This window comes from Balaenoptera musculus, chromosome 8 (genome assembly GCF_009873245.2).
Source record: "Balaenoptera musculus isolate JJ_BM4_2016_0621 chromosome 8, mBalMus1.pri.v3, whole genome shotgun sequence".
Taxonomy (NCBI): Eukaryota; Metazoa; Chordata; class Mammalia; order Artiodactyla; family Balaenopteridae; genus Balaenoptera; species Balaenoptera musculus.
In genome coordinates this window covers 40567296-40639384 of record NC_045792.1, presented here as the reverse complement: position 1 = coordinate 40639384, position 72089 = coordinate 40567296, and the positions used below count along the sequence as shown (strand labels likewise).

Genomic DNA, 72089 nt, shown 5'->3' with positions numbered 1-72089 from the left:
TTTTTAATGTGGGCCACAGCTAAAGACTTGAAACGCACTGCACTAAATTTGTTTTATGACCTGCTAATGTGTTGTGACCCATACTTTAAAGATCAATGAATTTGGCCTTGTGTTTTCTTGATGTTTGTAATTAAAATATGTTGGTTCAAGTATTACTTTACAAACACATCTTTGAAGTAGAACGTTTTTATACAGATATGTAGGATCCACAGTCTAAAAAATATATTTAAGTAGAAGAAATGTGTCAATAAGGAAACACACAAAAAAATGGAAAGCATAAATCAAAATTTAAAAATAAAATAAAAGACATTTGTTCAAAATAGATGAAAATAGGTTAAACACCATAATTATAAGGCAAATAATCTGAAACTAGGTCCAAGCAACCTGATTATGTGTTGTTAAAGATAACAAAAATCAACAAAAGTTTATAGTGATAAGTTTTGGTAAAGACATTTTAGAAAAACAAACAGAAAAATATGGTTTAATATATCAAATTCTACCAGAATTCCAGAGAACATTCAGTTAAAAAGGCAAAATATATTTTGTATAAAAGAGTACAATTCAATGAGAAACTGATAAAATTTGTATAACATATATGATTGGTAAGAACTTTTTTTTTTTTTAAATAGTGATAGGATTTTTTTTTTTAATTATTTATTTATTTATCTATGGCTGTGTTGGGTCTTCGTTTCTGTGCAAGGGCTTTCTCTAGTTGTGGCAAGCGGGGACCACTCTTCGTCGCGGTGCGCGGGCCTCTCACTAACGCGGCCTCTCTTGCTGTTGAGCACAGGCTCCAGACGCGCAGTCTCAGCAGTTGTGGCTCACGGGCCCAGTTGCTCCGCGGCATGTGGGATCTTCCCAAACCAGGGCTTGAACCCGTGTCCCCTGCATTGGCAGGTAGACTCTCAACCACTGCGCCACCAGGGAAGCCCGGTAAGAACTTTTTAATACTTTTATATACCACTTATAGGAGATGCTTTTATAAATCAATATTGCATTAGTTACCTATTGCTGTGTAAATTATTCAAAATGTAGCAGCTCAAGCAACAAACATTTATTCTCTCAGTTTCTATGGGTCCAGAATTCAGGAGCAGCTTAAGGCTCTGAGCCAGAGCTTGAGGCTCTGGCTCAAGGCCTCTCATGAGGTTGCAGTCAAGATGTTGCCTAGGGCTGCAGTCACTTGAAGCCTTGACTGGGGCTGAAGATTCACTGCCAAGATGGCCCATTCACACGATTGTTGACAGAAGGCCTCAGTTCTTTACCATGTGGGTCTCTCCATAGGACTGCTTGAGTGTCCTCCCAACACAGCAGCTGGCTTCCCCTACAGAGAGTAATCTAAGAGAGAGAGAAAGGCATAGACTGTGTTCTGTAACCAAGCCTTGGAGATCACATGCCATCACTTCTGCCGTATTCTATCAATCACACAGAAAAACCCTGAAACAATATAGAAGGAGACTACATCATAGATACCTGGGAGCAGGAATTTTGGGAGCTCAACTTGGAGGCTGGCTACCATAAGTTTAAAAAAAAATAATGCCCAAAATGCACAAAGGCTACAAGTTTCAAAACACAAAGGAAGGCATACAAAAATCAAACATAAAAACACAATAATAATTTTTAAAAGTAAATATTGTAAATAGTATCTGTCAGATCGTAAAAAAATTTAGGAGCAATAGAACCCTTAGATTTCTGGGGGGAGTATAAATGATTTCAATCGCAGTGGAATCCAGCATTATCTACTAAAGTTCTGAATATCCTAATATCCAGCAATACTGCTTCATAGAATTTCTTGCTCTACCCTAGAGAACTTCTTGCATATACACACCAGAGGGTATGTCCAAGAATGTTTTTAACCACATGATTTGTAATAGCAAAAAAGCTAGAAATATGATAATTTGCATTTGTTTAGTTATCTCTCTGTGTATTGAATGGTGATAAACTTAAAATTTTTCTTTTGCTAGTTCTTTATTCCCCAAATTTACTATTATGAGTTATATCAGAAACAAGTAAAAAATCCAATGGCTAAAACAATGAAATAAGGTGAACGAAAAGAAGAAAGAGCTGGAAATAAGTGTTTAATATGAACAGTTTCAGAGACAACGCAGACACAATGTTATCTCTTAGCCTTCAGATCACATGTTGAAATGTAAGAAAAAAGGATCAAGTTTAAATCCAACTTCTCAGTGCTTGGGTGGCACAGGGACCTTGTGTCAGTGCCCGCTCTGGGTATTAAAAGGGCAAAATTGAAATGAAGTTTTTCGATGACCCTGGGCCTAATGATGGGGTTGATAGTAAACAATGGAACCTTTCCCAGAAGATAGAATATTTCCATAGACTAAGATTCTCAGGAGCTACTTTGACTCAGACTTCCTAGAATCTAGAATACACACAGCCATTATTCCAAAAATCACTTTCAAAAGCCTCAACGGCTTATAAAGTGTGGTACCTTAAGGCATCACGCATCTGTTGCTGCCACTATGAAATGGCTGGATGGGGAACAGTGGTGGGGCAGGGGGAGGGGACAGGGGGGTGTGAAATATTTTCAGTAGCTTCCTCCTTTCTCAGCCACCTCACTTCCCAGGCTTTTCCTTACACTCTCTGCTCAATCCCACATTTCCCTTGGCAGGGGCCCAAGGAGATTCAGCCAACACAGTCCCTGCTCTGCTTGGCTCTGGCCTGGTCACCACTGATGCTCTTGGCATGGACCCACTGGCTGAAGAACTAACATCAGGCCTTGGGCATGACTTGGCATTAGAGCATGTCAGACTCAGGTACTCTCTCGGTCATGGCACTCCACCTCCAAGACAAGGATTGCTTCTCCCTTTTGAAGGACAGTAGGCCTTCTCCACTACTTGCTACAGTGAACCTTGAGTTTTCACTTTCCTATAGTTTCTCTAGGGATGTACATCTTGTTTTGGTACGTTGTTCTTCAAAATAAATCAGCTTAGAGTCTAACAGTCAGTATAAACAATCAAGCTCACAATTACAGTACATTGTGGTGATCATTTAAAATAATACCTAACAATTCTAGAGCATATGTTCCAGTTATTGTTATAAGGGCTTTTACATAGATCAGTGCAGTTAAGCTATACAAAAGTATCCCATTTTATAGATGAGAAACCGGAGGCATAGAAAGGCCTAACTTCTGAGTCTCTGCTCTTACATACTACTCTGTATTGTCAAGAGTGCAGCGGAAGTGCAGAGAAGGTACATTCACTCGTGCTTCAGAAGCTGGGAAGGAGAAAATCAAGTAACACTCCATAAAACACCAGGGTTCATTCAGCTCTTCTGATTGGCTGGACAGAGACCCCTTCTTTCTCACTCATTATAAGTATCACTCCCACTGATGCACTCTCAAAGAAAATAATCTCTCCATAGATAAAAAGGCTGTTTTCAAGAGTCATGTACCACAGTGTTCATTGCAGCTCTATTTACAATAGCCAGGACATGGAAGCAACCTAAGTGTCCATCGACAGATGAATGGATAAAGAAGATGTGGCACATATATACAGTGGAATATTACTCAGCCATAAAAAGAAACGAAATTGAGTTATTTGTAGTGAGGTGGATGGACCTAGAGTCTGTCATACAGAGTGAAGTAAGTCAGAAAGAGAAAAACAAATACCGTATGCTAACACATATATATAGAATCTAAAAAAAAATGGTGCTGAAGAACCTAGGGGCAGGACAGGAATAAAGATGCAGACACAGAGAATGGACTTGAGGATATGGGGAGGGGGAAGGGTAAGCTGGAATGAAGTGAGAGAGTGGCATGGACATATATACACTACCAAATGTAAAATAGATAGCTAGTGGGAAGCAGCTGCATAGCACAGGGATATCAGCTTGGTGCTTTGTGACCACCTAGAGGGGTGGGATAGGGAGGGTGGGAGGGAGATGCAAGAGGGAGGAGATATGGGGATATATGTATATGTACAGCTGATTCACTTCGTTATAAGTCAGAAACTAACACACCATTGTAAAGTAATTATACTCCAATAAAGATGTTAAAAAAAAAAAAGGCTGTTTTTATATCACAAAGGTGGGATGACCCGGTAGACCCTCCAAATTAACCCTCATTGTCCATTTATAGAAAAATGGGGCAGGGGACACTCAACACAAGGATGTCCTACATGATAACAGCTCAGAAACCTCAGTCTCAACTAATCCTTTCACTGTGCTTGGACTCTGCTCTCTCTCCGTCTCGAACATTATCTATGAGATTAACAGCAACACATCAAAAATCAGTCTTCACTGATTGAGCACTTACTGTGTGCCAAGTGCCAAGCGCTTTACATGAATTATATATACGTATAAATCCTCAAAACAATACAATAAATAGGGCTTCATTATTATAATTTTATAGAGGAAGAGTCTTAAATAAGAGAATAAGTAATTTGCTTTAAATCACACAGAGAGGAAATAGCAGATCTACTCTGTAATATGAGTCCTATCTCCAAAGCCTTTGCTCATAACCGTTTCATATCCTCCCTCCCTTTGCCCGTTCCACCAACTCCATCACTCCTTGTTTGAGAACATCACGCCTGGGGCCAGCCTCCCACTCCAAGGAAGCTCATCATTCTTGCATACATGGATCCTTTGAGCCTCAGGGAAGCACAAACTCAAATCTCAAAGAAGGCACACATTGTATTTTGCACCAATTGGTTCCCAAGCATATCCCAAGTAGATGATTACACTAATTTCACAGATTTTTGTGTGTGTGTGGCTTTTCACATGGTGTTTTCCCAGTTTTCCAGGGAAACAAATTATTCAAACGAATAAATAAATGGCTCAAAGGAAAAAGAGTTGAATACACCTTCAAACACTGGTAATGGACACATGCATAGTTCTGGATGTCTATAAGCCAATGTCCCAAGTCCTCAGCATGCAGTCGTTTCATCCAACTTCATTCATGACCTTCAAGCCCATGTTCTAGGGATGCTGACATATTCCCCACTCACCTCAGATAGTGGGCACTTTCTCTCTTGCATAAGTTTTTCTTGCTGTGCCCTCTCTCTGGAGTGCCTTTCTCCCTTTTTTGACATCTTCTGTCGGCCTGAACCAACTCATTTTTAAAGCCCAGTTTAAATTCATCCCTCTCTATGGTGCCTGCCCCAATAGTCCTGTTTTGGAATTGATTGCTTTCTATTTCACAGAACCATTGCATTTTGTTTAAGCTTCTTTTTTCCCCATATAACACTGTGATATGTGTACTGGTTTAGAGTTATTTATAAATATGCCTGTCTGTCTTACTGGATTTTAATCTCCTTATATAAATTTCTATGTATGTGTATGTGTGTGTGTGTATATATATATACACACACACATATATATATGATATATGTATGTGTGTATATATATATACACACACACATATATATATGATTTTACTCCAGGACCTTCCCCTTCTACAGTTTTTAGCACTTAGTAAAAGCTTAAAATAGATTTGTTGAACAGGAGAAGAGTGAATGAATGAAATTTTCTCCCTAGTGACCCTTATTAAGGTTAAGAATATAAATCTTGCTTAAGGAATTGGCTAAAAGACCACAAGTTTCACACACACACATGCACACACATTCACACAGGGAGGGAGGAAGGGAAGGAGAGAGAGGGAGAGAAATAGATATGAATACATGTAGATGATTTTTAGTCAGATAATAATAATAACAAATATGTGATGATGAGCATATACTAGGCACTGTTCTAAATACTTTACCCATATTAACTCATTGAATCCTTACAAGACTCTAAAAGATAGATACTATTAACATTCACATTGGACAGATGAGAAAACTGAGGTGAAAAGAGGTTAGTAATTTGCTCAAGGTCTCAAAGCTAGAAAATGGTGGAGTGAGTTGAGGTCTGCATGTTCCAGCCACTGATGAGCCACAGGATACTAAATGTATAAATCTTTAGCTAATGCACTGATAAATAGAAAAGAAACACCATTTACACCAGTACATTTGATTTCTCATTCTTGTCCCAGGAGGCCTGCTTGAGGCCCTTGGCTCTCTGGTTAATCCCTATCATCCACCATCACCCAAAATAAAATATTATAAAGACTCATTATAATACTATCACAGAGAAAAATAACAACAGAGTTGATAAGGAAGACACTTCAAGACACCTTTAGGTAAAACACACTTGTGGACTGGCTTTACATCCTACCGTGTATGATTTAGCTTCAAAGGAATGTGACCAAACTCACTCAATGAATGCAGCTATTTGTTTAAACGTAATAATTCTCTTTTTTCTAGGTTGAAGAGAGTTTTAAAAAAATTATCAGGATTTCCTTTTGGATATTTTAAGAAATTGTTATTTTTTAGGCCAAAAAAACCCTGATTATTTAGGTCATGACCTCAGCTCCCTAGAGAGAACAAGGAAATTTTAATTAAATGCTAAATTCAGAACAAAAGAATTATGCAGGTCTAATGCCACCAGTAGTTATGAGAAGCCTCTTTTTTTTTCCTGCATCTTTCTTTGAGTCCCTCTTTATCACTGTCACACACAATAGCCATCAGACCTCCTTTCAGTGTTTGGAGCAGAGGGACATTCTGCTTCAGGGACATTCTGAATATATTATACAAAATAGCTTCTTACTTTTATCAGATGTGGTAGCTTGTCTCAAAGATGGTCCCCAGTGATCTCTGCCTTATGGTGTTCTTGCTCTTGTGTAGCCATTCTCCTACACACTGAATAAGGCTGATTTTGTAAACACTAGGATGTCATGGAAATGGTAGAGTATGACTTCTAAGGCTAGGTCATCAAAGACACAGTGGCTAACATCTTGTTCTCTTTTGGATCACTTACTCTGGCAGAAGCCAGCTGCCATGTTGTGAGGACACTCAAGCAGCCCTCTGGAGAGGCCCACATGTCAAGGAACTGAGGCCTCCTGCCAACAGCCAGTAAAGGAACTAAAGCCTCATGCCAATGGCCATGTGAGTGAGCCATCTTGGAACTGGATTTTCCAGCCAGTCAAGTCTTCAGATGCCTGCAACCCTGGCCAACATCATAACTGTAATCTCATTAAAGACCCAAGCCAGAACCATCCAGATAAGCTGTTCTGGAATTTCTGATCTATGGAAACTGTGCAATTATAAATGTTTATTTTTTAAGCCACTAAATTTTGAAATACTTTGTTACACAGCAATAGATAACTAATATGCAATAGATAACTAATTTCGGAATTTATGATAAATTTTGCCAATGCCTTTTTACACATTTTCACATTTTGTCTTCTCAAGAAGTCTTGATGAAAGTACTATTATAGTAGATTCAGGCTAAAAGTAATCATATAGCTATAAAGTGCCTGAATTGTCCTTGAACGCAGATCTGTCTGTCCAGTTTCTTAACCATTATACTGAAGCATCTAATGCCTTACTTTTGTTAAATCTCCAAAATAACTCTGACAGAACAGATGCTATCAGCCCAGCTATTGGTCTACGAGGGTCTCCCATACCAGGAAATAAAACCTCTCAGCCAGAGTGTTCAGTGTTTCAAAAGATTGCCTTCATTTTTGACTAGCTTATTAACTACTGTGAAAAAAAAACCTACTTAAAACAGCCAACATAAAATTCATATGGTCTGTGTTATGTGGTAGCTTACCTAATAACCTTCTCTCTCAACAGACACTACGGGACTATTATTTGAGGCAGTCATTATTCTAATACTTTACATTAAATTAGACTAGACTTATGAGTTGACATTCAGCTGCCAATAGAAGGGTTCTTTTTAATCCCCACATTTTCTTTTATTTAGGCCAAAAGCAACATCAACTGGTAATCTTCACAAGTAATGTACAATTATCCCAGGTGAACGAGATAGAGAATTGTCTAGCAAAATAGCAAGACTTCCAAAAAGGATACTTTTTAGATTTTGCATTTCTAGCTCACTGCCATCTGTGGATAGGGTTGTGAAGTCCCAGGAAGGGCTGACTGATGGAGGAGCAACTTGTCAAATAGCACATGAGATGAGACAAAAGTGGTTTTAAAATAGTAATGATAATGAGTAGCCTTATATAGCCCTTTTAATTTTATAAAATCTCTTTACATATATTTGCTTTCAGGATTCTTAAAATTCTATAAGAAATTATGACAATGTCAAAGATGATGACAATGTCAGCTATTATTATCTCTATTTTACAGATCAGGAAATTGAGGCTCAGAGAAATCATGTAAATCACTCAAAGTCATGAAACTGGTAATAGGACCTGGAATTCAAATCCCAGGCTTGATTTCATTCCCAATGATCTTTCCTGAACATGACTCATGTATCAATCACCTTTGTACATGTCACTTAGGGGGCACGCTACCTCACCAATAGTAAACCCTCAATGTATTTTATTTAGTATCGCTGAAAATGGGATAGAGCTTATATTGCAAGTGGAGGAGGAAGGGGAAAATGGGTTTTCAGGGAGCCAGTCCTATTACTTGCTTTCCTTTCCTACTTCCCTCTGTGAATATTGAGTGAGCAAACAAAAGATGAGAAGCAAAGGAACTGTCTGGCAACTAGATTCCATAATGATTCCCCAAATGGAGATATTTTCTCATCTGCTTTGTTTCATTCTCCCTCCTGAAAAATGGTGTGACTATTCTCCGGAAAATACCACGCATTCACTGGATCTTTTCTTCTAGGCATGAGGGTCATCTTGATACCCTTTTCCCCCTCACCTCCCTGCACGTTATCATTTGAATAATCAGAGTGAAATGTGGGCTATGGCAGCCTAGTTTTACCCAGAATCCCTGGCTGGGTCGTTCCTTTCTGACCATTCTCATTTCAGTACAGTACAGCTTAGGTAATAAACAGCTCACAAAACCAGTTGCTTTCACGCAATTCAGCCAGCAATATCCAAGCCCGTTAATTAAAGCCAGATTCCCAGATAATCTCATGATACTTATGTGAGGTCTAGGTGAGAATTCTATTTTAAGAGGTAAATAGCAATTTCAGTGCAAGTGTGAGTCCCTGATTTTTCTCTCCTCCTCCCTCCCCCATCCTTCTCCCTCCCTCTCCCTCTCTGTCCCCAGAAGCTGACAGTTGTTGCTCAATGCCTCACTGAAAACAATAAAACCATCCCATCTAGTGTGCTTGTTCTGTGATTTTCTTGCCCTGGTCAATCTGTATACCATGAGTAAAGGCTTTATGAAGAGTTAATATACACTTTATCTGTGTACCTTTCATAGAAAAGTAACATCCGAGCCTAAACACAGTGGCAGTCTCAGGAGTTTTGTTTGTGTGAGTGTGTGTGTGGTGTGTGTCTGTGTGGGTACGTGTCATGTTCCTTTGAGACTGCACCAAAGTTTGCATCCATTTCATTAATAAAGTTACTTATAGAGAGAGTATTGTTGCTGTCGATCTTTTTATTCTTTTTATTACTTTAGAAGGTAATATGTAAGTGCATGCTTTTTCTTAAAAAAAAAATCACACTATGAAAGAGACCATTGATTGACATTACTTTGTGTGGATGCAAACATATGCTGATGAAGAAAAAGAAAAATCAAATCACGTTGCCATGAAAATATAAGCCTAGAATCTGGGCTGAGTTGCCCAGCTTCACAGCTTCAGTATTATTTCTCATTTATCAGTGTGCTTCAGTTTTCTTTCTCTTTTTCTCTCTTGTTTTTGTTTTTGCTCCTACAGTTACCTTATTCACACTAAAACCAAATCATGCCTTTTCTCCCAGGGATTTAGAGTTTTAGAAGTATGTGTTCAAACTATTAATATCCAAAAGACTCCTGCTGACTCTGCAACACACAGCTCTGATGTAAATTGTACTCTCCATGTAAAAATATAGTCTTCAGCTATTAAGTACAATGAATGTGGTTTCTGAGTGCATGTCTAAAATGATTTAAGTGCCTCATAATATATGACTGAACTTAAATGAATACACTTAAAATACTGCAAGCACATTCACTAATTAGATTAACCTTTAAACTTCTATTGTTAACTAGAACCTCATTTTGATATTTGGAATGAATTTTCCGTGGCTTATTATAGCTCATCACTGAGATGTGATATGCCAGAATTCCATAAGCACATACCAAATCGTATGGCCCTAATTTTCTCAAAGAATGCCAGCCTCCCTTAGTATTTTCATATATTTTTATATAGCCATTATGAAAGCATAGGATTATTCTGAAATTGACAAATGGTTACTTCCTAACTATAGAACTGAAACAAGATTCTAATTAATGTGTTCTGTTTACAGATACTAGCATACATTCTGCCCTGACAGTCAAGGGTGTCAGATTATTACCACCAAAGTTAACTGGCATTTGTAATTGCACCAAATGATGTTATATCTGTGGAATGTTCTCCCATTAAAAATGTTATTTTCCTGAATTTCCATTATGTGTCAACAAATGGGTATTTGAAGAGATTCTTACAGAATTAGAATTGATCATGTGGGATCAGTAGAAAATGGGACCAGAATTTATGGCAGAGTTCCAACGAGGCTGGCTTTGTGATTTAAGAGCTGAGCTATTCTCACCAAAGAACAGTAAAAAGTGAAATTCACAAAGACAAGATATTTAGGACTTTGAAACAATATTTCAGAAGATTAGGGGTCATTCATTTGCAACACTTTACTTGAGCTGATTGACTTAAAATCAATACAAGCATTTTTTATAAAAATTGTCTTCTTAAATCCTTGAACTTTTTTTTACAGTAAGACAACTTTATAACTTTAATAAATTGACTATCACTAAAACATTCTGTGGGGATTTTGCTTGCTTAGTTATTAGGCATCTGGGCTTTGGAGTTAGCCACATACCATTCACACTTGAACTCTTCTACACAGGCCTAGTAGACTTGGAACAAGTTGCTTATTCTTTCTAAGCCTTCATTTCTTCATCAGTCAAGTGTGGATACAGTCAACTTCACAGGGTTGTTGTGAGGTTTAAATGAGATAGGGTGTACAAAGGTTCTAAGTAGCATTCTTAGCACATAGTAAAATCCAAAGTAATGAAAATTATTATAAGGGCAGTTACTTACCAATTTACAAGTGGCCCAAATCATTAACAAATATATAAATATGGAAATATGGACATTTTAATTTTATTTCATAAATAGCAGAACTTCAAGTATCACATGATCTATCAGAATTATGAAAAGGTATTATCTGACTTATTGAGGAGATATCCAAAATATAAAACTAAGAGCTCTCTTTCTTAGAACAGTGTATTACACACACACACACACACACACACACACACACACAAACACACACCCTCCGGAAAATAGTAATTCTTAATTTTTTGTAAATGCACAACTATCCCCAGAGGAAAATTGGAAGATCCTACAATCTGGTCCTGGTGAGGGGGCTAAAAACTGTAGATTCTCCTCTGCTAGTTCATGTTTCCAACCTGCTCAAAATGCAGCTCAGCTGAGATAGCCCAACCAGCATTGATTTCTCCTCTACCCTAAGTTCCATCAGAGCTTAAGAAGGTAGTTTGAGGTTATTACTTACTGTTTTTAAACATGATAGTCTTCAGGGTCAGCTCTGACTTCTAATTTTAATTCCCACACTAGCTTGATTTGTGACTTAGGCTAGTTATTTAACCACTGGAGTCTTTATTTTCTCATTCATAAATGGTAATAATATTTCAAGGGCTATTGTGAGAGTTAAATAAAAAGAAGCTCATGTTAAAATGTGCCCAGTTCCAGGCATAGTAAATGACAGTCTTTAAAAAAAAAAAAAAATACCTGGAATGGCTTTGCGGTGTCTCAAGTTGACTAAGCTAAACTGTATTCCTTAGAATCGCCCTTCCAGTATGTTTCCAGATAGGGTGCGCTCCAAGAGAGAATTTTTCAAGAGAGTCAGAGAATGGAAGGTAGCACGCGTTTTGTAACATACACATATCTCCTCCCAATTGTCTAATCAAATTCTATGTGCTGCTGTGAAGATATTTTACCGATGTAATTAAAGCCCCTAAACAGCTGACTTTAAATGAGACAGATTGTCCTGATGGGCCTCACTTATCAGTTGGAAGTCCTTTAAAAGAGTGCATTGCTCTCTGAGAGACAGACAGATAGACAGACACTCCTACCTGTGGAAAACAAACTCCAGCTATGTCCATGGGGTTTTAGTCTATTCATGATCTTCCATTCCTGTCTGTTCTATGGACTTCGAATTTGCTTAGTCCTCAAAATTAATTACATATAATAGTGTATTGTTAGATAGATGATAGGCAGATAGATAGATTCACTATATATCTATATGTAGATATATAGGTATGTGTGTATATTCATTACTGTTTCTGCTTCCCTGGTTGAGCTTTGACTGATACAATATTTAATTTGATGACTATCTTTTTCATTTTATTTAGCTCCTTTTCATATTTATTTAGATTCTGTTCCTGGTATAGACAGGCAATGCTGAAAAAATAAAAATCAGTAGATTTAGATTTAAGATGAGAGAATGGCCCAAGGCCACCATTGTTTAGCAGTATGTAAACGTGGGCAATAATTTAATCTCCCATGTGCAAATGTGAGTGCAATTGTCACTACGTCATCTACTGCATAATAAATACTCAGTAAATATTATATCCCTTACCTTCTCTCCCCCTAGCTCACAATATTTAAGAGGAATAAAATGAACTAAGGCATGCATTCTATTTTATTAATTTAAGAAATAACTTTTTAGAAATTACTATGTGCTGAGCACTATTAATTTAGAAACATTAATTCATTTAATGCAGATAGCAATTCTATAAAGTAGACAATATTTTTATCATTTCCATTTTAAAGGTGAAGAAACTGAGCAAAGAGGTTAGGTAACTTGCCTAAGGCCACGCAGGTGATAGATCTGAACCCAGAAAGTCTGGTTTCAGAGTCAGTGCTTTTGACCATTATGCTTTACCATGTATATAAAAAAAATATGAAATTTATAGAATTATAAATGCAATACCAATGTATAATATTACTCTATTAGTTTGCTAAGGATACTAAACAAAATATCACAGACTGACTGGGTAGCTTAAACAACAGAAATTTATTTTATTACAGTTTTGGACACGATCTAGGTGTCAGCAGGTACAGTGTCTACTGAGGCCTCTCTCCTTGACTTTCAGGCAGGCATCTTCACACTGTGTCCTCACATGGTCATTTCTCTGTGCGTGAGCACCTTGTGTCTCTGTGTTGCCAAATTTTCTCTTCTTATAAAGACACCAGTCAGATTTGATTAGGGCCCATGCTAACAGCCTCATTTTAATTTAGTTACCTCTTTGAAGGCTATGTCTCCAAATACAGTCACATTCTGCAGCGCTGAGTGTTAGAGCTTCAACATGATGAATTTGGGGAGAACACAGTTCAGCCCCTAACAATTACTGTTGCTGGTATAGTATTAATGCTCTAACAACAACCTTCCTACATTAGATACCGAGTAACTGAAAAGAGAGATGACTGAGCAGATGAGTAGATAAGCATGGAATAGCTCATCCTGAACTGTGTTAGGGCCTCTGATCATTCTTCTACGTTCTGATTTCTGGAAAATTGTGAAGCATTTTGTTATTTCCTGCCTAATTTATATCATATCTTATTTAGGGGGGATTTAGCAAACTGCAGACTGGTTATTTATTTCTTAGACTTTAAATTCTGCTGCATTACTAACTAAAGTGCTTTTTAACCCAAAGAAAATAGTCTCTACAGAAACCTACAAGTTTCAAAGTTGTCATAAGAGAAATCAGTGCCTTGAGGAGCCTGAGAAATTTTCTCATAAGAAGGGAGAAGTGAGGCAAAGGATAACTAAGAAGAAAGATAGCACCCAGAGGGTGTTTTAAAATGTCTTTGAAGCTAGGACAATAGATTGGGGATAGGCAGGATAGCTTACAATTTCAATAGCTAGAAGACTGCACACATTTATAGCTACTTTAAAGAAAGGAGCCTTTCCTTCAGCTTGGAGTTCCCAAGGCTTATACTCAAAGGGAGGCACTAGGTAAGATCAGCAAATAATCCTGTTTTATAGATTAGCAGCACAGAGGTAAGGATTGTTTTCTCCAATATTCTAAGAGTTGTTTTGCTTAACATATGAAAGAAGAATCCTGAAGGATTATTTAAGTGCCAAAATGAAGGAGAAAAATGAGAGAAGCTTCTGTTTACTGAGCACTTACTATGCACTAATTGAAATGGCTAATATTTACTGCATATTTAATATTATCCAGTCACTATGTTTTTAACAGCTTTGCTCATTCACCATCACAAGTAGCTTATAAAATAGGCACTATTACAACCCTCATTTTATGGATGAGGAAAGGATTTTAAAGAAGTAAAATATCTTGACCAGAGTATAATCCGGATTTGGGCCCATGCAGTAAAACTCCAGAACCCCAGGGCTTAAGAGACCTTAGGACAAATGTCACCATTATCCCACTTGAGCCTCTCAATAACACTGGGATGTCCAGGTATTACCCCATCACATCAATGAAAAAACAAAAACCAGGAAAGACTGGATAATCATTTGCCTTAGGTCACACAGCTAGTAAATCACAGAGCCAGAATGGAATTCCAGGTTTTCGTAACTCCAAAATTCTTCCAAGAATGCCACATTGCCTTTCTCTCTGGTTGGTTGATAGAGGAAAATAACAGGAATATTAAAACATTATTTCATTCTCTAGCTAAGAAAGCACTGCATCCTAAAAAAAAGGGTATTTCCGACTAGAATATTTATAAAGGTTAATGAGAAACAAAATGAACTGAAAACCAGCAGGGAAATAGTCCCAGCTATAAATACCAAACTTATACATTTCTAATTATATAAGAAAATATCCCAAGCAGAAAGTCAAATGTTTTCATCAGATGTAGGTGAATCATCTGAACAACATTTTTTATCATTTGCTATCTCTATTTTGAGTTAACTCTGACTGAACATTGGCAACATCACTCCATCCAATCAGATGTTGTTGAATTACAATGTAGGTGCTTAAAAGGGGAATTGAGGACTCAACTACTACAGTGAGTAACTTCTCATAAAATCAAAGAAGATAATCTGTGATTGTTCCCATCTTTCTCCATGGAAATTATAAGGGTGTTTTATATTTTTATCAGAAGGTGGAAAAGGGGTAAAAAGCAATGGATCGAGTGGATTGGGCCTTTTTTTTAATGGAAGTAGGCTTTTGCAAAGCTGACAGCATACATCTTGTAAAGGCCTCCTTTTCACCAAGTGTATTCATGATTCATAAGGCAGAGGCCCTGGTGGCATCTATGAGCATCAACTTGAGAAGCCTTGATGACCACAGTGGCAGCAAATCTCCAGGTTTGGGGAGGGACCATAGGGAGATAACAGTGTTGATTCAAAGTAAGCAGAGAATCCAGGGCAAATTCCTTTGGCCCACAAGGAATCTCTCAACAGGTTCCAAATCACTTCATACCTGCCAGGAATTCATCAATCTGTTGAGCTAGCTTCTACAAAAGCCAGTTCTTTCTTATACTTACAAGGAAAATGAAAAACAGAGGGGGGTCAGATAATAACTTGCCTTAGATCACAGAGCTGGCAACTAACAGGATTCCTTGTCGTCAGACTAATGGCATCTCCTTTGTTAGCCTTATCTACCCTAATTTATTACAACTCCCTACTTACTAGACCCAGGAGGTTTCACAGTGTCCAAAACACCTAAAAACACTGACATCCAATGTCACCATCTTTCTCCTCTTGCTTCCTATGGCATTCATCATCCTGCCTTCCCTATTTCTGTTAATGTCATCAACTCTTCTTTCCAAGCCATGCAGGCTCAAAATCAGAGTCACGTTAAACTCCTTTCCTTACCAAGTCCTGCTAATTCTGCTTCCGTAAGATCACTAGAAGGACACTATCACCTACCTCTCACTTAAACTGTATCAAAAGCTTCCTAACCTATCTCCTTTCTTCTAGTCACACTGCATTCTAATTCAAACTTTCTCAAGTCTATCCTCATACCACATCCAAATTAAGCTTCCTAACATGTCATCATGTCACTCCCCTAATCAAAAACCTTTTCTCCCAAGTTATCTCAAGTGATTTCTACTGTATCCCACTTCATTTTGAAAGCTATCCATCAAATATTCCATGAATATATTCCAAGTCATACAAGTTGGGTGTGATCCTTTTAAATTCATTAGTTTTGGTTTATAATATTTATAATATCTTATTGCTCTTAATTTTCTTATCTCCCACTCTACTATTTGGAATTATTCGAAGGACAGAGACCACATCACATTTTCCACCTTTTATAATTGCCAAGTAGGTAATTCATAAATGTTCATTTCAGCTGGATCCAACTTAATCAAATAGACTGGAATTAAAGTGTCAAGGTCTGCCCAGAGCTAAACCCTCAAGTTTAAGTGAAAGAAAACAAATCCATAAGAACATTAACACTCTACACATTATGATGTGTCTTTGAACTGCTGGGGATTGACTTAGATGCTTAGGACGAAGAGGGAGGGACTGCACATGGATGGGTTCTGCTCTCAGCAGCATCCACTCTAAGGGGAAATGAGAGAAGAGATGACTATTAGACAAGGTAGAAATGGTAAGTCACACTCATGAAAGAAAACCAAGATGGACCAGAAGAGAGAGACAAATCAATGTCTTGGGAAGTACAGCAAGCTCCCTGGTGACCACCTGGTCTATTATTTTTTAAGGACCTGGAAGTAAATGGTACCAGATTTCTATCTGATATTCCCTTGCGATGAAGTACACACAGCTTATATCTTCCCCTATTTGTTTCCTTCATGTGAGCAGTATAAAACTGGCCTTCCCACTATCATTCTAAGCAACATGCCTTTATCACATGTGTCCTTGCTAAAAGAAGTCACGGGGTGGTGGGGGGGAAGAGAGAAACAGTTTTCTAATGTAGGGAATCTCACCCTTAGCAGGTTAATACAGTGAGAGCTTGTAGGAGAAGCATAGGAAAGGGAGCACATTACAAATGCTAGAGTATTGCAAGTAATTCAAACAGTTGTGTTAAAATGGAAATCACATAAATATTACAAGTGTGCTTTTCCGGATAAAGGCTCTGCAGACCCAATTGCCAACAAGAATGAATTTTAATGACTAGTTTATAAGCTCTGAGATGCTTGAAAATCTAACACAGTTGTAGTTAAAATGTAATACTATTATAGCATCCGTGCAATTAACAATTCTGCAGGGAACATTCCCTGCTGGAAAATTTAAGTTGGCCTCACATTGGGAAACAAAGCTATTTTTGATCATTTAAGATGGAATGTGTCTAATTTATTGATCTGTAAATGTTACCAAAATATTTGACCCCAAATATTGAATCACATTACTACACAATTCAGTCTCTCCATGGGATAAATGTAAATATCAACATAAAAACTGGCATTTATGCTGGTTTACAGTCTCCCGTTTTTATGAACTCAGTCACTTCTTTTCAAATCACTTGGGTCTTGAAGGCACAGTTAGCAAAACATTACAGACCCCAAATGCAGGTGCCAATAGAAGCGTTAGTTCACAGAGTGGCTGCTTTGTGGCCTAAGAAAGCTTTATTTTCCACGTTCTAATGCGGTTCCATGAACTCCCTTTGGCAGGCCTCCATTAAAGAATATGGTTTGGGTAATGGTTTGCTTATTAGTAGGAGAGCAACTCCTGATATTATGAAGACTTATAAAGAGTTAGTCACAACCGCTCATAGCTTTCTCTAAGATCAAAAGTTTCATCTCATAAACGCTCAGACGATAGGGAGTGAAAAGGAAATGGCATTTAAATCCATACATCAAAATATCTTTTTTTCCTTCTCAGAGAACACAAAATCAATGCTCCATATAAAATCAAAACTAAATTTATCCTTAGACCCAGGGCTCACCACGCACAGAGGAAGCATACAGAGTTGTATATATAATCTTGAAATCCCAAATTCCCACCATTCAGATTATTCCTTGGTTAAAGCAGCATGTCTTCAAAAGGTCTCTCTTAAAATTTTATGTTCTCTGGTGAGTCACCCTTCTATACATTAAGATATTTTAATTTCCATTTGTTTCTCAGTGACTGTCTTACAAGAGAGAAGGGTTCTAAGAGACTGGCCACAAAATGGGTAAATTTTGTTTCAGGACAAAGAGGAAAAAGAAATGAGCTGAACATGGCATGGGGGCAGGAAAAAGGGCAGTCAAAGATCAGGTTAGGGGACTTCCCTGGCAGTCCAGTGGTTAAGATTCCATGCTTCCCCTACAGGAAGCATGGGTTCGATCCCTGGTCAGGGAACTAAGGTCCCACATGCCATGGGGCATGGCCAAAAAATGAAAAAAAAAAATTTTAATAAATAAAAATTTTTGAAAAAGATCAGATCAAAACCATTAAAAATGTGAGTCTTGAATGTGGGGGGATTGCTCAAGGAAAACTGGTTTCCACAAGAAGATGGGGGGCACAAAAAAAATGGACCCAATTTATAATATTGCCCAGAGGCAACCTTACTAAAATGAGTAAGATATACATAGAATATTAGCTAAAAAGTGATCTACCAGGAAACATTGTCCCAGTTAAAGTATTTGGCATTGTTCCTGGAACCCAGTGCTGGGAAAGGCAATCTACCAAGAGCCCTGAACCCTGCACCTCTTGCTGGATGTACCAAGAATGCAAAGACCAAATGCTCTTTACCCAAGCATTTCTCAGAATTGTATCAATTTTTGCAGGGAGCACCCTTGAAGGAAGAAGAAATGTCTCCCTCTGGGACTAAGAGACTGCTTGTTTATTGTTAGCTGCAAAATGGTGAGTTCCCCAAATGTGATGTTGCTTGGCTGCAATGAAATCTGAGTATGGCAAAGTATCCATGTGACCCTTATTGCATCGTCTCTGCAAGACGTGGGGAAGGGCAAGGAGAACCACCCCATTTGCTGATGCTCATGATGCATGCTGTACCACGAGCAATAAAATGTTCTTTATCTCTGGGCTTCCCTGGTGGCGCAGTGGTTGAGAATCTGCCTGCCAATGCAGGGGACACGGGTTCGAGCCCTGGTCTGGGAAGATCCCACATGCCGTGGAGCAACTGGGCCCGTGAGCCACAACTACTGAGCCTGCGCGTCTGGAGCTTGTGCCCGGCAACAAGAGAGGTCGCGACAGTGAGAGGCCCGCGCACCGCGATGAAGAGTGGCCCCCGCTAGCCGCAACTAGAGAAAGCCCTCACACAGAAACGAAGACCCAACACAGCCAAAAATAAATATAAATAAATATATAAATAAATAAAATTTTTTTAAAAAAAGGCTATGGATACATGGCACATCTTTCCTAATGACTAATTTTGTCTATGATAAGTCTTTTTTGACTTAATCGGAAATGGGAACAGATAGAAACTGTTCAAATGACAAGGTTATCTTGTCCCTAGATGCTTCCTATATTATTTGAAAGTTTTTATTTGTTTGTTTAATATGCCTGACTTTGTATAGAGGAACTCCATTCCTTGAGTGTTTGTCAATCAAGTTATCATTTTAATGGAAACCTTCTTTTTTAAACTCTATACTTTAGTATCATGCAGTTAGCATTGGACTAGATTCTATGACTAAATCTCTACTGAATATCTAAATTAAATGGCTCCTGTTTGGGGCTCATTTAAAATTACAGAATAGCGGAGCTGGAAGAGGTTCCTGAGGCAACTTAATCTCCCTTCTTTGAGGAAATAAAGGCCCAGAGAGGTAGGTGACCAGCTTTCAAACCTAAAAAAAATTGGTAAGTATGGTACAATGAACACTCATATGTCTAGAATCTCGATCCACCAGCGGCTAACATTACATTTGTGCTCACTCACTTTTGCTTTATGTAGTTGTATATGAGTGTGTGTGTATACCTATTCGTGTGTATATATACATATATATATATATACACATATATATGTGCATGTACAGTTGATTCACGCTACTCGAGATGGTTACATTCTACAAAGTCACCGCAAATGCTGAATTAGTGAATGTTGAACCGTTACTCCCAGGGAAAACACGGGATTCGGTTCCTGTGAGCTTCTGGTCACAATATTTTCATCAGCCAATCAATACATAACCTTGTTTCATGTGTATTTCTGTTTAAAGACACCTTATTTAATATTCTTGTTAATTCAGTAACAGTGAACTCACAGCCAACAGCACTATAACTCATGCCTGAAGGAAGTTGATCTAACAGGAGCATTTTCTCCTTAAGGCATATCACAGCTTTCTTGCATTTAGAATACTAGACAGCATGTCAGTATTACATTTGGGGGCCATTTTAAACAGGGAACTCACCAACAAAAAGCACAAAAAATATGAAAAAGTACCACTAACTAGACTGCAGAAAGGATACTTGTTTACAGTATGAGAAATGAAAAAAGAAGGCAGAGATGTGTTGTCTGACCTCGTCTGGAAGCACAAATGGCAGGCAATCCAAATTTTTCATCGCTCTGCATTTGGCTTCAAATGACCATGAAAACACTGTGAGTATTGATCTGAGGATTACAAATAAATTACCTAGTAGGCGAATTTTCAAATACAAAATCTGTGAATAATGAGGCTTGGTTGTATATATTTAAATTGAACCGTTTAAATGAAGTAGCGAAGTTTACGACATTTCACACTAAATGTATCAAAGCTGGTGAATTTTGAGTACTATGGATCTGAAGCAAAAGTGAAAAATAATACAGAAAAACATTTTGGAAATTTTTATGGCCTGAGGGCCCACAAACTTCCCATTTTGGGGAATCATACCTATCTTTTTTAGGCCTCCCTGACCTACCTGAGTTGCAGCACACCATACTCAAGTTCATGACCATCCGAATAGATAAGGCCAACTAGAGAGTATTATCTTAGATATTCCTGGAGTTACCAACAAAAAATTTAAGTATCTCAATTATCTGTATGTGCGTGTAGCAGAGTTATCTGTACACTTGTCAATGCCTTTTTTATGCCAGTTATGGATTTCCCCCTCTGATATACAGTATTTCCCTGAGCCAATCCCCAGTGACTGTGGACCTAACATTTTGCACAAACACTCTAAATCATGTCGCAGACACTGCAGCAATGCTGTGAGACTGCAGTAAAGCAGAAAGAAAGCACACTCTGTGACTCAGTCTTGAGCACCATGTTTGTATTTGCGCTGAGTTGCCTATGTGACCATGTGGCTCAGAAGCTAGAGCCAAAAGCAGGCACAAAAGTATCAACTTTAGCTTCTAATCAAGGCCATCCTTTCATTGAACAAGGACCAGTCATCGTCCCTGGTCTCACCAAGTTTCTGTATTTTCCCCCAGCCATCATTGTTGGGAATCACAGATGCTGATGTATGAATGGCAATAAAATGAGGAGATGAAGCCTTGATCTTGAACATGTAAAACACATATTACTAAGAGAGTAAAAGGGACTTTGGGATTTTTTAGATGATCTAGATTCACCATCAATTGTAACGAAAGTCTCACGATTCTTATATGTCATGTGCTTGGCTTAGCTGGTTTGGAGGAACTTTCTGAGGGCCACTTGTACCATAAATAAAAGCTATCTTTCCCCAAAGACTTTAATGAGAAAAACTTCAACTAGCTGCTGCCTCCACCAGAAACATCTCTCGTAGTTTTCCCATCACACCCTTTGATGTAAACACACTGCAGTTCGCTTCACTTCTGTGGTCCTGACAGCCCTGAGTCCTTGCACACGGCAGTGCCATGCACCTGAAAGTCCTTCCTCTCCCTCCATCAACTGGCTACCTCCTCTTCCTCTTCCCAGTCCTTGTTTCTCTACCACTTTCTCATGAAAGACCCTCCGAGCTATTCCTCAGAATGACTTAACTTTCTTTCCCCTGCTGTTCAGTGTTCCATGTCCCTGGGCTCCCCTCAGTCATAGGGTCCTTCACCGTAGATTTAATCACTTGCCCTCAATCCTGTCTTCCACACTAGAGTGTGAGCCTTTTGACTCCCGGCAAAGACTGTCTTTTGTCTTGTTTGTTATTTCATTTTCTGTGGCTCGCACAGTGCCTAGTAGGATAAGAGTTCAAGGAATGTTTGTTGCATGAAAGACTGAATAAATGAATTCGAATTTTTACTTGCTCTTATTAGAAGTACCATTTGTCCCATTGAAATGCCTAACCCTTATTTTCTACCTTTAGAATTCCTATAGTGAATTCATAAGCAAGGTTTTCTTTAAATGCTTCCATATTTCCCCTGTCTCCTTAGTTTTCCTCAGTACCCCTATTCAGGAAGGAGACTAGGTATGAATTTAAACCAATGGATTTTAAATTGTCTGCCAAGTGCAACTTTTCCACAGTGTCCTAATCCCCCTGTAGGGGAGAGATCCTGCTACCAAGCACAGCCCCTGGGATGCACAGGAAAGAGGCATAAGAGAATGGCTGCTAGGCAATTCACACGACTCCATCACTCCTCAACCAACTCAAAGGACAATGCTCTATGCCAGCTGCCAGCTTCTCTTCCTGAGAGGTCACATATGTCCTCTCCATCCTCTGAGCTTCTGAGTGTGTGTGTACCTCTTGGGGGAAGTTGACACAGGTCCTAATGAATCAATGTGAGTGAACGAGGTCTGGGTCCCATCATTTGACTCCAGCCACACTTCATCTTTCATGTAGCACAAATGAGCTACACCAGGCTTATTTTTTTTTTCCAGAGGAATCAAATGCCTTTAAGCATTCTGAACAAATCAGTCTCACCAGGCTCCAAAATGCTTAGACATTCAGCTCGTTTCTCATAATCTGTAATTAAACCCAAGACCTAGTTTGGAATGATAAAGAACGGTATTTTCACATGCTCAGCACCATTAGCATGGGAAGAGTAAACAGGGAAATTGGACACAGCAAACTCGGCTTCTCAAGGTGAATAAACATATGGAATGATTTTTTCAGGCCAAGCATTTGGAGCCAAGGGCATTTAAAAAAAAAGAAAAAAAGAACAACAACAACAAAAGAAAACACCTCTGATGACATTTGCCTGGTTTCCAGAAACATTGACGTAAAAATTAGATAGACTAAATAAAAATCATATTAAAAAGTAAGTAAATTAGACCCAGCTAATAGCGTCTCCACCAGAGCTTACTCCATATATATTTTCACAATATGGGTTTCAATAAGTAATTGATGATAGTCATCATACACTAAAACTAACTTTTATTTGGGGGCCTCCAAGTGCCAGGTGCTATGCAAGGAAACTGTGTAAATGCTGTCTCATGTGATCCTTAAAATAACTCCAAAAAGTAGGTGTTGTTATTATTCTCATTTTACAGATGAAGAAACAAGCTCAGAAAGGCAATTGACTTGCCCTTGATGAAAACCATCTGTATTGCTCTATCCGAACGTGCACGTACTTTATAAATCTGGGTTGCAAATCACCTTATAATTTCTAAGGATAGGATAAGAAGAGATTCTTTCATGATGGGAAGACACCAAAACAAGGAGAGAAGACCTGGGAGATATCGACACCTAAATGCGTTAATACATGGTAAGCTCAACCATTCCCATGCATCCAGCAACACCTATAAATTGACCTCTCCTTGCCACCAGCTACATCTCTAGCTGAGTTCTAACTGCTCATAAAACACCTCTACTTGTGTGTTTGCCCATTGCCTGGAGTTTGACATCCTCAACCGGGTGACCTTCTTAACCTCCTCACCGTGGAGAAATAGGTAATCTGTGTATATAAGGGTTAACCCGTAAACCAGGGTCAGCTGAAGAAAAACAGTACATGGCGAGACAGGTATTTAAAATGTAAGGCCTACTTTCCTGGGCTAGAGAAATGCTTCTTCAAACATGATCTGTTTCTGCCATGTATCTTGAAAAAGTTGCAAATTACCTATATTTCTACGGTCTGACCTCCACTGCTTCTGACCTTGGAACTGACTCTGCTCTTTTGTGTGTTCTAACCTCATTTCCATCTGCAATATCTCCTCCTACCCTAACATGATGACCTGACCCCATTCTGCTTGTCTCCTTCCCAGATAGTTTGTTTTGAAGCTCTCAATTTGGACTTCACCTACCTCCAATTAAACCCACGAGAGTATTAATAGATTGTTGTTATTTAGAGCTTCTTCTCTGCCAGTGAAGCTAAAACCTTTACATGTATTATATTATATTTTATAGATGATAACATCAAGATACAAATATGTCAAGTAATTTGCCCAACGTCACGTAACGTAAGTGTTAAATCCAGAATATGAACCTCCCCATTCATTCTGTCACTAAGAGCTCACGCTCTTAACCACTACACCATAACACCTCCTATTAAGAAGAAAGATGTCAAACCTTCCTCCTGAAAATTGATGGCTACAGTAAGATCAGTCCTCCAGTATCCAGGCCAGAACTCTGAAATATCTTTGAATCACATCTTTTCTTCATTTCCAATAGCCACTTGCCCCCTAGTATTGTCAATTCTTCCATCCAGAACCTTTTATTTTTCATTTCCTTTCTACTTTTCTCTAACCATCATCATTCCAATAACATTCCAACTAGTCTCCCCAAATGTAGTTTTCTTCCTGATCTAATCTGTCTCACACAGGATTGCCAAACTAATCTTCTTAAATACCGTATTCACCAGAAAAGACTGAAGCCTGATGCTGCTTAGTCTTTAAGGAGAATTTTTTTTTTTTTTTAAATATTATTCCTCCCCATATTTATTTATTTATAAGCAGATATTCATTTTTATTTATTTATTTATTTATGGCTGTGTTGGGTCTTCGTTTCGTGCGAGGGCCTTCTCCAGTTGCGGCAAGCGGGGGCCACTCCTCATCGCGGTGCGCGGGCCTCTCACTATCGTGGCCTCTCTTGTTGCGGAGCACAGGCTCCAGACGCGCAGGCTCAGTAGTTGTGGCTCACGGGCCCAGTTGCTCCGCGGCATGTGGGATCCTCCCAGACCAGGGCTCGAACCCGTGTCCCCTGCATTAGCAGGCAGACTCTCAACCACTGCGCCACCAGGGAAGCCCCCTAAGGAGAATATTTAAGGGGAATATGACATTTAAGAAACTGAAGGGGGCTTCCCTGGTGGCGCAGTGGTTGAGAGTCTGCCTGCCAATGCAGGGGACACGGGTTCGAGCCCTGGTCTGGGAGGATCCCACATGCCGCGGAGCAACTGGGCCCGTGAGCCACAACTACTGAGCCTGCGCGTCTGGAACCTGTGCTCCGCAACAAGAGAGGCCGCGGTGGTGAGAGGCCCGTGCACCGCGATGAAGAGTGTCCCCCACTTGCCGCAACTGGAGAAAGCCCTCGCACAGAAACGAAGACCCAACACAGCCATAAATAAATAAATAAAATAAAATTTTAAAAAAAAAGCCAGACCCTTAGCTCTTTAAAAAAAAAAAAAAGAAAAAAAGAAATTGAAGGACTGTCAAGTGAATAAAGGATTACCTTTAATTTGTGTTTCCAGAGAACAAAAATCATGCTTCTATACGTGGGATGGGAGGTGGAAGTTTTTTTTTAATTAATCTTGGTATGAAGAAGTAATTTTTATCAATTAGAGCCATTCGACAATGGAATAGTTTGCATATCACATTGTGATTCACCCACTAATATGTTCAAGCATAGACTAAATGAATGCTTGCCAGAGGTTTTGGGATGTCTGGAGGTTGGACTCAATCAGCTCAGATATTTCTTTGGGGTTTTTTAATTCTGTAATGAGTCCCTGTACAAAGGCCAGCAATGACTCTCAAATTCATATCTCACTATCCATCTAACCTTGCATCTCAACACTTCCAATCATGAATCTCCATCCCATGTTGGTAAATTAGTACCCACACACCAAGTTTATCCCTCAAGCCTCTGCTTTAGCTCAAGCAAGTTGACCCAGCCAGAATCCCTGTCTCCAAAGTCTCCACCCCGTCAAATTTTTTTGCTTTAGCAATGTAATACTCCTTTATAATTTCACCAAAAATACAAAAATTATCTCATTTTATGTTCTCTCTCCTTCCCTTTCTTCAAGTCCTAATTCATCCACACAGCCTACCTTGGAGAAAGTATTTTATATGAAATATGATTTATCTAGACATGTATCTCATGAGCTCCTTATCTTGGTGTCATCAATGAGTTTGTGTTTCCCTGAAGTTGTTTTTGAATTTTTATGTGTAAGTGCTCATGTTCTATTTTCTAGTAAATATAATTATCCTTGTATTTTATTGGAGCCTCAAAGAGATCTTTGTACCCAAAAAAGGTTAAGAAAAATTTTGTTTGCATTTTTCATCACCTGTATCATTTAGCTGTTCTCTCTCTTCCGTATTTTTCCACTTGTATTCTCTCTTAGATTGTAAATCCCTGAGGGTAGAGACTTTTTTTTTTTTTTTTTTTTGCTTATTAACCATAAGCTGTGAATTCCTTATGAAAGGATAGCATCATGTCTGTATCCCAAGTACCCAATATGTAGTAGGCATTTTAGAAATGTTTGTGAATGAAGGCCTGAAAGAATGAATGCCACATCTCCTACTATAACAGTGTTTTGTTACCTTTGGACATTCTCTGAATATTTTAGATTGGACCTGGGGTTTTCAAAATAATCACTAAGAAGGCAGCTTCTTAATTTGTAGCATATAGCTGAGATATATAAATATCTCATCATGTTTTGTCAAATTTGTCTGCCACAGATTAGCTGAGACTTTTTGCATGCTAGAGGTAACTGCATTCACTGAATTTCCTATTTCTGGAGCTCACACAGAAACATCTTTACTATACCACTTATCATTACATGTCTATCCCACTCCCATTCTGCAGTGAAAGACCCTGGATGTGGAAGTGGATAAAGATGCTACAAAGGGATCTACAGTGATTGCTCACCCAGGCCACAGGAAAAATGATGTGGAGACACAGCCCTGGAAGAAAGGCTGACGGGACTGCCTTCCATTTACGTTGGATCTGTTCCACTCTCTCATTTACTGGTTAAAAAAATAATAATAACAGAAAAGTAATGCAGTTCTCCCTTCTTAAATACATACTCAATGGAAGATCAATTACTAGGCTTGCCTGGCAGCACCTAAGAGAGTGCTGAGCACCTATTAGTTTCGCTTTTAATATGGATGATGAACTGAATGGAAACAGGCTCCTTAACGTTATCAGTGAGGCTCTGTGCTAAGTACCCCGTGCAAGGTTTTAAAGTGTGCTCACTCTTCACAGAGAACATTCAAGGTACTGAACTCATTTTAGTAGCAATTCTTTCATAAGGGTGTCTGTATGTTAACAAGTAGAGAGAAAGACTGACTTTTGTTAAATGCTTTTTCTCTTTACAATAGGAGCTGCTCTATTTTAGGTGTCTAATATTAACATTCCTTGAACACCAACAGTGAGCTGGAAACCGTATTGCATAGAGACGTTTTCCTTCTCTGTTGCTGCACTATATTGGTCAACAATGGAATAATAAGCAAGTGGCAGGCTTGCAAACTGAATTATATAAAAAGACACAGAGCTGGTTATGCCCACCATCAAAATGCACATGTTTGAGCACTGAACCTATGCCTGGGAACATCCTGAGATTGTTTTCTTTCTTTTCATCTGATTTTCAGCATCTGGTACTGGCTTTGTAGGAACAAGATGCCTCAATGCAATATATGTTTATCGATGATGAACTCAAGTCTTGTCTGTTATTTCAGAGTGGTAACAAAAACAACTATCATTAGCATTAATAAACTTTGCATTATGCCATATATATAGCTATTTAAACTCCCCAGCTCTCGTTTGAGCTAAGGATTATCATAGATGAGGAATCTGAGGTCCATTAAAAAGAAGTAACTTGTCAGGGATCACACAATAGCAGAGACGGAAATTCAACTTGGGTCTTGAGTCCAAACCCTATCCAGTTTCCCCAACTTTAAGGATTCTCAAGAAGAATATATTTGTTTTGAGCCCTTGTATGAGCAAGCCACTGATTTTGTTGGAAACAGAAAAGCATAAAACTGGATGATAAATAATAACTCCTCTCAAGAACATTAGAATTGAGTAGGAGTAGTACGAAAAATAAGGCATGACTGTAAATATCCATGACACAAGGTAGTGTGGAATAAGTGACACATGAGCTATTCAAACCAGGCATCATGTGCATTCAGAAGAAGAAGGCAGTGCTTGGCAAAGGCTTCCTGGAGAAGGTGCTGGACAAACTGAACAATGTTCAGTAAATAAGTAGACAAATAGGATGGGAATATAAAATAAATAAAGTAATCGAAATCGGAGAATAATAGAAACATTTTGCCAGCTACTGTGGAGAGATGTGAAAAACAGATGAGGTATAATCTCTGTGCTCAAGGACCTTACAGTTAAATTGAGTAGAAAAGAACCTCATATTCAAAATAATTGAAGAACAGTCTAGGGCATCCCATATAGCAATTGAATGGTGAATTGTGTGGCACAGGCAATAGAATACTGGTGGTGCTCAGAGAACAAGCTTTGCAGGTCTTAAGTCGAGTTTGTCCATGAAGAGAAAAGAAATGAAGCAAATATTGCCAAAGGCAAAGAGAAAAGAGTGTGAGAATAAGGACTAAAATGCTTTGGGGATTATTTGTTTGAATATTTATCGAATTTCAGTGTACTCAATGCACACAGGGCTAGGTATTCATTTAGAAGTCTCAGAGACAGTCATAAAAGTGTGATTGAAGGAAAAAACAGCCAGGAAACCATGGTGACTGCTAAGCCTAGAGAAAGGAGCCCACATATTTGAGCCAAATGGGGGAGCCCTGAGGAGAGAGCTCTACCACTAGTTATATGGCCTTGAGTAATTTATTTAATCTCTGGTTCTCAGTTTTCTCATCTATCAAATGGGCTAATAATACCTCCCTGGCCTCAATCACAAGTTTGTAGTGAGACTATCGTAAGGCTTATTGATTTCATCGAGCAAGTGTCAAGGAAACTTGAAGTACTACCTACAGTGCAAATGCAATGCCAAAAGCTGGGTGGAAATGCAGAGATAATAAAAATACTGCAACCCATGTGGACATAGTCTAGCCAGCCATTCCAATGTACCCAGTCATTAATCCGACCAACATTTTTTGAGAATATACTAGGTTCCAGACATCATGCTTTTCACTAAGGATCCTAAGTCAAAAGAGACAAAGTTAGAAGAACACACAAGTGTAAATCTTCATGGATTGGCAATGGTTTCTTAGATATAACACCTAAAGTACAAGCATAATATATGACATAAAAGTACAAGATAAATAGATAAAGTGAACTTCATCAAAGTTTAAAACTTTTGTTTTTCAAAGAACTCTATCATAAAATGATAAGACAATGAATGGAAGAAAATATTTGCAAATCATATATCTGATAAGGCCTAATATTCAAATACATAATGAACTATTACAACTCAACAATAAAATGACAAATATCCCAATTAAAAATGAGCAAAGATTTGCATAGACATTTCTCCATAGAAGATATACAAATGGTCAATAGCATACAAAAAGATTCTCAACATTATAAGTCATCATAGAAATGCAAATCAAAACCTCAGTGACATACTGCTTTATAACCACTAGGATAACTATAATCAAAAAGATGGACAATAAAAATTGTTGGCAAGGATGTGGAGAAATTAGAACCATCATATTTGATGGTGGGAATGTAAAATGATGTCGCCATCTTGGAAAACAGTTTGACAGTTCCTCAAAAAGTTAAACATAAAGTTATCATATGACCCTACAATTCCATTTCTGGGCATGTACCCAATAGAACTGAAAACATATATTTACACGAAAACACATACTCACATGGTTCTTAGTAGCATTGTTCATAATAGCCAAAAAGTGGGGGGAAATGTCCACCAACCAATGAATAGATAAACAAAACATGGAATACTATTTGGCCAGTAAGAGGAATGAAGTACTGATAAGTGTTATGATATGAATGAACCTTGAAAATATTATGCTAAACAATAAAAGTCTGTCACAAAGGCCCACTTATTGTGATTCCATTTATACAGAATATCCAGAACAGTCAAATCCATAGTCCCAGAATGTGGATTAGTTGTTGCCAGGGACCGGAAGGAGGGGGCAATGTGAAGTGACTCTTAATAGGCATAAGTTTCTGTTTGGGGTGGGGAAAATGTTATGGAATTATATAGTAGAGAGGGTTGCATAACCTTGTGAATATCTTAAAAGCCACAGAAGTATACACTTTAAAAGAATATATTTTATAGTATGTAAATTATATCTTAATTTTTTACAAAGACAGAGTTCCTTCTAATCAAGGAATTTACAACACGGTGGGAAGGAAAAAGAGGGAAATCACTTATAGTGCAAACCAAACATATTCACTATTCAATATAACAGGCATTGCTGAGTTGTTTCACACATACAGAGAGATATAAAACAATAGCTAATATTTATTGAGCACTTGTTATATGCCAGATATTGTTCTAAGCATTTCACATGTTAGCAGCTCATTTAATCCCCATGATAGGTACAATTACATCTCCATTTTTCAGAAAAGGAAACTAAGAGTGGTAAAGAAACTTGTCCAAGGTTATACTACACACAAACAACAGAGCTGGGGTTAGAACCCAAGAAGTCAGTCTATGGCATTTGTATTCTAAACCAAGAGGCAATACTATTTCTATAGAAAATATAAGGTACAAAACACATCTAAAAATTATTATCAGCAAGTCTCAGCTCATGGAAAGATTGAATCTTGGAGTTAAAATTTATCTAGTACCTCTTCCTGGTTCATGCCTGAAGTCGCTACACAATTCCCTGCCCAAATGTTCACGGACCCAGCCTATAATGTATACTTCCTGAAAGAGGGAACTCAGCATTGACCCAGACCATTTATTCCATCTTTAAATGACACTGGCTATTTTGAAAGTTCTTCCTTGCATTAAGATTGTATGACTCTTAGAGAAAGAAGTTCTTCATTGTTCAGGTTGCCTAGAAGCAGAGCCTGAGATGGGGATTTAGCTGGATATGATTTATTAACAAAGTGCTCTTAAGGGTGAGCTTGTAAGGGAGGGAAGAGAATGGGATAGGAAAGCGGTAAGTGGTCCCAGTCAAGTACATTCTTGGTCCCATGCATAGGTCTAAGGCTCTATAGAACATAAACCACGGCACAAAGTTGCCTGCCTTGAAGCATCGACCTTTTGTGAGCCACAGTGGTGGAGAGGGACGAGTAACCCTGGGCAAGGATACAATAACACAGGCAGACCTTGGAGATAATTCAGGTTTGGTTCCAGACAACTGCAATAAAAAGATTATAGCAATTAAGCAAATCATTTTTATTTTTGGTTTTCCAGTGTGTGTAAAAGTTATGTTTAGACTGTAATCGATCACGTATGCAATAGTGTTATGTCTAAATAGACAATGTACATACCTTAATTAAGAAGTCCTTTATTGCTAAAAAAATGCTAACCATCATCTGACCCTTCAGCAAGATGTCATCTTTTCGCCATTAGAAAGTATTGCCTCGGTGTCAACGGCTGCTGACTGATCAGGGTCGTGGTTGCTGAGGGTTGAGTTGGCTGTGGCAGTTTCTTAAAATAAGACAATAAAGAAGTTTGCTGCATTCATTGACTCTTTTCAAGAATGATTTCTCTGTAGCATGCAATGCTGTTTGATAGTCTACTACTTGCAAAGAACTTCTGTCAAAACAGGAGTCAATCCTCTCAAAACCTGCCACTGCTTTATCAACGACGTTTATGTAATATTCTCAATTCTTTGTTGTCATTTCAACAATCTTCACAGCCTTTTCACCAGGAGTAGATTCCATCTCAAGAAACCACTTTCTTTGCTCATCCGTTGAAGTTTTATCATGAGACTGCAGCAATTGAGTCACATCTTCAGGTTCCGCTTCTAATTTTAGTTCTCTTGCTGTTTCCACCACATCTGCAGTTACTTCTTCCACCAAAGTTTCAAACCCCTCACGTCATCCAGGAAGATTGGAACTAACTTCCAAACTCCTGTTAATAGTGATATATTGACCTCTTCCTGTGAATCATGAATGTTCTTAATGGCATCAGAATAGTGAATCCTTTCCAGAAGGTTTTCAATTGACTTTACCTAGATCCACCAGAGAAATCATGATCTATGGCAGCTATAGCCTCATGAAATGTCTTTCTTAAATAATGACTTGAAAGTCAAAATTACTCCTCGATCCATGGGCTGTAGAATGGATGTTGTGCTAGCAGGCATGAAAACAACATGAATCTCACTGTATATCTTCATCAGAGCTCTTGGGTGACCAGGTGCATTGTCAATGAGCAGTAATATTTTGAAAGTAATCTTTTTTTCTGAGCAGTAGTTCTCAACAGTGGGCTTAAAATATTCAGTAAACTATGTTGTAAATAGATGGCCTGTCGTCCATGCTTTGTAGTTCTATTTATAGAGCACAGGCAGAGTATATTCAGCATAAATCTTAAAGGTTCCAGGATTTTCAGAATGGTAAATGAGCATTGGCTTCAACTTCAAGTCACCAGCTGCATCAGCTCCTAACGAGAGAGTCAGCCTGTCCTTTGAATCTTTGAAACCAGGCATTGACTTCTCCTCTCTAGCTATGAAAGTCCTACATGGCATCTTCTTCCAATATAAGGCTGTTTTGTCTACACTGAAAATCTGTTGTCTAGTGGAGCCACCTTCAGTAATTATCTTAGCTAGATCTTCTGGATAACTTGCTGCTGCTTCTACATCAGTACTTGCTGCTTCACTTTGCACTTTAACGTCATGGAGATGACTTCTTTCCTTAAGCCTTTTAAGCCAATCTCTGCTAGCTTCAAACCTTTCTTCTGCAGCTTCCTTACCTCTCTCAGCCTTCATAGAACTGAAGAGAGTGGGCCTTGCTCTGGATTAGGTATTGGCTTAAGGGAATGTTGTGACTGGTTTGATATTCTCTCCAGACCACTAAAACTTTCTCCATGTCAGCAATAAGGTTGTTTCACTCTCTTATCATTCATGTGTTCACTGGAATAACACTTTTAATTTCCTTCAATAACTTTTACTTTGCAATTACAACTTGGCTAACTGTTTGGCATAAGAGACCTAGTTTTGGGGCTATCTCAGCTTTTGACATGCCTTCCTCACGAAACTTAATCATTTCTAGCTTTTGATTTAAAGTGAGATACATGTGACTCTTCCTTTCACTTAAATACTTAGAGGCCATTGTAGGGTTATTAATTGGTCTAATTTCAATATTGTTGTGTCTCAGGAAATAAGGAGGCCTTAGGAGAGGGAGAGAGATGAGGGAAGGGCCAATCAGAACACACACAGTATTTATCGATTAAGTTCGCTGTCTTATACGGACACAATTCTTGGTGCCCCAAAACAACAATAACATCGAAGGTCACAGATCACATAGTGATCACAGATCACCATAACAAATTTAATAATAGTGAAAAAGTTTGAAATATTGGGAGAATTACCAAAACGTGACACAGAGATACGAAGTGAACAAATGTTACTGGGAAAATGGTGCCGATAAACTTGCTCTAGACAGGGTTGCCACAAACCTTCAATTTGTAACAAACATAATATCTATGAAGTGGAATAAAACAAAGCACAATAAAACTAGATATGCCTGTACCATCATAGGGCTGTAATGAGAATGAAGAGAAATGACAAACAAAATGCATTTAGCACTATGCTTAGCAGGTAATTAATGCTCAAGCAACTATTATCATAGCAAGTATATATCAAATACTTGTTGATATGAAGTTTTGCCTATTTCCTTCTAAAGTGAACTGAAAGAAGTTGAATTACTTGTGTAACCCACCAACAATTTCAAACCTTATAATTTCCAGCCTCTATAATAGAACATTTAAACATTTTCTCACCATAGTTTGAATTCACACAGTGAAAATTTAAATTTTGTGCTATAGTCCTCTGCAGAAGAACAGTCTTTTCTTTCAGCTTTACCTTTTTGTCCTATTTAATTAAGTTTTCCTTCTGGACTATCATAAATCCATCAGTATCTGATGTTTTCCTTTGTGGTCATGAATACCAAAGCCTGACTATGAATCCAGGTCCTGCTCTAATGATTTCAAATATATTCCAATTTCCAGGGTTATCCCTGTTAAAGGCACTTTTATAAGAATCTGGTATTTTTGCCAGGAAAAGACTTTTGATCCAACTGCCAAAACTTGAGGGCAAGCATCTGACAGAAAACCAGTGATGGATTTGTTGGCCGCCAGACTCCATCAATAACAGTGGAACTGGACAGACTCGACCTTGACCGTGGGCTGGGTAAAAAAAACTGATGCTATACCATGACCAGTACAGAGCATTCTGGAGAAAACCTTCTCATCTACTAATGGTAGAAAGGCCCATCCCAACGAGGAAATGGCTGTATTGTACACAGCATTGGGGGTACACATATGTTCATAAAGCTGCACTCTGTAACTCTACAGAGATGACGTCCAGCAGTAGTCTTTCTGCCAAAACATGCCCTGGAATTCCAAGGCATTTTAGGTAGTGAATTGACTTGCCATTTTACTGTCCTCCCATACCAAGCATCTCTCTACTCTATACATATGCCAAGGCACACATTCTTCACCAGTGCTCTTCCTATGGAGGCCGGTCAAGTTCTTTTGTTCACGCATTCATTCATTCAATTACTCATTCAATGAATATTCATTGAGTGCTTAGCTGGTACTAAGGATACCAAGGTGAAGATGGGTATAGGAAAAAGGAAACCAAATGCAGGTGACTGAGTTTTAACCCTTGCACACTACAAACTGTGCCCCACCCCTGTAATATAGGACAATTTTAAAGAGAAATTCTGGCGAAAAATTTCCTTACTAAATCAATAATGGTGGAAATGTAGACACTGTTGCATAGACCTTCCTGGACCTTCTTGAATCATGCCACAAAAGAACTGGTTATTCAGTTAGAGAACGGCTGGACTTGTCTCTGCTCACACAACATACAAAGCAGCTTGAAATCCCAGTGCCTTGAAAGAACACTTGACAGTGCACATCTACATCCAAGTTGCCCTGTGGAATCAGTTTTCTATGACTCTATTTTCCACTCTGTGAAATGGGGATGCTGTCACAAACAAGGCTGGCAGGCACCTGGGCAGCAGAAAATACTGTTATTTGCCTATATAATGGATTCCTTTCAAATTGTTCATTTTTCTCGTATGTTTGAAATATCCAGCTAATAATAACGAGATGGGACGTGACGATGAAAACTCTCTCATTTAGCAAGATTCATTTTGCAAAATCATCCCAGAGCATCTGAATCACTGCCTAGCAGAGGAGAACAACATCTGGCAAACAAGCGGTGATGTATTATAATGTTTTTAGCACCATATGGCAATATGTCTTCAAAGTCACCTGCAGGTTGAAATGAAAACCCATTTTATAACTATCTAAGGAGAATAGGGGCCGAGAAAGCAAGGGGTGCATTGGAATAATAGTATATGGTCACCAAAAGCATGTACTGCTAAATATTAAATATTGAAGTAGCAACACATTATTAAGCAGCTAAAATAACAAATTGTCTAAAGCCTTTAATCACCATGAAGTGTAACAAACCAAAGACTCATCTATTGAACCACAAGATGGTATTATCCAAACCCAATTAAAAGTGATTACTAGTTATCGTGGTAGGCCTTAATTAGGATTCTTGCCCTTTAATATGAGAAATGAAGTCAAGAAGCGGGTATCAAATAGAACCTAAGTGTTAGGTGAGTTGAGTTTTTTTCCTTATTTTTGTTAGAGAAATAGATCTTGCATATCTAACGTTTTCTTTCCTTCTGATCATGAACTGTCTTGCCCACACTCTGGGGTGGAGAACGCAGCTTGAAGTCTCAGAGGAATCTCTCTGCTCTAGCTTCTCCCCAACCCATTCCCCTGCAGGTTGCCATCTTCCCAAGCCTAGCTCTGTTCCTCTCTCAGTGTAACTGGTGTTGCCCTACATCACATCAGCTTGGGGAAGGGGGAAGGGAGGAGGTGCAGGGGAACAAAAGGCAAAAAACAATCACTAAATAGTAGTCACTGCCTCCTAGCCCAGCTTCCTCTAATTTCCCCCTCAAGTTCCCAAAGTCCTCAGAGAGGTGATGGACATATCACCTCATGAGTTCTCCCCTTAGCAACACATTGCCTTGCACCATTTTCCTTTCCTTCCCTTCTGGATCTCTGAAGTGACGCTGCTGTAGAAGCTACATATGTCCATGACAAAGGTGCCACTGCATCGTGTCATTTTCCTTGTTCCAAATGTAGTGTGATCTGTGGCTCTGATGGCTGGGTGCCATGTTCAGTAGGCTCCAATAGCCTTCATCCTTAAGTGTCCCATCAGTCTGTCCCATGGGCTACAACACTGTGCTACCTTGTGCACCTTGAGAATTCACTCTTCTAATTTTCACCTAGTTCTCAGGCATGACTCTATGGCATTGTATTACCAGAAAATACAACTGACCAATACCTTTGCACCCTGACCCTGGCCTACTGCCCTGAAACCAAGCATAAAAATAATGATAATAATAAAAGTAATAATAATAGTCATGATTTATTGAACTTGTGATAGTTGCCAGGCATTCTATTAAGCACTTTAAATACATTCCAGCAATTATCATCTCCATCACTGAGAGAAACTGCAGAGTTCACCAGGGCTAAGGAGTCAAGATTCAAGTCCAGGTCTGACTTCAGAATTTGTACTCTTATCCATGGCAAGTAGTGGCTTTCATTCCTCAACATGTTCTTCCTTTAGAACATGTTCTTTTCCAGATAACTCTTTAGGCACTCACAGAAATATATTTCAGGAACCAAAATGTAGCAAGAAACACATGACTGAATTCTGGTTGTAAAGCACAGCTTAGTTTCTCCATCTGAAACCCTCCCAACGATAGGAATAATGATTTTTATGTGTGTGTTTCTTTATCCTTGACAGTCTTACCTCATTTGCTCCTAACACCAACTCTCTGTTCTTGATTATTCCTTCTTTCTAGAATGCTCCCTGCTCCGCTGCAGACCCCAAACCCCAACTGCCATGAATGAAGTCTCTCCTTGACCATCTACCGTGTGAGGTCCCCCAACTCTACTTTTTAGGATGTTGTGTATACCCTCAGGTGATAATTCGAATTTTTTGGTCATTGTGGTTATTTTAATAGTTGTCTTATCATCACCGCCATTTTCGATTGTAAATTCCCTTAATGGAAGAACTTGGCCTTACATCCTATAAACCTTGCAGTACATAAGAGAGCACTTCATTCCCTGAGTGGGAACTTAATAACCATTTGTTGAATTAAGATAACTTTAATTTCTGCTCCTTTATTAACAGATCATATTTATGATCAACTACTCTACATACCATTTCCACTTGCAAGTCTCCATATTTTCCCCCAAAACAAGGGCACTTTGAAGTCATGCCGAGCTTTTGATTTAATTTTCCTTTAATGGAGTTTGCCTCCCAGTTGGTTCAGTATATTCTCTAGCAGTCTATTTCCTTATGGATTTATAGCCTTGAAAACCTTTTTTTTCTACCTTAAGACTCTCCTGGATTATTTATTGGGGCTGATTCATATCTAGTGTATTTATATTGTTTTCTTATCAAAAGAGAATATCCTATTACATTTCAGCCAAAATATCTCAGTTTTCCTCAAACTCCAAGTGATTTATGGTGTATAATATATATTGGGGAAAATTAAAGTTTTTTATAGATCAAACAAATACATCGGCATGGCTCTTTCCTAAGCCTTGCATGTGAGAATTTTTCCTGATGAGTTTTGGTTTTCTATGCTACGTCCAGTAGCAGCAGATTGTGGTTCACAGCCAGGGCTACTGAGTGAGCTAAACAGAAGATTCCTGCTCCTGCACCAATATTTCACCAGTGGATCCATTGGTGATTCTGTTGAGAGCTCTTGGTTTGCCAACACATAGAAAGAGTTTCGATAAAGACAACGTGGAAGAAAGTACAGCCTTTCAAAATCAATTTGCCAGAGTTTTTGTTTTTCTTTTTAATACTTTTTGCCTTTATTTACAAGTTTATTCATGCACATAGTAAATTATTTACACCAAAGGTGTACAAAGAAAAGCGTGCTCCCCTCCCACCTGGTTTCCATTCCCACACTTCAGAGACCACCACTGTTAGTGTTCCTTGCATATTCTAGACTAAGGGTTTTAAAGAGGAAGCAGGGAAATTACAATCAGACTCAACCACAGTTAATCAATGGTCTGCACTGAGCACCTATTAGGCTCCAGGCACTATGCTGGGTGTTGCACGTGGCCCCTCCCTGCTTCACAAGATTTACAGCTATGGGCGGTACAATAAGCAGGGCTTTAGCACACAGTGTAATCAGAGCTATAATTGTAGAAGTGCCAGGAGCTAAGGGAAATTGCAGACTTCCCAGAGGTGTTAAAAACCTTTATGAGGGCTCCAGTAGGGAGAATTCTGTCAGGCACTGAGAAAGGAAATAGTGATCTCTGAGCATAACCTGTGCAAAGCCAGGAGATGTGAGAGAAGACTTGGCAAGCTTGACAAACTGAAAAATGGTCAATTTGGTTAAAACTCATGTTTGAAGGAAGATGGGCAAACGAAGAGCCTAGAAAGGAAAAAGTCACTCAGTGGCCGTTGACCACCTCCCCACTGTTCTTGCTCTCATCTTATAAAAAGAATACTGTACATGAAATAATAAGAAAATCTGATTTTAAATATTGGCTAATTACCTGAACATCTCCTTTGCCTCATGTGTAAAGGAAATCAAAGCCACCTCCCAGGGTTATTGTGAGAATTAAAGTCAATTATCTAATTCATGCAAAGTTGCCCTAGCAGCGTGCCAAGCAAATACAAATAAGAGAACCCAACAAATGTCAAAAGAAAAGAAAGAAAAAGGAATTACTCTAGGCCGTTGGAATTTCTTCTGTACATCATTATCTGGCCGAGATTCTGAACCGCCAGGGCACAAAACAAGAGGGAGAATATCGCCCCCCATCCCAAATCATGGGAAATCACAGAGAACCTGGTTCTACTTTGAAGACTGGACCACTTTGAAGAATTTCCAAAGCATATTGTAAGACAACATACTGCCTGCCTCCTAAGGCCTGATATTCCTTAAGATATTACTAATTGGACAAATGAATCCTCTACTGCACTTGCGGGGTGGAAAAATGTCTCAATCATTTGGGAAACAAATTCAGATCTTAGTCATTGATATGAATCTACTGCTTTTCAGGGTAAAGTTGTGAAACTGGCAAAGGAGTTACTTTTTAAAAGAACGCTGATATTCTTGCTTACTTACTTGCTTTTGTAGCCATAGATAAGCAGAAGTCCTAGCAGAAAGGTTATTTTAAAATGGATCACCCTCAGAGTGACAGAGCACTCAAGTTCTTTGAATGGTGGTGTTTGGTTTGACATCTTTACTGAGAATTTCTGTGCAGCAACTGGTATTGTGTGACTGAAGAATCGTGTCGTTGTGTGTTTTTACCCCCTGATTACTATTTAATTTGTACTTCAGTGCTTGCAAAATGAGTGTGAAAAATGAAAATTGAGTAACAATTGGAGGGTAAGAGACATAATTGTGTGATTTCTGACGTCCAGCACAGAGTTTCAATAGTACGGACAAATTAACTGTGACAGTTCAGGCAACTGACCCACATTGGGCCTAAAGCTGTAGAACTTGAAATGCCAGGAGCTATAGTTTTGAAGGAATTGAAGAGATCAGACTTGACATGGGAATATATGAACCTATTGTCAAGTCCATAGGCTTTCTCTGGTAGAACTATATAACTCCTTTAAAGAATTCTCTAGGCACTGTCTAGGCATACCAAGGAAAATGCAGACCTCTGTTTAATGCAGTGTGTCATCTCTAGCATGCTAAGTCACTTAGTAATCAAACTTGGCCATGCTACAGAGTATGATCCATTTATTGATTCATCTATTCAATTCATAAGTAATTCTTGAGCACCTACTAAAAAACAGGCAAAATCCTAGACCTTGGAGATTCAAAGATAAATAAGACATAATCTCTGACTTCAAGGAACTCATAGTGTAGCGTACCAAGTACCACAGGAAATAATAATCATTACAGGAAATAGTGTTGTTGCATAGAGGAGGGGAGGGTTCAAGATTGATCTGCTCTAGGTGTCAATTCTGAATATGCTACTGGTAGAGATATAAAAGTAAACAAATAATTACACACGCAAATCTTACAATAAATGTGTGGTTACTGTCACTGTGACTCCTTTAATTAGAAAATCAAGGTCATTCCCCACTTAAGTTGACCAACAGAGAAGAAACAGCTGATTGAGGCGGATTAAGTGTTTAGTGATTGTTGCAGGTTCAACAACAGGGTTGATCTGAATTAGTCAAGGAAAAACTGTATTTATTCTTTAGGAGACAGTGTTTGGTGTTTAGGACCCAATATTCAGCTCTACAGAATTGCTTCAACTGCAATTCTTTTGATCTCTGTAACCCAGGTTTGCGTCCTCTATACATACGGCCATTGCTGAGGGAGGAGGCTGCTGATTTTCAAAAGCTTAGATAAAAGGTGATGAAGAGCACCTGTGCTGGATGAACACAGAGTTATTTTATTTTTTAAAGCCAATATGACGGTAACAAATGTCATCGCTTATTACTGAGGCCATTAACCTTTGGTCTTTTCTTGGAATCAGAAAAATGTCTCTGACCACCAGTAAAAAAGGCATAGTCTGGTGAAACCCTAAATTATACTCTGTCCAGCAGCACCTCTTCCCTTAGATTAAGAAGGAAAAAATCAATTATTTTTTTTTCTGATTTATTTTTGCTTAATTTTCTTGGCAAAGTTTGGATTCCAGAAATTCCTTTGAAGCTCTTTAAGGGTCTCTCAGAGCACTTTTTCCCTCTTTGAATCAGCATACATCGTTTCCCAGCATGGAAGGAAATTCCTACTTCAAAAAGAAGGTTTGAAGATTCAAATCTGGCCCTCCTTCTAAAGGATAGGCCTGGTTATAGGGATGTATCAATGGGATACATTAACCACACATAACTCATGGAGTAAACTAGAGATTTGAAGTTGTAAAAAAATGATTATAGTAACCCTTTGTTACATTATTCTTTCACACAATCTCCAGAGTTTAGACGCTTAGAGTTTATTAAGTGCCCATTTTATGTAGATATAGATATAGACGTGTAGTCAGTGACACATGGACAAAAGGGATTGCAGCACAAAATATCTCCTGCATTCAAAAACTGCAGTGGGATTGGAAAAGTGAAATATATGAGATATGATAAGTGAAAGAATTAAAGACATCAGTGGATATACTCTTTTAACAAGAAGGTACCCTAGAGATTATACAGATTCCCTCATTTTCAAAATAAGAAAATGTAAACCAAGGGGGAAAAAAATCAATTATTTTGCCCAAGGCCACACATTTAGTTCACAGCAGAGTAAAACTAGAGCAAGGTCTTCTGACTCTTTTCCCAGGATACTTTACCCTGCATTGCATTTTATACTTAAAGAATAATGATGGTTGGGGGATGGTATATATATCAAAGCCACCTCTAAATTAGCATACAATGCTAAAAACCACACACTAGCGATAAAGAAATTCAAAGAGAAGATCATTCGTGATGATGGGATAATAAAGCAAGATTATATAAAGATTGTCTTCGAGATTAACTTTAAGAGAATTATAAGATATATGCTGGTGAGAGAGGGAGAAGAGTATTCTAGATAAGAACACCTCAATTTCATTCAGTAAACATTTTTTCTAGAGCTTCTTAAATGCCACGTTAACATGCTGCAAACTGCAAATGCATAGTCAATTAAGACAGTATCTCTGCCTTCAAATCATCTAGCAAGTAAACACACAATGGATTAAAACTGTTGAGGGAAGGTGGGACGGAAGACTATCCAGGCTATTCTGGAACCACAAGATAGGAATGGATAAAGCAGATGAAGAATCAGAGAAGATGTCATAGGGCTAGTAATTTTTGAGCTAAGTTTTTTTTTTTTTTTTTAATAGTTTTTAAATTTATTTTTATTTATTTATTTATTTATTTTTGGCTGTGTTGGGTCTTCGTTTCTGTGCGAGGGCTTTCTCTAGTTGCGGCAAGCGGGGGCCACTCTTCATCGCGGTGCGCGGGCCTCTCACTATCGCGGCCTCTCTTGTTGAGGAGCACAGGCTCCAGACGCGCAGGCTCAGTAGTTGTGGCTCACGGGCCCAGTTGCTCTGTGGCATGTGGGATCTTCCCAGACCAGTGCTCGAACCCGTGTCCCCTGCATTGGCAGGCAGATTCTCAACCACTGCGCCACCAAGGAAGCCCTGAGCTAAGTTTTGAAGGACAAGTTGTCTTTAGTGGGACAAAAACAGTAAGAAGGGAATTCCCGGCGGCGGAGACACAAAGTATGAAGGCACAAAGGCACCAAAAGCCACACGTCACTGAAGAACTCCAAGAACGTCTGCATGACCAGAGCCAAGTGTCTGGGTGAGGAGTGGCAGGGAGGAAAGCTGAAGAGGGACCACAAACGTGGTGACCCATAAGGGTGGCAGGGATGAGCTCCAAGCGCAAATCATCATTTGTTTGCAAATCTTTACCTACGAATTTTTCTGTTGCCTCAAATTCTTACATGAGTTCAACCTAAAAGGATTAATACCAGCAGGGAAAGAGATAGGTGGGGGCCAGACCCCAATGAAAGTTGTGTGCTACTGTGCTATGTTTGAACTTAATTCTGAAAAGTGTGAGTTACTGAAGCATTCGAAGCAGGGAAACGGCATGATCAGATTTGTGTGTTAGAAACATCAGTTTGGCAGAAGCGTGTAAGATCTATTGGCAGGAAAACAGACTGGAAACAGGGAATCTAATCAGTAAGTTGTGACAATAATGCAAGTTATAAGAGATTCGGGCCCAAAGTAAAGCAGTGGCAATGATACAGAGATTCCGGAGATAGATGCTCAGGACTTGATGTCTAAGAAAATGGGAGGATGAGAGAAAGGATGAAGGCAAAGAAAAGATGACATCTTGTCTAACTTCCAGTGGGAGGGTGGTGTTGATTAACTGTGAAATGAGAAGAACTTATTGCCTATAGATGATAGTTGATGCCACCGGAGTAGATGTGATCTTCAAAGGACTATTCTGAGTGAGAAGGGAGCTGAGTGGGGAGCCCTTATAGAACTAGCTTTAAGAAGCAGGGTGGGGGATGAGGCGGGAGCTGAAAAAAAGAGGTGGCAGAAAACTACAAAGTGTAGAAAATGCATAGGTGGGAATGAGCAAAATGTGCTGCAGAAAGAAATATTGTGAGAATAGCTTAGCTTATCAATCTCTCAATAAAGTCAAGTCCAGTTGAAAGAAGGATTTGCAAGCCTGCATGAGGAGTGCGTGTTTGGTACAGACAGCACTGTGTTGCTAGTGAGTCAGTTGATTTTATTAGCAGCAGCCATAATCATGTCTTTTCCCTTTGCTTTATACAATTTTTGAAGTTCTTTCACATTCATTAATGTTCTCGTTCGGTCCTTATCATCTCTTTGAGTGAGATAGGACAGGACTAATTATCCCTACTTTACAGATAAGGAAACCAACTCCCAGAAAAGGCTGAATGATTAGACCTCACTTACATAGCCATTAAGGCAAAGCTAGGACTGGAATCCTGATTTCGTGTTCCTCCATCAAGGACTCTTTCTAATTTGTAATCTTGCCCAAGCTCAGGCCTTCAGAAGCTCCACAGAATGCATGTACCTGTCTAGGGCCCCAAGCAGAGGCACTTCCTCTCTGTCACTGTTCTAACTCTTCCGTGGTGGTCAGAATTATGGGAAGCCGTAACCCCAGCTTGGTGTCTTGAGAGAAATCCAACGGAACCTCCACCCTAACTCTGTGCTCCCCTCCAGCTGCTCTGGATGCCCTCCAGAAGGGCTGAATTAGCAGCCACTGCTGCTGGTTTTCACATCCTGCCTTACGAATGGCAAACAGCCACTAGACTAGACGGGTGGTAAGCAGGTCTGTTTCTGAGATCACTTCAGGCGACTCACTATTCTGCCTAGTCCAATTAATAAGGCACAAACAAAGCTCAATTCTTCCTGCATGGGCCAGTTATCATGGCTCTGCATGTGGCCACACTCTCAAGTCAACCCCTTTCACTGAGATGTACACCCTTGGTCAGAAAATTTAATAGGTGAGGAACTAGAGAAAGTTGTTATGTGCATGGAAAACCATTCCCGCCACTATAAAAGTGCATAACTTTTTTCAAGTGTCAGAACTTCTGGAAGAAATTCAGAGCTCTATACAGCCAAGTGTATGAATCTGGAGCTAAAAGCCCTGAACTGGGTCTTCTCTATGCTGAAACCGCAAGGAAGTAACTCAAAAACCAGATGAGAGCGCTCCAATGTTCTGGTTTCTGCTATGTGTGATTCAAGGGCTAATAAATCTGGAGATCCAAATGGATTCCATTCCTGAATATCCAATTAAAACTTTTAATGGATTAAAAATATAGGCATGAAGTCCAGGTCAATTTTAAAAATAACCAGTAAAATACAACCAAAGCTTTAGCAGTGAAAGTAAATGAAAAATGTACAAATATACTAGCTGGAAATGAAGCAATCTTAATCTATGCCCTGCCTAATCAGAACTGGCCAGGTAAAGAAAAGCTAGAATCTGGAAAGCAGGCCCACTGGACAGGATAAGTGCAGATCTGTTCTGAGACCCAGCAACAAGCAAGGGATTGAAATTCAGAGCAACAGGTGAAGCCTAAGTGCAAGAAAGTATGGGGGAGGGTCTGGTGGGAAACTGAGGCTCATGCAGATGTCTTAGGAGTCCATTGGAACAGGGTAGCTGACATCTTTATGTTTCTCAAAAGTCAAGGGTGCCTCCTACCTATAGGCTTGGTTCCGCTGGGTTCCTGAACCAAACTTAACTAGAAAAACAGCATTTCAGCATCATCAACCCTACAGCCAGGGGGATCAGAAATTAATCTTGTAGTCATAGACTCACTGCTATAGGTCAGTTTGCCTGAGCATGAAATTGCTGACTAATTCACAGCATTCACCAATTATTGCTGGGTTGGTTCAGGCTATATAATGAGCTTCTAATTCATTTCCTCTTTCTGATTCCAGCTTCTATAGAGTAAGAGTCTGGAAACTATGGCCCCTGAGCCAAATGCTGTCCTCAACCTAATTTGTAAATAAGGTCTTATAAGAAACTGGTCACATCCATTTGCTTAGGTATTGCCTATGGCTGCTTTTGAGCTATAATGAGAGTTAAGTAGTTGTGATAAAGACCATATGACCTGCAAGACCTAAAATATTTATTATGTGACACTTTGCATAAAGTTTGCCGGTCCTGCTGTAATGACTAAAGCTCTGTCCTAAATACCAGAACATAGAGTAAATTCCCTAACTCACCAGGAATTGCTCTTTGATGCACTCCCCACCAGGAGCTGGCCCCATTTCCTGTCCCTCCAGCCTCTCTCTAGGTGACAGCACTAAATGGATGGATTGTTGAAGTCAGGTCATAGATTTCAACCCTTTTAGAGAGCAAGTCTAGCCCAATTCAAGCTAGAATATACCACAAGGCACAAACTGAGCCTTTGCATATCCACAGCCCACCCAAGGGAAGTCCTCTATGCTCCAGGAGGCTGATTTGTAAGGATTATATCAGTGAGTTACTTTGTCTTTTAGTTAAGTTCAATCCGTGAGGAGCAGCTACAGGAGAACAAAACAAAGGATGAAGAGATCAGGCTATTTATTTTCCTGCTCTTATGAGTAGCCCTGGCAGTTGGCTATGTCCCATAACCAAAGGTCCCAGATTCTGTTAAATAGTCCTTTCCCAGAGTTTTTTGTCTCCAGGTTCTGATAATTGTTCCCACCCCTTACCCTTCAGGGCTAGAAATGGTAACATCCTCCACTATTGCCAGCTCTGTGAACCGCTTTATCCCCTGCAATTTCCCTACACTAGGCCTGTATTTTTATCAATCATCTCTTTATCAAAATCTTCTAAAATTACCCAATTTTAGATCATTTATTTTAGGATGTCATTTTAAGGTGCTGATTTTGGTTTGTCATTTATCTCCTGTTAGACTCCTAACTGGTATAGTAATTGGGATCATGATCCCACAAAACAGACCCAAAATATGGTATTTTGAGATTGGGTTGCATACATAATTGAAGAGCACATAGAAAACCTCCAGTTGAAGGCAACTGAAACTTGAGTAATCCACAATATTGGTGGCAACAAAATTACTGAAATTATCTCTAGTAGTGCCATGGGATGAAATGCAAGTAGAGGGCAACTTGGAATATCAAGTGGCCTATAACAATTAGTGCCATGATGATCACAGAGATTATGAAGTCACCTACTTTCCTCTTATGGCCCTAGAGAGCCAAAGGAATAGAGAAAATAAGAAATTAAAAGGCATGCAATTAAGAACACAGTGAGGAAAATCATAAAGCCTAATGGCAGCATAGAATAATTCCTTCATCTCCTGTGTGTGGTCACAGAGCAGCATTACTGATAATCTAGGACCTAATTGTAAAAGGTGAAAAACAGCATTTCAATTTAGAGCTGAAGTCCACCAAATCTCTTATACACTGGTTGGAAAAAAGTAAAACCCTGAGGCTGAGAACTTTGAACCCCTAAATCTGCTTGAATCAATTTTATTAGCAAAAGAGACTCCCTCCCCTGACAGGATTAAGGACCGAGATTCCCCTGCATAAAAGCTGTTCAGTGATGAAGGCTGGAACAATGCCTCACCAACTGATGTCAATTTGTCTAAGGGCCTCTACACAGCATCCTTTATTACCTTCAGGTCCATATTTAAGAGCTAAATTTCAATAGAGTCCAGACTGAGAAATATCTGGTCTTCTCTGGGATGAGATAGTCCATAAACAGAAAAATTTATAGAACCATGTCATTCTGTATCACCATAAGTCTGGATTTTATGGGAGTGGATTCTAAGGTCATTAAATGGCAGACAAATCAAAGCCACGATTAGCCCAAATTCATTGAGATGTGTTTATTCACCTAATGTTGGCTCAAATGTATAGGATTGGCATTAGTTAACTGCTAGGTGGTCTACAGTTAATGAGTTCAAAATGCCATAATTTTCCTGGTGTATTGTAGAGGACAATGAATGCACTAATCATATTTTTTATATTTTTGATGCTTTGACTTAGAGCCTTGCAGACCCAGGAAGAAACTGTCCTTCCCAAGGTTAAGTAATTCCTAGAAACAACAAAGAATTTGCCTTCAAGCACACTTTTGATATGCAAACCAGCCAATACAGAGGACATACCCCCCCCCAACCACTTCCTTTATCAAACTCTTACACACCAAGCCAATATTCCCCCTGCCCAAAATCACCCCAGAGCTAGGTACCTGACAACTAGGAACCACCCCAATAACCCAGAGCCTCCAAGCCTAAGTTTACTCAGCATACCTACCCTACCTTGTCTATTTCTTCCCTCAAAAAATACATAAAGCCTCTGGCCACGTTTCCCTTTGCTCCTCTGCCTCCTGACTAACCCAGGTGCTTTATCGTATGACCCTACATGGCATGGCACGTCCCATTCTCTTGGAAGTTGTGAAAAATAAACCTTCTTTCAAGGCAGTTTCCTCATGAGTTGTCTCCTATCTGTCATCTTATCATACTTAATTAAAACAAAATCCCAGGTATATTTTAGAATAAAGACAGATGACTTAAGGAAAGGGGAGCAATGCAATGAATCAATTTTATTCTCATCCACCCCCTAAACTATATCTGATTGGAAAATTCATAAGATACTTTTTTCTTATTATGAAAAATATTATTTTTAATATTAGGGACGAGGGAGTGCCAGTTTTCCTGAAGAGCTTTGTGTAGTGGTCCTCTGTAGATTGGACAAGATGGCGGTGACTGCTACACTGGATGGTCCCTAACTTCAAAGGGAATAATGGAATGCTAGAGTGGTAAACCAAATAGTTACACTGAACTCTCAGAGTAAAGATGCATGAAGTTGCCACAACAAAACAGGGAGAACTGATAATCAGAATGTTTTGACTCACAGGGTTCTGTGGCAATAGTTAACTGATCACAAGTTTCCCAGAAATAAAATAGATAAGCAGCCCACTAAGATACAGTTTGGCACATAGAGGTCTGGTGGACAGAAATCTAATTTAAGCATCAGTAGTGAAGATCCATAACCTATATAGCACAATTTCCAGATCTAAGCCAGTTCATACAGCTGGGTCTATTCAACTAAGGGAAAGCTGGATACTTTATTGAAGAGGTGATGCAAATTACAGGTGTGTGTTTAAATGTAAAACTTTTAGTCAATAAACCAGTGCAGCCTTTGGAACTTTATGTGTCACTTTTAACTTAATAAATGCACTTTTTCCTCATTCCTATCAGCTTTAAGAAACAATCAGGAACACTTTTCCTACACATGGTAAGGATAACGGTACATATTTACTATCTTGCCTCAGGGCTCTATCAACTTTCCTGTTTCCCATCATGTAGTTTGAAGTGAACTCTATCTTAAAATCCACAAAACATCAAGTTGGCCTCTCCCATCAATGGCATTATGCTAACTGGACCTGTGGAAATTAGTACTTTCTAGAGTGCAACTTGACAACAATATATACCAAAGCTAAAATACTGTAGGTATCTTGTGATCCAGTAATCCCAATTCTAGGTTTTTATCTTTGAATTTTGGTTCATGTAATAATTGATCATATGCAATTAGATATGCAACCAAGAAGGTTTATTGTGTCATTGCTCCTAAATGTGACAAGTTGAAAGAACCCAAATATCCTAAAACAGAAAACCGTTTAAACTATGGAATACTCATAGTGTGGAACGCTATACAGGCATGATAAAAGGATAGTATAAATATATATTTATTAACCTGGTGAGGATTTCTCAATATATCACATGATATATATATATATATATATATCTATATATATATATATCTATATATATCTCATATATATCACATATAGTTTCTATACCGTGATAGTATTTTGTCATAAAATGCTTATTTTCTTAAAATCTGGAAAGATATATACTAAACTGTTAATAAACATCATATTCAGGTAGATTGTGGCTGATTTTACTACATCCCTGTTTTAGCTGGATATTTTATGATAATTATATTTGACATTCTTAATTTAAAAAAAACCTAATTCCAATTTGGAAAAACAAAAGGGTCTTTTTCCAGAATTTGAGTCAACATCTGAGAAAGGCTTGCATCAAAGCTGAGCATGCTGAACCTCTGGAGAATTTTACCAAGCTTTCCATAATCTCCCTGATAAAAGACTTAGGCCAACAAGTAGGGCTGCACTGCACCTGCACATACTAAGTGGATCCATGTGCGATGGTTGGAGGACTGCAGGAGCAAAGACGGTGCAAGGCCACTGTGAGTCCTCCGGTTACAATTCCTAAGGTGTATGCATAGGCCAATGCACCCACAAGGTGAACAGAACCAGGAGGTATTGGAAACTGTGAATACAAGTGAGGAAAAAAATAGATGTGCGTCCATGATTTAATAACTCCTCGTTCCCAAAGAAATTAAATATAAAGTTATTTCAACCTTTATACATGCCTCATTAAGATTAATGTGATCTTACTATGTACCAGGCACTGTACTAGACAATAGGTATAAAAAGAGGAACAAGATGGAAAGATGGGGGGAGGGATAAATTAGGAGCTTGGGTTTAACAGATACCCAATACTATATATAAAATAGATAAACAACAAGGACCTACTGTATAGTCTGGGGAACTATATTCAATATCTTATAATAACCTATAATGGAAAAGAATCTGAAAAAGAGTATGTATGTAGATATATATCTGAATCACTTTGCTGTACACCTGAAACTAATACAACATTGCAAATCAACTATACTTCAGTTAAAAAATAACATAGATAGAACTAGTTTCTGCCTCCATAAAGCTTGTATCCTAGTGGAGGACAGTCAGACAAAAGGAAAATTATGATGAACTCTAAGTGACATGAAGGGGAAAGTGAGATGTCTTTAAGAGGCATAAACAAACAACACTATGTTGCGAGGTGTAGTCGGGGAAAGCATTCTAGAGAGAGGTAACATTTAGTAAGGCATCTGAAAAGTAAGAAGGAGTAACTTACTTTTGAAAGGAGAGAAGGTGTGGAATGGGATGTTAGAGAAGAAAAGGAGGTGAGTCTTCTTAGCAGAGGAAATCTGCAGTTATCTAGTCAAGGTCTTATTCTGCATTATGGACCTTTCTATAAGAACTTTTGCTTGAATATTTTAAGCCATAGTGAATTGTTTCTTCCCAAGGTAGTCAAATCCATTCTGGACAACTCTAGTTGTATGGAAGTTCTTTAAATAGAGCCCTCATGTTGCCTTTCTATTTATTTCATCCACTGATCTATTTCTTCACTTAGAAGTTGTACAGAATGAGTCAAATCACTCTTCTACATAATATCCCTTCCAACGTTTGAAGGCAGTTATCAGATCCTTTTCTGGCAACTCCTCCAACAGTTCTTTCCTCTTGCTTTTACATGATCTAATTTCAAATTCCTCAATATCCTAGTCATTCTTCCCTAGACACACTCTAAGATGCCAAGGTCCTTGGTAAATAAAAAAATAACAACAATCCATTCAACAAACATTTATTAATTATGTACTACATGACAGGCAGTTTTTTAGGCTCAAGTAAAAACATAGGGGGCTTCCCTGGTGGCGCAGTGGTTGAGAATCCGCCTGCCAATGCAGGGAACACGGGTTCGAGCCCTGGTCTGGGAAGATCCCACATGCCGCGGAGCAACTAAGCCCGTGAGCCACAACTACTGAGCCTGCGCGTCTGGAGCTTGTGCTCCGCAACAAGAGAGGCCGCGACAGTGAGAGGCCCGCGCACCGCGATGAAGAGTGGCCCCCGCTCGCCGCAACTAGAGAAAGCCCTCGCACAGAAACGAAGGCCCAACACAGCCAAAAATAAATAAATAAGTAAATTTATTTAAAAGACAAAGAAAAAAAGACATTTATCAAAGTTAAAAAACAAACGTTAGACTAGGAGAAATATGGACATTAAAGAGGAAAAAGTTTAAAAAAAAAAAAAATAGGGAATTAAATAGACAAGAGTCCCTTGACCTTATGAACCTTATATTCTAGTGAGTAAGAGAAAGGGATAACGAGAGAGAGACAGAGGCAGCGAGAGGTAGAGAGAGATTGAAATATATATCTATCTTAGGGTAGATTTGAAAAGCAAAATTCTCAGGTTAAACAGCAAGCATGTTTTTAAGTCTTTCAATACCTTTGCCAAATTGCCTTCCAAATTTTTTTCCCAACTGCATTCCCCATCAACAACGTATGTGATTTGTAATTTCTCACTACCTCAGCCTCCTACTTATCATTTTTAAATATTTCCAATTTTGTTGGGGAATAATTATATTACATTTTAATTTGAAACTTATATTACTAGCGAGCCTAAACATTTTTGCATTTTTGTGAACTGCTTCTTTATATCCTTTGCCCATTATTCTGAAAGTATTTTTCTTTACGTCAAATAGTTGTAAATGCTTTGCCATGTAATAGGGATATTAACCTTTTCTCACTCCTATATGTCAAAAATAGTTTACCATCAATTCATAATTTTCTTAAGGATATATTTTTTGTCAAAAAGTTATTTTTAAGCTTTAGTGTTTTAGTAGTCAAATCTATCCACCAATTTCTTCATGCTTTCTGGTTCTGACTTTGATATAGTTCTTGGAAAATTCTTTCCCTTTGGGTCATATAAATCTTCATCTATAATGATTTCTTGTCCTTCTATGAATTTTGAAACCTAATAATATTTAGGTATCTATAATTTATTTTGGTGAATGGAGTAAGCTAGGGATCTTTACTGTTTTCCCGTATAAAAAAATCCAGTCATCTAAGTAACATTATACCCTCACTCATTTTTTTTTTAATTTATTTATTTTTATTTATTTATTTATGGCTGTGTTGGGTCTTCGTTTCTGTGCGAGGGCTTTCTCTAGTTGCGGCAAGTGGGGGCCACTCTTCATCGTGGTGCACGGGTCTCTCATTATCGCGGCCTCTAGTTTTGTGAAAAATAAACAGCTTAATACCTATAAAGAGTATAAACTAGCACCTGACACATGGTCAGAGCTCCAAAATCTTAGGTATTACTGAAAGGATGGTAAATATCCAGAAGTAATACTGCTGTAGCCAGGAGCATATGTTGCTGAATTGATGCCCCCGTCCCCCAAAAAAGAGTTGTACCAATTTACATCAACAGTGGGTAAATGTGTCTCTTTCCCAGTACCCTGGTCGGTATTAACTGGGATCAGTTCTTTGAATTCTTGTAAATCTGATAAGAATGTAACTCTTATAATCATTTATTTTAGTCCATTTTTGCATATTTATAGATGTTTCCTTTTGTATGTGTGAATTGACTGCTTAAGTTACTTATTTTTCATTTACCACATTTCTCGCCGTTGGCTGTGTTCTTGTTTTCACTCTGTGAAAGTGGACTATTCCCTTGCACTTTCCTGTCACTGCAGGCTGAGGGAAATGATGAAAGGACAGCTAGAGCGTTCCTTCAGACTACTTTCCTGCTGACAGAACAAGAGAGGTCCTCTGGCCCAGGCCAACTAGGCTTAGTGGCTAAACTCTAGTAGCAATTGAGTGTGCCCTGGCCAGACCCGCGAGCAAGAACCAAGCAAGGCAGCAAGGCAGTGACTGGAACCAGCCAAGAATTCTAGGTCCTCGCCATCATCTCTTCTTCAGAAACACCAGTTACATCCAACAAATGTGTGGCACACATACCCAAGCAATGTGTACTGAAGAAATAAATTGAATTCACACGTTGATTCAGCCAGTTATCTATTGATTGATTTATGGAGCTAGCTTTGGCCAACTGCAAACTGAAATGACAACTCCGTGTTTGGCATTATTCAAAAACAAAGGAAGGTGTAAATACACCACCTGCTCTCAGAGGAGATGATAGTAGCAACACACAATGAAATACCCAGAATATGGGTCTCTCCATCACCTCCCATGATGGTGGCCATCATCAACTGTGGATCCCAGTTTTTGCATCAAACTAAACTTCAGGTCATGTGTGACCATCTTACTTTATGAGATGCTGCCAAGGCTCCCTCAAAATACATGAACTCTATGGGAAGAGTTATTCTGAGGAAAATAAAGAAAAAAATAGGACAGATTTTTGGCTCAGGGTCGGGTGACAATAAACGGCCAGATTTGAGAAAGTTCTGTGATGCTTCCTTTTCTCAATTTCTCACAAGGATTATCATCTATCATTTGACATTTCCTCTTGGGGGTTTCAAATACATTTCAGACCAACATGTCCAAAATCAGATCATTACCAGATCACACCCTGCCCCCAACCTTGGCTGCTGGCCTTTGTTTCTTACCTCAAGAGATGGTACCAGCATCCTGTCAGTCATGATACAGGCAAAACAGTAGTTATCTTTGACTCTCCCCTCCGTTAGCCCCACATCCACTTTATCACCAAACTCACTTCTTTTTTATTTATTGAAGTGTAGTTGATTTACCCTGTTATGTTAGTTTCATGTGTATGGCAAAGTGATTCAGTTTTATATATACATTCTTTTTCAGATTCTTTTCCATTATAGGTTATTACAAGATATTGAGTATGGTTTCCTGTGCTATACAGTAGGTCTTTATTGTTTATCTCTTTTATATATAGCAGCGTGTATATTTTAATTCCAAACTCCTAATTTATCCCTTCTCCTTCCTTTCCCCTTTGGTAACCATAAGTTTTTTTTCTATGTCTGTGCATCTATTTCTGTTTTGTAAATAAGTTTATCTGTATCAGTTTTATAGATTCCACATATAAATGACATCATACGGTATTTGTCTTTGTCTGACTTACTTTACTTAGTATGATAATTTGTAGGTCCATCCATGTTGCTGCAAATGGCATTATTTCATTCTTTCTTGTGACTGAGTAATATTCCACTGTATATATATATGCCACATCTTCTTTATCCATTCCTCTGTCGATGGACATTTAGGTTGCTTCCATGTCGTGGCTATTGTAAATAGTGCTGCAATGAACATTGGGGTGCAGGTATCTTTTTGAATTAGAGTTTTTATCTTTTTGTCTTTTGGATATACGCCCAGGAGTAGGATTGCTGGATGATATCGTAGCTCTATTTTTAGTTATTTAAGGAACCTCCATACCAAACTCACTTCTTGAATAACATTCAAATAGGATTCCCTTTCTCAATCTCTACTGTGGTCACCATATGTTTCAAGGCAACCTCCTCTTCTACTTTTCTACTTCCCTTATTTTTATAACATTCTAATTTTTATGCCTGTACCCATTCAGGCCTTTCTCTCATGTGTCTTCCACAAGAGTCAGAATTATCTTTTCAAACAAAATATTCATATCTAAGCCTGAAAGCACTGAAAGCTTCCCGTTACTCTTAAGAGGGTGTTGGGGAGGAAGAAATTTTCCTCTACCCTTCTAGGTTCCTCTGGCTGGCACAGAATTAATTTGACATGAGACAGATTAACAGGAGAAAAATCAAACAAAAATTTAATAACGTGTGTACATGGGAGAGACCCAGGAGAACTAAGCAACTTGCCAAAATGGCAGAAAACCTCACCTTAAATACCATCTTCAGCTAAAGACAAAAAAGGATGTTGGGGGTAGTGGTTTGGTATTTCAAAGGGGAGGAAGGTAATGCACAGGGAGATGGAAAAGCAAATGTTTGGTAAATAAACGTTTGCTGGGCCACGAAGAGACAATGGGACACAGAGTGGACTCTGGTCTCTAAGCCCTTCCTGGAATTTTCCTCCATCACATCTAGCTAATCTACCTTGCAGATATCTCTGGTGATAGCTCTAGTCAGTGAACAGAACCTCTATCTATGTCCTTTCAGGCAGTTAGGGCAAGGTCAAAGTTTCTTCCTGAATCTTTTTGACCTCAATTGTTTTCAGCCTGAAATAATCCACATGCCAAAGAGACATTTTGGGGTGGCAAATTTTGCTCCCCTGCAAGGGATTAAGACAAAACTTAGAATGGACTTCAAGGCCCTGTACCATCCATCACCTACACCTATCTATGGAACCACACCCTGCAAACAGCCCCTCACTTTACCTTCCCTCAATCCATCATGCTCCCTGGTCCCCTCCCTCCAAAGGCTCTCTGCACCCATCCTAATTCTCTCTGATATGCTTGGTGTCTCTCTAATTTACACTTGTCAAGGTTGCAAATTTTGTTATGTGTAATTACAGGATTGTCCATCTCCCCATGTCGACTGTAAGCTTCACTAAGGAAGGACTTACTTTTTTTTCCCCAGCTTTATTGAGATACACTTGACACACAATACTGTGTAAAGTGAAGATGTACAACGTGTTGATTGGATACACTTATATTTTGCAAAATGATTAGCATCATAGCGTTAGCTAACACCTCCATCACGTCACATAATTACCATTTCTTTATTGCCATGAGAACATTTAAGATCTACTCTCTCAGCAACTTTCAAATATATAACACGTCATTAATAACTATAATCACTATGCTGTATATCAGATCCCTAGAAGGGAACATATTTTTTTGTTCACTGTTGCATACTCAGTGCCTAGCCCATAGTAGGTGCTCAGAAAGTGTTGCTAGAAAACAGAGAAATGAATAAATGAGGAAATCATAAAAAGGAGATAGTTCTAAAATGTGCTGCACCATTTCCTATTATTTTTAAAGTACAATATGCGCATATAACTGGAGTCTGTCTTCCTTTTTAGTACTTTCCTTATAAAATATGTAGGATTTATTGACCAATTTTTATTATTTTTTAAACTTTTATTCCATGTTAACACATAAGTATTATGTTTCATCAAAAAGGAAAAGAATAAAAAAAAAAAGGAAAAGAATAAAAAAGAACATTAAAAATGTAAAACCCAGTCAAATCTAGTACTCAAAGATTATTAGTAGTATTTTGATATATGTTTTTCTATTTTCTATGTGTTTTTAAGCAAAACTAGAGATATACTAGTAAATTTTCTGTAACTTTTTTGTTTTTTCCACTTAATTTATCAGGAAAATCTTTCCATATCAACAAAGAGTTTCTATATCGTATTTAGTGACTGCTTTGTATTATTTTACCTGGCTAGGTCGTAACTGGTTTTTAGAATATTAGAATATTTTTCTTTTGCCACAAAAAGTCTCTGCTAACAATCTTTGAAGTTAAATTCTTATGTTACAATTTTGTTAAATCCACATTTGTTAAGCGGAGCACAGGCTGCTGGATGGTGAACTGAGGTTCAACAAAAGACCACAAGAGAACTTGAAACCAAGAAGATTATTACTCACAGGTCCTGGAGGAAGTACAGGGCACACCTAAAGGGTCACACAGGGAAATCGAGGCAGGCTGAAGGCAAAGAGAGAGGCAGCACCTGGGACACCTGCTTTTACTGGGATCCATGGATGAAGTGCCTCGGGGTTCTCAAACTAAGGCAGGATTCACCAATTTGAACCAAAAAGAAAGGGGTTTGGGTAAGCTCCACAGGAGGTCTTACCTAAGGGGTGCTCCAGGGCAAGGCCCTGGGAGGTGAGGAAGACTGTAGATCACAGGAACTTACATTTGCCTGTGGCTCTCTGGGCTGTGATTTAGGGTACAAGCTTGCAAAAAGGGGCTAGTGTCATTTTAAGGCCCCCACTGGCCACTTGGCCAAACAAAAGTGTTCCCGAGGCAGCAATGCCATGACATAGCTTAGCGAAACTCCTGACACATTATGAGCACACAATGGTTTGGGGAATAAAGTCTTATATTTAGAAACACTGGGCCAAAGGGTGTACACATTTTAAAGCTTTTTCCATCCACTGTCAAAGTGTCCATTAGAAAGTTTGTACCAGTTCACAACTCTGCCCAAGACAGCTGAGAACACCTGCTTCTTTGCCCCTTTGGCAACACGGGCTGTCATTTGGTTTTTAAAGCTTTGCCAATTTGACAGATACATAGATATGGCTTTCAGGGTTAATTTGCATTTCTTTGATTACCTGTGGCAAACATCTCTTCCTTTGTTTATCGGCCATTTGCGATTCTTCTTTTGTGAATTAAATTGATTCTGCTCTTGATGATACAAGGCTGGGGTTCAGAATGTGGAATATTTTCTGGTGAGGTCTCTGACGGTGGAGGGGATGTGCGGGTTTCTGTCTTCATCATTCTCAGTGGTTTAGCCACTGCTTTCAGGCCTGCTGCTGTGTCTACTTATTCTAATCTCTCTTAATCCGGCATCAGGGATCACTTCCGGCTCCTGTCTTTACACATCTCTAGCAGTTGCACTGTACTTACCTTCTTCACATCTTACTTCTAATCTTCTCTGGGCTCAAATAAATAAATAAATAGACAGATTGGAAAAAAAAAATAGAAAAATAATCAAACTGGCTAGGACTTTGCCAAATAAAATGTTAAATTAACTGGGAAATTCGCTCTGGACACTCATTTAGCGGCTCAGAGAACTCTGTGTTCTGCTTCTGGGCGTTGACTGTGCTACAGAGAACGGATATTCCCAGGTAAATTCATCTGAATGACTAAGAATCTTCTGCATCGGTACTGTATTTATTTTTGACTTTTCAGTGTGAACTGTCTGAGCTCTTGAGCACCAGAAGACTCTGGGAAGTTTTGAGTCAACAGTTACTGGGAAGAAGGCCCAACAAAAGCCAAGAAGTCCTGGGAATCCCCCCAACAGCTTGTCCACAAGAACCATCTGGCCAAAACAGGGGAAGTGAAAATAACTCCTCTCTGCCTTCACCATGGGCCCAGATTAGCAAAGAAGAAGAAGAAAAGTTCTTCTAAGGAGGACTTACCACTAAATTTAGTCCCTGACTTTCAGACACCTTCCGTGCATAAATAGGCTAAAACAGATTATTCCGAGAGCTTCCGAAAAAGAAAGTCAGATAAACTGTAACAAATTTGAAAAGGAGCCAAAATAATTAATAGAAACAGTTTCACTGCTGTCTTGTTTCTCTTCCTAATTAATATTTATGCACCACATTCCGGAGACGTTGCTGTTTGCTTAAGAATACACTGTTGCAATATTGTTGGCTACAGCTGTTTTTGCAGTAGGACTTCATTGAGCAGCCTGAAATTGACAGATGAATACCCTGGTAATTAAATTTCCTAAAGAGGAGGAGTTGTATCTCCCTTCCTAAAAAATAAAATGATTATGGTAACAACGATATAGGTAGAGAACTACCAACGATCCTAAAATGGCAAACGGAGTTTTGGGAATCAAAAGTGTGTTAAGTTTTTCTCTTCAAAGAGCTGTCACGGGGTGAAGAATTACCAGACTGTGAGGTCTTGTTCCTAGGGGAAGGTGCAGGTGTCTGTGGAAAGCCAAAGCCTTTGCAAAAGGAAGGAGGGTTTGTGTTGGTAGTAAATGCGGAATGTCTTTACAATGACTTTGTTGTGACGGCTCTACACTGATAAATCACTATCAGTGCAGCCTCTAATCCGGAAGTTTCATTCATACAAACCAACGAGTGCTGTGAGCTTGTCCCTGGAACAGGCCAGTTTGAAAACAGTGGCCAGGAATCCAGGAGAGTGGGGAGTTGCCTCCTAGAGTGCAGTACCCCTAATTACACCACAGTTAAGCTGCCCCTGAGCTCTTCAACACCACCTCCCGCCACCCGCATGCTGATCCGGTTGTGGTTTATACAGTGAGGGTCCTAGAGTCACCCTTGCCCTTCCCCAAGCCAATTACCTTCCCAGCTTTTCCCTGGCAGGCTAGATTTGACCAAATTCCAGCATTTTTGTTATTCAGCATTTGTATAAAACATACTACCTTCCGAGGGCTTTGCAATCATTGATTAGCTATTAGCCAGCTTGTGATAGATGAGTGTGCAGTTCCTAAATTACACGCTGCACCAAATGAAGCATATATCTTTCCCAGTCCCTCCCTCCTCCCGCCCTCCCCTCTCCATCTCTTTCCCTCTCTGTCTCTCTTTGTCTATCTGTCTGTCTCTCTCTCTCCCTTCCTCCCCAAGGAGGGATTGATTAGGTCCACACTAATCAATCCAGGCAGGACAGGATCTCGCTTCCGTGAGCAAGCTCTCCATCCCAGCGAAGCTGGGGCTCGCAGAGCTCTGACCACCTCCCTTCAGCTGCTCCCTGACCTGCACAGTCGAGTCCCTTTTCATCACCAGTCTGTCACTCACACGAAATCAGTAAATCATTTCTCTTGTCAGAACTTTCAGCTTGGCCTTCCCTGCCCTCCTAGACTCTGATAGTTGGGAACAAATAATGCTCTAACCACCTGTTTATTAATAAAACATTTGCCTCTCCTAACTCAAGCAGTAAGTAATTTGAAGTGACATTGCTGTTATGCTCACAGTTATTTTTCTGTACCGCTGAGAAATGCATATATTTATCTCTGTCTGGGGAAGCCCACATTTACACCCTCAGTTTTTCGTTAAAGGCACACCGTCTCCCCTTTATAGTTTGCCTGCCTTGCTCAGCTGCCTGTTTGGGTTCATGTAACGTCTATAGGTACCTGTCTCTAGGGAGACTAGAGGCAAGCCAAAGAGAGATACTGGGCATTTTGAAAGCTTGCCAAAGGCACTGTGCCATCTTTCACTCCCTGTTTAAACAGGATTCTTTAACCGCATAAAGATGCCAAAACCTAGTCAAGGTATTATTTTGTTATGTACCCTGGTGATCCACGATCTAATTTCACACTTTGTCTAAAAATTGGTTTAGTACCGATCGCAGTTTCTTGTACCGCTACCCTGGGAGCTTACTGGCTCCAAGCCCATCCTCAAGTCTCAGCATTCAGATTGGTCTTCGCAATGTGTCAGCTAGCCCACCTTTGTTCAGTCATCTCCTCCAGGGTTCCCACTCTGCCCCCCTGTCCAGTGAAGCTTAATACCAGAAACAATTATTTTTCACCAAATTGTCAGACTTCAATTTTCCCCCTCTCATGCTAGATAACACCAAGTGTTTAATTCAGAGAAGCATTCCTGCAGTATTCCCACTGACTCCAATTAATGTGCATCCGTAAGGGGCTTATTTTCTGGCATCCTGACTAATTGCATATACCCAGTCTCCAGTCGAACCAGGTTTAAAAAAAAAAAAAAAAAAACTTATAAGGAAAACTTCATCAATTCTTTCTTTTGAATTTTTTAGCTTACTTGAAATTTCTGAATATTCTTTTCCCAGAAGGATTCCAGACCAAAGGGATCACCCTTAAAGCAGAGATCAGTTGCATTCATAATATTCCCAATAATACACGCGTTAGCAAAGCTGTCAACTAATTAGCCAAGGTTGTGCGGCAAGAGCACATCATATTGCTTCAACTGCACACCGAATAAGCATCTCTGCTCCTCTGGGAAAACTGATTAACATTTATCCTCCAATTTAAGAGTCTAGAATGATGTTACAAACAATTACCCCTTGAATCAATCATTATTAGTCCATTTGTGTGCAGGGAAACGACCCTTCCAAATTCTGGTATGTTTGTTAGTATATTTATTCATTTGCTCAAAAATATTTATTGAGTGTTCACCATTTGTCAGGAATAGGTTAGATGCTGGAAATGTCACAAAATTTATGAAGCAAGGCTAGTCTGGAACAATAGGTTTATGGAAATAGAATCAAAAGGAGGGGTGGTAGGCAGAATAATGTCCCCCAGATGTTTATGTCCTAATCTCAGGAACTTGTTAATATGATATGTTACATGGCAAAGTGACTTGCAGATGTGGTTAAGACGCTTGAGATGCAGAGATTCTCCTAGGCCCAATCCTCTTAGATTGGGTCCCTAAAATCTGAGAACCTTTCCCAGCTGTGGAGAGAAAGAGATGTGATAATGGAAGCAGAGTCACTGAGATTCCATGTTGCTAGCTCTGAAGATGGAAAAAGAGGGCCACAAGTCAAGGAATGCAGGTGGGCTCTAGAAGCTGGAAAAGGCAAGGAAACCAATTCACCCAAAGAGCATCCAGAAAGAAAAGAAGCTCTATGGGTACCTTGATTTTAGCCCAGTGAGGACCATGTTGGATTTCTGACCTATAGTACTATAAGGTAGTAAATTTTGTTCTTTTAAGCCACTAAGTTTGTGTAACTGGTTATAGCAGCTCTAGAAACTAATACAGGAATTTGTGTTCAAATACAACTGTGCCACGCATTAGCCATGTGATTTGAGCCCATTGCTTAACCTTCTCAGTGTCTCAGTTTCTTTATCTGTAAACTGAAGGTAATAATACCTACTTTACAGGTTAGTGTTGAAAAAAACTGTAAGACAAAGCTGGTGAAGCCTCTGGCATTATGCCAGAAAGCAATAGGATTCAGTGAATAGTTGCGGAACATACTGTTGACACAAAACTCTGAAAGTCATCTCTACCAAACTATCCAAGGGTTAACATCACATCCTGCTAAGTAGACTAAGAACCCACCAGGTCCAAGGAAGCAGCAGAGATGTAGAGATACTACACAGATGGGAGAAGAGGACCCAACCATGAGTACAATATTTCAACATCCTGCCTGATTAAATCCTGTTGTAGCTTTCCTCATTTTACAGAAGATCCTGGGGTGTTCTGTTGCTTGTGCCAGGAACACTACTATGAATCAGAGCTTACGGTTCATGTTCAGCTGCATCCCTGAGCACTTAAAGTGTGTGTCTAGCTACATTATGGTTGATGGTTTCTCTCCATTCACATTAATTCTGACCAACCACAGAGAGGCAATTGAGGAAGCATCCCAAACAGAGAATCCCATAGTAAAGAAAGAGCTCTGGATCTCTCAATAACGAGTGAGGATCTCCCAACATCGGTGATCTGCTCACATAGCTAGAGAGAGATCTGGTGACATCAAAGTTTCCGCATGCCTCTCGACTATAGGCTTCCAAACGAGAGAGCTTTTGAGCAGGCAGAGATCTTAAAGGTCACTGGGCTTAACCTCCCATGAAAAAGGAGGGAAGTTCATTGTTGATCAGAGGAGACTGCTGGGTCTCTAAAGGGGGCAAGAGGGTGGTAAAGTTTATCAGGGCCTTCTCTATGTGTAATTTGAAGATTAATAGCTTAAACCTCAGAAAGTTCAAAACTTCTTGAGTTGTTCCAAATGGTATTACTTATAAGGAATAAGAAGTAGGACATTTAAACAGAAAAAATATTAGAGATCACACAGAAAAGATCCCTGAATGGTTAAGAGGATCAGACAAGATGACATTTAAGATAACTTCCAAAGCTAAAATCTTATGGTATCCTTAATATTCTTCAGCCTTTTGAGGTTCTGTACCTAGAAAAGAGCCAATAAAATCAGAGGTTTAACCTAGTGAGATATTTTCTTAAGGAACAATGTGGAACTTTAGGTAGTCTTTGTAACTGTCTGTTTGTTTAATGTTAAATCCTAGAAGTAAAAGGTAGCTAACTTCCCAATGCTTTGGTGCATACAAGAATGCTAACACAAATGTTTATTTCAAGATCTGTTGGAAAGAAAGGAAAATAATCCATATAAAGCAGTACATCCTTGCTGGAGAAGTACCATCACAGAGACAAGAAGATAAGCTGATTAAAGGAGAATGAACAATTTTTGCTTTTTTAAAGTGATAGTAATTATGCAGCTCAAATGCTTCAAGTGTGTACCTTCTCTTTAGATCAAATATCTTTACAAACTGTATTCTATGACCTTAACCAAAGAGCTGCTCTGAAATCTCCTCCCCCAACATGACCACATGCTCCTCGTGTAGACATAAAAATCCTGTCATTCCATTCCTTCAGTCTCTTCTTCCCACTCCAACCTGTTTTTTTTTTCAATTTCCCAATCTGGAAAATATTTATTTTTCCTAGTGGCAAGGATTACAAATCTTTATGATCTTACTTAAAATACTCCACTTCCAAGATTAACACACAATATATTAACTATATTTTTATAACTGAATCTGAATAATTTAATTTGTTCTGAATTCTTACTATAAATGTTAAAATGTTAATTAAAAACAGCTTATGAATAAATTCTATTTAGTCAATGTATAATTTAAGTTCCAAAAATAAGAGCTTCCACTGCCTTCCTTGCTGGTAATTAGACCCTTGTATATTCACAGTTTTGTCAGTGATTTCCAGGGCACCATCTCCAGAAAAATGTTTCTGTGTTCTCTCAACCCAGTTCTTCCCCTCCTGATGGGCCACCGTTGATTGCTTTTGCTGCCAGCAACCTCTGAGGGCTCACAGCTTCAATGTACACAGCTATCCTTGCTGGTTACCATAGCTGCGATCACCACTCTAGACTCAGGAGAGCCAATATAGCTATTACTTTCTTATATTGTTCCAAGTATAGAACATGCCTTTCTTTTCAATCTCTCACAAAATAAGAAAGATCATTCCATTACTCTTGATGAAGGTTAATAGATGGTCCAGGGATGATGGAAGGGCAACAAGCAAGGCACAGAATGATTTACAATAAACGGTAGGAGCCCAGACAACTCCCAATGTTCTTTAAGGGCCATCTCCCTGAGCCATCTTGGCTGCTTCCCTGGAACCAAGCGCAGTTTCCCATCCCCATTGCCAGAAAGGCTCAGGTCATCTCTATGGCTCTGTACCTACACCAAACTGTCTCTCAGACCCAGGGAAATGAAAAAAGCTTTTCTCTCATTTCATCACAAAACTTGTCTTTTATGTACTTATTTCCCACACTAAAATTCACTTCCTTCTGGAATGATTTACACAGTTTGGTCCCTTGGAACCCCAAAGACAGTCACACAATAATCTCAAATCTGTACATTTACCAAGGTATTTGATATTATGCTCTAAATAACAAAGCCTAATTGGAGCCAGGCAGGGAGGTGCCCTAATATCAATCCAGGTTTTATCATTTTCTCCTCATCACTGATCCAAAAACTTTGGACCTCTGATGTCATACATATCACATAGGGGCATCTTGATACATGAGTAAAATTCTAGATACGACATGAATTATCCCAAGTGTGTGACCAAAATCATGGTGGGCTTCACAGTTTGCAATCAATGAAAGTATTCCATTTAATAATATTAAGAGAAATGCCAAATGGTTTAAATTATTCTACTTATACAATTTCAGTCACATATAGGTTTTCATGCTAAAACTTTAAGGTAAAATTCAGATTCAGAAATTGTATGGATTATTAGACCAACACAAATGACCAAAGTACAAGATATACTTTCTTGGTCATAAGATTGAATATGTTGGCTTCTAAAATCCAGGAGATCTTTCAAGTCATTATTCAGTAGCATAGATCAGAGGCAGAAGGGAGAAGTGGAAAGGCAGTTAATATTTGATGGCAGTCAAGGGTGAACATTTTTACATAGGCTACCTCATTTAATCATGACAAACACCCTAAAAGGTAGGTGATGTTATTCCCATTTAATGAGTAATAAAGATGAGATTCATAAAGAATAGGCAACTTGAGTGATGGCGTGCAGCTAGGAAGTAGCAACGTTGGGATTTTTATTCAGTTTCTCTCTGGCTACAGGGTCTGTGGTTTATCTTTAAAAACAATTAACAAAAACCTAGTAAGATGAACTTTGAATGAGATCTACAGCAGAGAGTAAAGAATTCAGACTTTTGCAAAACAAACCATTTTTGTTTTCCTTTGAGAAATGTCCATTGCCAAGTTAGCCAGAAAACTTTTGCTCCCAAGTCACTTGGTCAATATGGGATAGCCCGCTGGCTCTAACTACCTAAAGGGTGGTGTGGACTCTCTCCTCAAGACAAAATGAATTAATTACAAAAAAACAAAAAAAAAAAACATTTAATTGTTTGATAAATCAACTCTGGTGAAAAGAGAATCTATTACCTCCAGGCTTCCTGAAGTTAAGTGACTAGTGTTTATAAAGAATTACAAATACGATACACTTGCTAAGAGCTCCTATGTGGGCTCATAAATCCTGCAAGGTACATCATCTACGTGGGACATATGAATGATATTTATGATTTGAATGTTACTAGTGAGGAATCTGTGATTTAGAGGGGCTACAGAGCTTGCAAGCAATGGAGCCAAGAATCAAATCCAGGTTTATCTGATTCCACGCTCGGTGCACTTTCCACTGTTTCTTACAGTATCAGAAATTTCAGCACCATTTAAAACTTGATATGACTGTGAACAGGAGGTGTGTAAATGTGTATCTGAGAGAAGAATTTAGTTGTGCAGCTGAATGATCAGTGGGGCAGTGCTGGGTCAATGTACCATGAATAGATTTTTCCAGGAACATTTCGGGACACGAAGGTTTGCTGGTGTGTCAGTTGACAGACCCTAGGGTCATTTTTCTTCCAGGAATGGGGGAAAATACCAAAATGGGTAGTATGCTAAGAAACCAGAGGCAAAAGAATTATATTAAAATCAAAAAATTAAAATTAGTAACTCAAACTTCTGTGTTTTGATGCCCCTTTGCCAAGAGACTTATGGGGAAATATCCAAAGTATTATAACATGAAACCATAAATACTAAATTCAAAAAGAGCCAAATTCTCTATAACTTTTCAAAAAGGGAACAGACCTAAAACAACAGTAACAACACAAATAGATGTACTGTGTTATGAAAGTCATATTGAAAACCAACTGCATAGTTAAGAATTGCTTGATTTAACATTTTAAAATAAACAGACATTTTTCTTTTTTCGGGCGTTGCTCCTCCAGATCTGACTTAGAGGCTTAAATAGATGGATCCTTCAAATAACTTGTCAAAAGGAAGACCATTTTACAGTTGACTTAGAAACTGATTTAGATGTTTTAAAATGTCTTTAGTTATATCCTTGATCTAGTGGTTAAAGATAGAATAGAATATAAAAAGGAAGGAGAAATAAAGCAAAGTCTGTATGTGTATCCAATGCTTAACATTAAAGACAAATCAAAAGAAGAAATAAATATATATAATGAAGAAAAGAATTAAAGGGAAAGAGCAAGTGGGGATAAGGGAAGGATTATTTGATTCATACAGATTGGCAGTTTAAAAAGTTTAATACAACATTTCTCTTTTCCCTTTTATTTTTTTCCTTAACCTTTCACCATGAACAAAACAAAATCAATGTTCCTGTTATAGGTGACAACACAGGCTGGCCATTTCCTGCTTGATCCTGAATTGTGCATGTGAAAATCTCTGTCACTTTGTGAAGATAGATTGTGTAATCTGGGAATAACAGAGAAAGAATCTGAATTTGGAAACAAAATTCTCATCAACTATGAAAAAAATTGTCAGTCAGTCACAAACGTGTTTGACCTCTGACTATGTGCTGTAGACCCACATCTCTGAACTAATAATGAATTCTCTACCTTGCAACTCAAGGCTCCCATATAACAAAGTGGCATATGCAGTGAATTTTAATAATGATTATGTATATTCCTATCATCAAAAATAGTACTCAGGAGCTTCCCTGGTGGAACAGTGGTTAAGAATCCGCCTGCCAATGCAGGGGACACGGGTTCAAGCCCTAGTCCAGGAAGATCCCACATGCCACGGAGCAACGAAGCCCATGCACCACAACTACTGAGCCTGCGCTCTAGAGCCCGTGAGCCACAACTACTGAGCCCACATGCCACAACTACTGAAGCCCACGCGCCTAGAGCCCGTGCACCGCAACAAAGAGTAGCCCCCGATCACCCCAACTAGAGAAAGCCCGCATGCAGCAATGAAGACCCAACACAGCCAAACATTAAAAAATAAATAAATTTATAGAAAAAAATAGTACTCAGTTGAGAAATGCAAATAAAAACTACAATGAGGTGCCACCTCACACTGGTCAGAATGGCTGTCATTAAAAAATCTACAAATAATAAATGCTGGAGAGAATGAGGAGAAAAGGGAACCCTCCTACACTGTTGGTGGGAATGTAAATTGATACATCCACCATGGAGAACAGTATGGAGGTTCCTTACGAAACTAAAAATAGAGCTATCATATGATCCAGCAATCCCACTCCTGGGCGCATACCCAGAGAAAACCATAATTCAAAAAGATACATGCACCCCAATGTTCATTGCAGCACTATTCACAATAGCCAAGACATGGAAGCAAACTAAGTGTCCATCAACAGATGAATAGATAAAGAAAATATGATACACACACACACAAACACACACACACACACACACACACACACATCACACAATGGAATACTACTCAGCCATAAAAAAGAATGAAATAATGCCATTTGCAGCAACACAGATGGACCTAGAGGTTATCATACTAAGTGAAGTAAGTCAGAAAGAGAAAGACAAATACCATATGATATCACTTATGTGTGGGATCTAAAATATGACACAAATGAATTTATTTACAAAACAGAAATAGACTCAAAGACATAGAGAAGAGACTTGTGATTACCAAGGGGGTTGGGGGATGAGAGAAGGATGGAGTGGGAGTTTGGGATTAGCAGATGCAAACTATTATATATAGAATGGATAAAAAAACCAAGGTCCTACTATATAGTACAGGGAACTATATTCAATATCCTGTGACAAACCATAATGCAAAAGAATATGAAAAAGAATATATATATATATATATATAACTGAATGACTTGCCTGTACAGCAGAAGTTAACACAACATTGTAAATCAGCTACACTTCAATAAAATAAATTTTAAAAATAGTACTCAGTTGAAAGATTCCTCATTCCTGCTATGTTGGATAAACAGGTACCAGACTTAGACTTATCTCCCTGCCCTAAACAAACAAAAACAGGACGAAATATATAAGGCTACTACTTTCAGGCATTGGATAGTGGGCAACAGAGTAATGCAATTCTTTTTTTTTTCTTTTTTTGCTCTGTCGGGTCTTAGTCGCAACAGGTGGGCTCCCTAATTGCGGCACACAGGCTTCTCTCTAGTTGTGGTGTGCAGGCTCCAGGGCGTGTAGGCTCTGTAGTTGTGGCGCCCGGGTTCCAGAACACATGAGCTCTGTAGTTTGTGGCAAGCAGGTTGAGGCGTGAGCTCACTAGTTGTGACGTGTCGGCTTAGTTGCCCCGTGGCATGTGGGATCTTAGTTCCCCAACCAGGGGTCGAACCCACGTCCCCTGCATTGGAAGGCGGACTCATCACCACTGGGCCACCAGGGCAGTCCCAGTAGTACAATTCTTGAGAGAGGGGAAACAAAACAGGTAAGCCCCGTGATTTATACTGTTCTCTGCCTGGATATATGTATATATAATTTTCCAACTGCACAGAGAATTAGAACCCAGGCACAGCTCAGTGGTCCCACTGAGCTGAGGAGGAAAAGATCCAAGTGCACGGCTCCAGAAGCACCTGGAAGTGTAGCACAGAACAGCAGAGAGGAAGAGGCAACAGAATACCATAGGTGAGTGTCTGAAGGAGGGGGGTTTCTTCAGATCCCTGGACAAGTCCTAGCCTGTGCATATTCAGTGTGAGATTCTATAACATCTATCAGAGTGACTGCTACTGCTACAAGGTTGATAGTGGTATGGAGATTTTTTAAAGAATAATATGAAATACTGGCCCACTGAGAGTGAAAAGCATTGTTAATATCCTAAGCACACAGCTGAAACCTCAGAATGGCCACGCCTCAGGAGTTTCTTAAGAACCATGTCTTAGTTTACAGCTACTCTAGACATGTCCTTACAAACACTAAACAGAGCTTCAGTAAGATGAAGGAAACCTTCCAGTAATCAATTGCCTGTCAGAAAAAAACTCAATGTTCTTTTAAGGAAGACAATATAGCCCAAACTCTACAATATATACTCCACAATGTCCAGTTTGCAATAAAATTAAAAATTTCTATGCATTCAAAGATGCAGGGAAAATAGTATCCATGGTCAAGAAAAATATAAATCAAAGGGTAATGATCCAACATTAAAACTGGCAGACAATGACTTTAAAGCAGCTGTTAAACAGGTTGAAGTATTTAAACAAAAATAGGTCTTAATAAGTGACGTGATGGAAAATCTCCGCCAAGAAACGGAAATTATCTTTTTAAGGTGAATAAAAATACTAACTCTGAAAATTAAAACCTCTGAAATTTTTAAATAGTCACTATTTGACATTAATAAAAGATTGGAAATAGCATTAGGAAAAGTCAATAAACTTTAAGACATCCATGGAAATTAACCTCTCTGAAAAGCAGAGAAATAGGGTAGAAAAAAAATAGATTCTCATTGGCCTGTGGGAAGACATTAAGAAATTTAATATATGTGTACATAGAGTCCCATAATAAGAGGAGAGAGAAAATGGAGCAGAGAAAATATGTAAAGGAGTTGTGACCAAATTTTTCCCAAATTTGGTGAAAAATATCATTGTACAGATACCAAAAGTTTACCTAACTTCCAGTAGAGTAAATAAAAATGAAACCAAACCTATTCACATCACAGTCATACCTACTGATGAAAATCAAAGATAAAGAGAAACATCTTAGAAGCCCCCAGAGGTAAATGGCACATTACATACAAAAGGAAAAAATAGTGACAATTCTTTCTTCGTTAGAAACAATGGAAGTCGGAACACAAAGAAATGTCTATATTTAAAGAACTGGAATTTGGGGAAGGGGAGAGGGAACAGAGGGGGAGATTTTCCACCCAGAATTATATGTCTAGTGAACACATTCCACAAAGGGAGGAAAAAACAAATTTATTTTTAGATGAATGAAAGCTGAAGAAAGTGTTGCCAACATATATATATCATAAGAAATGGTAAAGGAATATGTTTTCAAGCTGAAAGAAAATGATACAGGATGGGAACTGATTATATAAAGGAAAGAAGAGCTCAGGAAAAAGTAATATGTGCCTAAATGAAAAAGAATTGTATTTTTGGAGAGAGACCTTCAAGATGGCAGAGGGGTAAGATGCAGAGATCACCTTTCTCCCCACAAATACATCAGAAATACAACTACATGTGGAACAACTCCTACAGGACACCTACTGAACATGAGCAGAAGACCTCAGATTTCCCAAAAGGCAAGAAACTCCCCATGTTCCTGTGTAGGGCAAAAGAAAAAAGAAAAAACAGAGACAAAAGAATAGGGATGGGACCTGCACCCATGGGAGGGAGCTGAGAAGGAGGAAAAGTTTCCACACACTAGGAAGCCCCTTCACTGGTGGAGATGGGGGGTGGTGGGGGAGAAGCTTCAGAGCCACGGAGGAGAGCGCAGCAACAGGGGTGCAGAGGGCAAAGCAGAGAGATTCCTGCACAGAGGATCGACCAGCACTCACCAGCCCTAGAGGCTTGTCTGCTCACCCCCTGGGGCGGTTGAGGGCTGGGAGCTGAGGCTTCGGCTTCGGAGGTCGGATCCCAGAGAGAGGACTGGGGTTGGCTTTGTGAACACAGCCTGAAGGGGGCTAGTGCACCACAGCTAGCCGGGAGGGAGTCCAGGAAAAAGTCTGGAACTGCTTAAGAGGCAAGAGACCATTGTTTCAGGGCACGTGAGGAGAGGGGATTCAGGGCACCACCTAAACGAGCTCCAGAGACCGGCGCGAGCCGCGGCTATCAGCGTGGACACTAGAGACGGGCATGAGACACTAAGGCTGCTGCTGCAGCCACCAAGAAGCCTGTGTGCAAGCACAGGTCACTCTCCACACCTCCCCTCCCTGGAGCTTGTGCAGCCCGCCACTGCCAGGCTCCCGTGATCCAGGGACAACTTCCCCGGGAGAACGCACGGCACGCCTCAGGCTGGTGCAAAGTCATGCCAGCCTCTGCTGCTGCAGGCTAGCCCCGCATCCCGTACCCCTCCCTCCCCCTGGCCTAAGTGAGCCAGAGCCCCCTAATCAGCTGCTACTTTAACTCCGTCCTGTCTGGGCAGGGAACAGGCACCCTCAGGTGACCTACACACAGAGGCAGGGCCAAATCCAAAGCGGAACCCCAGGAGCTGTGCGAACAAAGAAGAGAAAGGGAAATCTCTCCCAGCAGCCTCAGGAGCAGAAGATTAAATCTCCACAATCAACTTGATGTACCCTGCATCTCTGGAATACCTGAAAAGATAATAAATCATCCCAACACTGAGGCGGTGGACTTTGGGAGCAACTGTAGACTTGGGGTTTGCTTTCTGCATCTAATTTGTTTCTGGACTTATGTTTATCTTAGTTTAGTATTTAGAGTTTATTATCACTGATAGATTCATTTATTGATTTGGTTGCTCTCTTCCTTTTTTTTTATATATAGATATATATTTTATTTCCTTTCTCTCTTTTTGTGAGTGTCTATGTGTATGCTTCTTTGTGTGATTTTTGTCTCTATAGCTTTGTTTTTACCATATGTCCTAGAGTTCTGTCTTTTTTTTTTTTTAGTAGAGTTTTTAGCATTTGTTATCATTGGTGGATTTGTTTTTTGGTTTGTTTGCTCTCTTCTTTCTTTCTTTTTTCAGTATTACTTCTTAATTTTTTTTAATTTTTAATATATTTTTTATTTTAGTAACCTTATTTTTTTCTTTCTTTCTTTCTTTTTTTCTCCCTTTTATTCTGGGCCATGTGGCTGACAGGGTCTTGGTGCTCTGGCTGGGTGTCAGGCCTGTGCTTCTGAGGTGGGAGAGCTGAGTTCAGGATATTTGTCCACCAGAGACCTCCTGGCTCCATGTAATATCAAATGGCAAAAGCTCTCCCAGAGACCTCCATCTCAATGCTAAGACCCAGCTCCACTCAACCACGAGCAAGATACAGTGCTGGACACCCTATGCCAAACAATTAGCAAGACAGGAACACAATCCCATCCATTAGCAGAGAGGCCGCCTAAAATCATAATAAGGTCACAGACACCCCAAAACACACCATGGGACGAGGTCCTGCCCACTAGAAAACAAGATCCAACCTCATCCACCAGAACACAGGCACTAGTCCCCTCCACCAGGAAGTCTACACAAGCCACCGAACTAACCTCTAGCCACTGGGGACAGACACCAAAATCAATGGGAACTATGAACCTGCAGCCTGCGAAAAGGAGACCTCAAGCACAGTAAGTTAAGCAAAATGAGAAGAAAGAGAAACACACAGCAGATGAAGCAGCAAGGCAAAAACCCACTAGACCAAACAAATGAAGAGGAAATAGGCAGTCTACCTGAAAAAGAATTAAGAGTAATGATAGTAAAGATGATCCAAAATCTTGGAAATAGATTGGAGAAAATACAAGAAAAGTTTAACAAGGACCTAGAAAAACAAAAGAGCAAATGAACAATGATGAATAACACAATAAATGGAATTAAAAATTCTCTAGAAGGAATCAATAGCAGAATAACTGAGGCAGAAGAATGGATAAGTGACCTGGAAGATAAAATAGTGGAAATAACTACCAGAAAGCAAATAAAGTAAAAAGAATGAAAAGAATTGAGGACAGTCTTAGAGACATCTGGGACGACATTAACTGCACCAACATTTGAATTATAGGGGTCCCAGAAGAAGAGAAAAAGAAAGAGACTGAGAAAATATATGAAGAGATTATAGTTCAAAACT

At 39.1% G+C, this 72089-nt stretch overlaps 1 long non-coding RNA gene across 1 annotated transcript; it reads right to left on the bottom strand.

Annotated features, from left to right (window-relative positions):
• Window positions 1-33190: 33190 nt before the first annotated feature.
• On the bottom strand, window positions 33191-52716 carry LOC118898850. The gene is made up of 3 exons (XR_005020839.1): window positions 52706-52716; window positions 50115-50118; window positions 33191-33311 (listed from the first exon to the last, which is right to left on the bottom strand). It is a non-coding gene; the product is annotated as an uncharacterized LOC118898850 (long non-coding RNA).
• Between the last annotated feature and the right edge of the window lie 19373 nt (window positions 52717-72089).